Source organism: Poromitra crassiceps (assembly GCF_964638095.1).
Source record: "Poromitra crassiceps genome assembly, chromosome: 8".
Classification (NCBI taxonomy): domain Eukaryota; kingdom Metazoa; phylum Chordata; class Actinopteri; order Beryciformes; family Melamphaidae; genus Poromitra; species Poromitra crassiceps.
Window position 1 is genome coordinate 14,664,144 of NC_139629.1, and position 72,089 is coordinate 14,736,232.

Here is a 72,089-nt window from a genome sequence, read left to right on the forward strand (position 1 = left end):
TGAGAAGAGAGGTAGCTTCTATATTTTATCATGAGAAGAGAGGTAGCTTCTATATTTTATCATGAGAAGAGAGGTAGCTTCTATATTTTATCATGAGAAGAGAGATAGCTTCTATATTTTATCATGAGAAGAGAGATAGCTTCTATATTTTATCATGAGAAGAGAGGTAGCTTCTATATTTTATCATGAGAAGAGAGGTAGCTTCTATATTTTATCATGAGAGGAGAGGTAGCTTCTATATTTTATCATGAGAAGAGAGGTAGATTCTATATTTTACCATGAAAAGAGAGGTAGCTTCTATATTTTATCATGAGAAGAGAGGTAGCTTCTATATTTTATCATGAAAAGAGAGGTAGCTTCTATATTTTATCATGAGAAGAGAGGTAGCTTCTATATTTTATCATGAGAAGAGGTAGCTTCTATATTTTATCATGAGAAGAGAGGTAGCTTCTATATTTTATCATGAAAAGAGAGGTAGCTTCTATATTTTATCATGAGAAGAGAGGTAGCTTCTATATTTTATCATGAGAAGAGAGGTAGCTTCTATATTTTATCATGAGAAGAGAGGTAGCTTCTATATTTTATCATGAGAAGAGAGGTAGCTTCTATATTTTATCATGAGAAGAGAGGTAGCTTCTATATTTTATCATGAGAAGAGAGGTAGCTTCTATATTTTATCATGAGAAGAGAGGTAGCTTCTATATTTTATCATGAGAAGAGAGGTAGCTTCTATATTTTATCATGAAAAGAGAGGTAGCTTCTATATTTTATCATGAAAAGAGAGGTAGCTTCTATATTTTATCATGAGAAGAGAGGTAGCTTCTATATTTTATCATGAGAAGAGGTAGCTTCTATATTTTATCATGAAAAGAGAGGTAGCTTCTATATTTTATCATGAAAAGAGAGGTAGCTTCTATATTTTATCATGAGAAGAGAGGTAGCTTCTATATTTTATCATGAGAAGAGAGGTAGCTTCTATATTTTATCATGAGAAGAGAGGTAGCTTCTATATTTTATCATGAGAAGAGAGGTAGCTTCTATATTTTATCATGAGAAGAGAGGTAGCTTCTATATTTTATCATGAAAAGAGAGGTAGCTTCTATATTTTATCATGAAAAGAGAGGTAGCTTCTATATTTTATCATGAGAAGAGAGGTAGCTTCTATATTTTATCATGAAAAGAGAGGTAGCTTCTATATTTTATCATGAGAAGAGAGGTAGCTTCTATATTTTATCATGAGAAGAGAGGTAGCTTCTATATTTTATCATGAGAAGAGAGGTAGCTTCTATATTTTATCATGAGAAGAGAGGTAGCTTCTATATTTTATCATGAGAAGAGAGGTAGCTTCTATATTTTATCATGAGAAGAGAGATAGCTTCTATATTTTATCATGAGAAGAGAGATAGCTTCTATATTTTATCATGAGAAGAGAGGTAGCTTCTATATTTTATCATGAGAGGAGAGGTAGCTTCTATATTTTATCATGAGAAGAGAGATAGCTTCTATATTTTATCATGAGAAGAGAGGTAGCTTCTATATTTTATCATGAGAAGAGAGATAGCTTCTATATTTTATCATGAGAAGAGAGGTAGCTTCTATATTTTATCATGAGAAGAGGTAGCTTCTATATTTTATCATGAGAAGAGAGGTAGCTTCTATATTTTATCATGAGAAGAGAGGTAGCTTCTATATTTTATCATGAAAAGAGAGGTAGCTTCTATATTTTATCATGAAAAGAGAGGTAGCTTCTATATTTTATCATGAGAAGAGAGGTAGCTTCTATATTTTATCATGAGAAGAGAGGTAGCTTCTATATTTTATCATGAGAAGAGAGGTAGCTTCTATATTTTATCATGAGAAGAGAGGTAGCTTCTATATTTTATCATGAGAAGAGAGGTAGCTTCTATATTTTATCATGAGAAGAGAGGTAGCTTCTATATTTTATCATGAGAAGAGAGGTAGCTTCTATATTTTATCATGAGAAGAGAGATAGCTTCTATATTTTATCATGAGAAGAGAGATAGCTTCTATATTTTATCATGAGAAGAGAGGTAGCTTCTATATTTTATCATGAGAAGAGAGGTAGCTTCTATATTTTATCATGAGAGGAGAGGTAGCTTCTATATTTTATCATGAGAAGAGAGATAGCTTCTATATTTTATCATGAGAAGAGAGGTAGCTTCTATATTTTATCATGAGAAGAGAGGTAGCTTCTATATTTTATCATGAGAAGAGAGGTAGCTTCTATATTTTATCATGAGAAGAGAGATAGCTTCTATATTTTATCATGAGAAGAGAGGTAGCTTCTATATTTTATCATGAGAAGAGAGGTAGCTTCTATATTTTATCATGAGAAGAGAGGTAGCTTCTATATTTTATCATGAGAAGAGAGGTAGCTTCTATATTTTATCATGAGAAGAGAGGTAGCTTCTATATTTTATCATGAGAAGAGAGATAGCTTCTATATTTTATCATGAGAAGAGGTAGCTTCTATATTTTATCATGAGAAGAGGTAGCTTCTATATTTTATCATGAGAAGAGAGGTAGCTTCTATATTTTATCATGAGAAGAGAGGTAGCTTCTATATTTTATCATGAGAAGAGAGGTAGCTTCTATATTTTATCATGAGAAGAGAGGTAGCTTCTATATTTTATCATGAGAAGAGAGGTAGCTTCTATATTTTATCATGAGAGGAGAGGTAGCTTCTATATTTTATCATGAGAAGAGAGATAGCTTCTATATTTTATCATGAGAAGAGAGGTAGCTTCTATATTTTATCATGAGAAGAGAGATAGCTTCTATATTTTATCATGAGAAGAGAGGTAGCTTCTATATTTTATCATGAGAAGAGAGGTAGCTTCTATATTTTATCATGAGAAGAGGTAGCTTCTATATTTTATCATGAGAAGAGGTAGCTTCTATATTTTATCATGAGAAGAGAGGTAGCTTCTATATTTTATCATGAGAAGAGAGATAGCTTCTATATTTTATCATGAAAAGAGAGGTAGCTTCTATATTTTATCATGAGAAGAGAGGTAGCTTCTATATTTTATCATGAGAAGAGAGGTAGCTTCTATATTTTATCATGAGAAGAGAGGTAGCTTCTATATTTTATCATGAGAGGAGAGGTAGCTTCTATATTTTATCATGAGAAGAGAGATAGCTTCTATATTTTATCATGAGAAGAGAGGTAGCTTCTATATTTTATCATGAGAAGAGAGGTAGCTTCTATATTTTATCATGAAAAGAGAGGTAGCTTCTATATTTTATCATGAGAAGAGAGGTAGCTTCTATATTTTATCATGAGAGGAGAGGTAGCTTCTATATTTTATCATGAGAAGAGAGGTAGCTTCTATATTTTATCATGAGAGGAGAGGTAGCTTCTATATTTTATCATGAGAAGAGAGGTAGCTTCTATATTTTATCATGAGAAGAGAGGTAGCTTCTATATTTTCTAAAAATATATAATCATCTTTTAATCAAACCATGGGTTTTTAATGCATTTGTTATAGTTATCAGCTTTGGCACCACTTTCTTTCAGACCACTTCAGATTAAAAATACAAACTATTCCACCTCACAGTGACATACAAAAGACAATATGTTTTGAGTATACATGTAGAACTCATTAGATAGAAATCTTAAATACATAATAGAAATATGAAATAGCTCTATTTGGTAAACCCAGCTCTCCCCCGGGTGGTTAACTGCAGAGAACAGAATCTCAGCAGGACACATGGACCCCACACAGAGGGGTGAATTCTGCTTTCAGCTGTCATCACAGAGCTAACAGCTGTTCCCAAACCAGCGCCAGCAGTTCAGCAGCGAGACAACTTTAACTGAGATGACCTGGATAAGACATTAGTTGCGAGCCGCTGTACAGCTCCAGCTTGATAGCAGCGATTTGTCTGTTCCCATACTTGGAGTGGAGCTATAGGAGAGAATGAAAGAGGAGCAGCCTGTTTAGAGAATGTGATTCGCTTTGGCTCCAGTCTGCCAACAGACTGGAGCCAATCAAAACAACCGACCAATGAAATGCCAATTAGAGGCAGGCCATAAACAACAGTGAGATAAGAATGGGATTAGACACAACGTACAAATCCTATTTGTTTGACAGGTTTGCGTGTGTGTGTGTGTGTGTGTGTGTGTCCACTACTGTAAGTGTTATGTCCTCTAGCTGGGTTTCCATCCAAAGGTATTGCAAATTTTAATCAAATTTTCAGAAAGTCGGCAAAATAAAATGCGAAATAATGGGGTCCATCCTTTGCTGTTATGCGAATTATAGAGCTGTCAATCACCTCGTGTTTGAGGCTGTCTGAGCTGCTGATCAGCTGCTAGACCCGATATATTAAACACATCTAAAGTTATTCATTTAAAGCAGCTACGAGCAAGACTTTCGATTGTTATTAAACAGTCTAAATTTAATATCGATGCCTCACATCTTACATCTAATAGTAGACGAGACCAACGCCGAGTAGTCTCGCTTGAACCCCGAGTGAATCGGCCAGTGTTGTCTTGATGATTAGTCTGTCTGCGGCCGGGGCAGATCAGGAAGTGAAATGAAACGGTTTGCGGCAGCCACTTCAGCCATAACCACAAAATAACAAAATGACTTCCAAACAAACTGTTAATATATAACGAGAGATGTTCACGAGAGTAGCAAGCCCCTGGATGTAGCGAGCATGACATTCTCCTTGTTTATGCTATGTTGCTAGGCAGAGCGAAAAGGTTGAAGGCAGGCAGCTGCCGTAAACCGTTTCGTTTCACTTCCTGGTCTATCTGGCCCACCGGAAGACAGACACAGACTCTATAATCATCAAGAGAGCAATCTCCGATTCACACGGCTTTGGTCTCAGCTACTATTAGGTAAGATGTGATGCATCAATATTACATTTAGACTGTTTAATAACAATCGAAAATCTTGCTCGTAGCTGCTTTAAAGTTTCTTGATGATCTACAAGTAGACAAAGGTACCATAATGCAATTTCTGGATTACCAGGTGCGACTCGACAACCATAACGTTATAATCCACGGAGCATGCAGATAGTAAATTAATGCAATTTCATTCAATTCTAGAAGTGAGTCGCCTTAAAGTTAATATCTCAGTCTTCTTCTGTTTACCACGGCGGGTATTGTGCTGCGTATTTACCATGATTTACCGTGTGTAGCCCCATTGTGTGGAGGCTACACACGGCATGTCATGTTTTGCAGTGATCAATGCAAACTGTGTTGTTTTTGAATGGAGAGCCAACGGAATATCGCTTAAACTGTTTCCACTGCACATATCGCATTTTCCTTTTATCGATACACCCGCCTTTTCCACCTCCCTCAAGTGTGAAAACTTTTTTGCGATATTTGGAGGCTTTTGCGAATTTTGCAACATTTCCACTCAGTTTTTTGAACGCGCAAATTGAAATTTCGCATAAAAACAGGTGGATGGAAACCCGACTAAAGAGACAGATGTGTGCAAACTGATGACTTGGCACAAAGAGGGTGAAGGTGTATGTGTTCTGTCGCGCGGCGGATGTGACGACATGATTGATTTACGCCTTCCTGCGGGTTTTCCCCACATCGCTCTGTGAACAGAACGTTATGTGAGCCACTTCTAGAATATGGTGTGTATATTGTGTCCATCGGGTGTGCTATTTCCTTATTTCCAAACCTGACGCGGAGGCGACCATCGGTCTGACCTGGAAGAGGTGTAGTGCTTCTTATAAACTCTGTAACTCCTCATTTGCAGTTTTGCACATTGACTGCAATGAGGAGTGAAATGAAACGGTAAATCCCCGTGAGGACCTGAGTTTTTATTGAGGTGGTTTTCACACCAGCGTCATTTGGTCCGCAGTGGCGCCCCGAGTCATTTTGGGGCCCCAGGCAGCACATGGGGCCCTCAGAAGTGAAGAATCGTTAGCAGCTACTTCATGAACGTTAGCTAACATGTTACCTAGCTTACTACAGCTTAGGCCTGTAGAAGTCCCCACTTATCCCTTTTATCTCTCTCTGTCTTTTGTGTGCTCTCCCATAAAAAAAATATTCACTTATTCTGTCAAAAAAAATACATTTGGTCAATTGTGCTTGATCAAATGTCATAATCATTTAAAAAAAAAGATAAATAACGCCATGCACATCTCAGCCCAAAGGGGGTGGAGCATTCTCAGTGGGCCCTTCTGATAAAGTCATTTTAAAAGTCACAACTGTCAAATAGTTGTTATAACCCAGGGCTCCCCAAACTTTTCAGACCAAGTACCACTATGTTCCAAACCAAACTTCCCAGGGACCACTTCCACTGCCACGGATACCAACAATTATTTTCCCATGAAATAAAATTTGCTGATTTAACCATGCAATAGCATCAGAAAGGCTTAATAACAACATACGGCTACTGGTTCAAAACACACACACACACACACACACACACACACACACACACACACACACACATTTCATATGATATCAGAAACTTCACTCTGGCTTTAAAACTGAGCCCGCTAACAGCCTTTGAAAGCACATTGGGGAATTGCACCATCAGTTTGTCACTTATTGAGCCAGGGAATAATGTGAAGCCGCATTACAGACAAGCTTGTTCTGAAGAAGAGGAGGAGGAAGAAGAAAGAAAACATGTTTCCAGTCCTGTTCAAATGTTTCAGCACCGAGGACAGCGCACGGCGCTCTACACATGCATCGATTGGTGAACGGTTCAGCGCCACCATCGATGCACAGCGACAGATTCAAGATTCAAGTTTATTAAGTGTCCCAGAAGGGCAAATTGATTTGCAGCGAGCGTAAAAAACACGACATAAGGCACATGATATCACATGATTAAAAGAAACACAAAGCAGCAGTTGAAAGTGCACAGCAGTGCAAAGTGCAAGCAGATGCTAAAGTGACGCTAAGAAATCGCCCTGACTCTCAACGCAACACATTTCAAGGGGATGCTACAATGTATCATTGTATAATAAAAACGCAATAAACCCATAAAAACAACAGACATTTCATTGCTGTCACAGACAGCAGCCTGTCTGCCCCTCTCTCTCTCTCTCTCTCTCTCTCTCTCTCTCTCACACACACACACACACGCACGCACGCACACACACGCACGCACACCACATCACTGAATGCTGTTGAGTGCTCATAGAGACACGCAGCCATATTTGTCAAGCCACACATAGTAACCCACACATCAACACGCTACAGGTACTGTAGGCTATTGCAAGCCTGCACAATAACTAAGCACACATGGTGGTGTACAACACAAGCTGCAACAAACAAGAAGATGGCTAGTATCTACACAACACTGGATCTTTTTCGGGGCCCGAGAAAATCGAGTCAGAGTGACGGGGGTCTGATAAGGGGCCACTACCGGTGGAATCGACAGCAAAACAAACATGCCACAATGCAAGATGGCGCTGACCCACTTTTTATTATAATGTTTTCACAATCAAGACACACAAACAAACGTTATTCAAACTAATCAACTAAAGAACATAAATGCATGTTCAGATTATGGGCCCATTTGTGGCCGCACCCTCTGACCCCCCCCCCCCCCACCACCACCACCACCACGCTCTGCTAAAGTGTAACATCAAATGTCAACTCACAAGAATGCTTATGAGAATGGGTCGTATTGATCCTCCGGGTCCAAGCCCCGGTCGTCTTGGGACCTATCCGTGACAAAATCGCATTCGCCTTGGGACCTGCATTGAGCATAGAAAAAGTCTTAGATCTTTTATTTCAACTCGTGGAAAATGGGAACAAAAACAAAAGTGTTGTTCAGTATATCATGTTTGGAGGAGCTGGACAACACCAGCATGTGGCATATGACTATATGGCTAAATGGCCTGCATTTATATAGCGCTTTTATCCAAAGCGCTTTACAATCAGTATATTCACCCATTCACACAGACATTCATACACTGATGGCAGCATCGCCACCAGGAGCAGTTTGGGGTATCTTGGCCAAGGACACTTCGACATGCAGACTGGAGGAGCCGGGAATCGAACCACCAACCTCGTTTAACCAAAGAGATTAGTGGACGACCCGCTCCACCAGGAGAAGCAACAGCAGCATCCGAATCAGAAAGAATGATGCCAGAGAGTATTGTCACAGCTGCCATGTTTGCTAATAACCAGATTAGCCACGCTTGAAGCTGAAGCTATAGTAAACCAGCCAAAAAGGACCCTGGAGAGTCTGCCCAAGCTCACCACACCCTGCCTGTCCTGTGAGGGTGAACAGCACACCCTGCCTGTCCTGTGAGGGAGAACAGCACACCCTGCCTGTCCTGTGAGGGAGAACAGCACACCCTGCCTGTCCTGTGAGGGTGAACAGCACACCCTGCCTGTCCTGTGAGGGAGAACAGCACACCCTGCCTGTCCTGTGAGGGTGAACAGCACACCCTGCCTGTCCTGTGAGGGAGAACAGCACACCCTGCCTGTCCTGTGAGGGAGAACAGCACACCCTGCCTGTCCTGTGAGGGTGAACAGCACACCCTGCCTGTCCTGTGAGGGAGAACAGCACACCCTGCCTGTCCTGTGAGGGAGAACAGCACACCCTGCCTGTCCTGTGAGGGTGAACAGCAGACCCTGCCTGTCCTGTGAGGGTGAACAGCAGACCCTGCCTGTCCTGTGAGGGTGAACAGCATGGCATGGAACTGTCTGTGCAAGGCCATGGGCACATCATGCAGAGAAGCTGAGCTGTCCAGTGTGTTCTCATGTTCGTTGGACTTGACTGCATATCATTTAAAGAGCAAGCAGAACCATAAAACCAACAGAACCATGTCTACAAAGATGTCAGCTGGCCATCTTGAATGACTACAAAGATTGACCTGGGCACTTGACATAGATTGCACAAAGGAAGAATAGAGCACTCAAGTGCACATTCATTGTTATTCATAATGTATCCTTTTCCAACAGATAATCACATACATACAGCTCAAAAAGTAGAAGCAATTAATTTCAAGATTCAACAAACTTTGCATAATATTCATTTTCAGACAAATCTAACCAACCCATAAAGACTCTGGAGAGAATTATGCTCCAACATTGAATATTTTAAAGTCAAGAGGGACCATTCAAACTAAATATCTTAGAAGTTGGAGCCATTATATTTAATTTTTTTGTCACACCATGAGTAGCAGACAGGTGTGACTTTGAGGTGTAGCAGCCGACGCATTTAAACGCATGGCTTCACTCTGCAGACAGTTAATTTTACAGCCCCAAAACGATCGAGGGAATTAATGGCGTCGTGAGTGCTAGCAATACAAATCTCCATAATAGTGTTTAAAGACATCATTAGTTTTATTCTGGTCATATTGTGGTGCCATATATCTCTATGTTCCTGCTTTGTCTCTACACTCAAACTCACACACAGCTCTTAGGCTGTCTTGCATATGAATGAGATATAGCAGATATACTGTTAGTACTTTAGCTTTTCTTACTTTCTGAAACAGAGTCATTCATATTCCAGCCATGACAAGTGGCTTTGAATGGTTTCCATAAGTAAAGGATGAGGAGACCTATTTTCATTGATCTCAAACACAAACCCACAGACTTGATAGAAATAGATTAAGCCTAATAAAGACAAATAAAAGAGCCTACGTGCACCTCCTCACATAATCAGTTAAAGTAAGAACAGGCCAAAACAAGTAGGCTATTATCTGTACAGGACCTTGGTGCCTGTGTGGGCTGGATCGCTGAGTGAGTGAGTGAGTGAGTGAGGGAGTGAGGGAGGGAGTGAGTGAGTGAATGAGGCCGGTGAGGAAGTTCTGTAACTGACAGGATTCTTGACACACACACACACACACACAGACACACACACACACATCATACACGTCGCACTTAAGTTGCACACACAGTGACTTGAGATTCGTCCTCAAAAGACTTGAGACTCGACTGGGACTCGTGAACAATCTTTATTTTATTGTATTGTATTGTATTGTATTGTATTGTATTTTTTTGTATTTATTTATTTATTTATGTATGTATGTATTTATTTGTTTATTTATTCATTTATTTATTTATTTATTTTATTTTATTTTAATTATGTGTTTTGTGGAGTCTCGGCAGCCTACCCCCTGACAGGTGAGAGCGGGAGGACAACCAGCCACCACAGTGACGTCAGAGCCGGGGGATCCCGACTGAGACGCTGTCTAGGCCGAGTCATCACTGACAGGTATTTCCCCAATTATGTCCTGAATCAGTGGGACCGCTAGCAGCCGGGCGCTGTTAGGAACAGAGCGCCCGGCTGGACCAGATCACCCAATCAGTGGCAATAGAAAACCGACGCCGCTCTGAAGCTCACTGTGTGGCCGGTTCTCCTCCAGAGAGGAAGCGCTCCTTGCTGTCGGGCGGTAAGTCAGATTCTCCTCCTCTCCCTAAACATACTCTTGTCATTATGTGATGTCGCCTGACCGACCTTCTCTCCTCTCGTCCACAGGCATGTTGCTGGAGTAATTAAAAGCGGAACTGAGCCCTGGCTACGTGGTGGGGAGAAACACCCTACACTGGCCCAGGCTAACCCAGCCTGCCTTATTTGATAGATTTCATGGACAATACCCCGATAAGGGAAGACATTCATTTTGAATAAAACAACGCTTCGGCGTTTAAACTGCTTTTTGTGTCTTGGATTGAATCAGAGTTGCCACAAGTGGTGGAGAATGCAGGCACTCTGATTCAACGCCAACCGCACGCACCATGGAGCAGGCCCAGGCTCTGGTGGCGCTAATACAAAGCCAAACTGAATTACAGAAAGCAGTACATGAACTAATAAAAAAAATAGAAAAAGACGAATCGACTTCCCGTGCCCCAGGTGATGTCCTCACTAAACAGACCCCCGACGATGATATCGAGGCATATTTGGAGCTCTTTGAAAGAACGGCGGTACGAGAGGGATGGGCCGCAGCCCACTGGGGAGGCATCATCGCGCCCTTCCTCACGGGCCAGGCACAGAGGGTCTGCCGGGACCTATCAATGGGAGAGGCCCGCGACTTTGTGAAGCTGCGCACCGCCATCCTCGCCAGTTACGGCTACAACCTCCCTGCCCGCGCCCAACGGTACCATGGCTGGAGGTACACCCCGGACCAGCCGCCCCGCTCCCAAGTCGCCGAGTTGCTGAGGCGCACCCAGAGCTGGCTCACCTCCACAGGGGAACCCCCGTGGATAGAACGCCTCGTAATAGACAGATGCATCCGCTCCTTGCCGCCCGACGCCAGAAAATATGCTGCCCAGGTGAGCCCATCATCGCTGAACGCCTTGGTGGCATTATTAGAGAACCACCAAGTCAGCGCCGACATGATGCGCCACACGCAGAGCGAGCCCCTCCGTAGGCCCGCCACACAAGACAGACCCAGCCGAGACAGCCGACGCCGGCCCCCGCCACTTCAGCCCTCGGCCCAGCGGGACCCTCGAGCACAGGCCGACAGAGGGATTAGGCCGATGAGGAGGTGCTATGTCTGCGGACAAGAGGACCACCTCTCATGGTCCTGCCCCGACCGGGATGTGTCGATGCCTTCCGCCGCTGGAGACGAACCCGACCCGCCCTCCACACCGGAGGAGCCCCGTGCCAGCAGGCGACACTGCCGGTCCGGGTGGGCCGCATCGACACCCATGCCCTCCTTGACTCCGGTAGTGGGGTAACGCTCGTGCGGGCTGACCTCGCGGAGGCCCTCACCACAGAGACCCTGCCGGTGACGTGCGTCCACGGGGACGTGAAGAGCTATCCGGTCAGCTATATCCGAGTACAGACCCCGAAAGGCGAGGTCAGAGTCGCAGCCGGAGTGGTGCCTAACCTCCCGGTCCCGCTCCTGATCGGCACAGACTGCCCCCTATTCAGCCGCTACTGGAGTCACGGTCGTCGGACGGAGAAGCCCCGACGAGAGAAACCGAGGGGGAAACGAATCGCCCGGCCGCGCCTGGCCTGCCCAGCCTTTCGGCCGGGATCAGACGGACCGCACTCCGAAACATCGGCCGCGGAAGAAGGTCCAACCCGGCCAGCCGAGTATGAAACGCCTCCTCTCGACGAGGAACCTTTCAATGAGTTTCCGCTCCCGGACGACCCCGGACCTCCGGCCCGCGGAGAGTTTGCCTCTGCACAGTGGGCCGATCCTAATTTGGACGCCGGTCGCCGCGCAGTCGCGGGCATCGAGGGCCAGCACTGTTCCGGGGTGAGCCAACACTTTCCACAGTTTATTGTTAAACATGGGTTGTTGTATCGAGTCACCAAAACTCCGGGGGGGGATTTAATAGAACAATTATTAGTACCAAAGACATACGTATCAAGAGTGTTGTATTTGGCCCACACTCATCAACTGGGGGCCCACCTAGGGGTCCAAAAAACGTATGACAGAGTGATCCGCCGATTCTATTGGCCAGGCATAAAGAAAGCCATTGAAATATTCTGTCGGTGTTGTGGCGAGTGCCAGAAAACGCCCCCCCGGCCCATGTACCGGAACCCCCTGATTCCATTGCCGATCATCGAGGTCCCGTTCTCCAGGCTGGCCATGGACATCGTGGGTCCTCTCCCGAAGTCCAGCAGAGGCCACCGATACATACTGGTAATAGTAGATTATGCTACACGTTATCCTGAAGCCATACCATTACGCACAGCTAATGCAAAAAATGTCGCTAGAGAACTGTTCCTGCTATTTAGCAGAGTGGGAATAGCCGAGCAGGTGCTCACAGACCAAGGGTCCTGTTTTATGTCCCGAGTAATGACGGCGTTATACAAATGGCTGAAAATCACCCGTATCAGAACTTCTGTTTATCACCCCCAGACTGATGGACTTGTCGAGAGATTCAACCAAACCCTGAAAAAGATGCTCAAAAAGCTGATTGACGTGGACGGAAAAGATTGGGACCAACTCCTCCCCTACGTGCTATTCGCCATACGTGAGGTGCCACAGGCCTCCACCGGATACTCACCGTTCGAGCTCCTCTCTACGGCCGGAACCCCCGTGGCCTACTCGACCTGGCCAAGGAGGCCTGGGAAAGCCAGCCCTCCCCCCTCCGGAGTGTCATCGAGCATGTGGAACGGCTCCAGGAGAGAGCCAAAAAGGTCTGGCCACTGGTGAGGCGGCACATGGAGGAGGCCCAGGCAGCCCAGGCGCGCACCTATAATAAGGGAGCCACTCCCCGGCAGTTCCGGGTAGGGGAGAAGGTCCTGGTGCTGGTGCCGAGCCATGACTGCAAATTCCTGGCAAAGTGGCAGGGGCCCTTTGAAGTAACCGAAAAGGTCGGGCCAGTGAATTACCGGGTCTGTCAGCCGGGGAGGAGGAAAGGCCACCAAATATACCACGTAAACATTCTGAAGCCATGGCACGACGCCGAGAGGCCCGGGCCCCTAGCCCTCTTCACCCACGCCCAACCCAGGCCCTCGCAGACGATCCCAGTGGACATCGGACAGGACCTGGGACCAGAGCAACTACAGGATCTCAAAGAGCTCCTCGGACGGAGCCATGATGTGTTCTCCTACCGCATCCCCGAGGCCCGGAGAGAAGCAATCCGGGGCGAAGTGAAGAAAATGCTCGAGTTAGGAGTAATAGAAGAGTCTCACAGTCCCTGGTCCAGCCCAATTGTTATTGTGCCAAAGCCAGACGGGACGCTGCGGTTTTGCAACGACTTTAGAAAACGTAATGAAATATCCACTTTTGATGCGTACCCGATGCCAAGGGTAGACGAATTAATCGAGCGGCTGGGACCCGCTCGATTCGTGAGCACCCTGGACCTCACCAAAGGCTATTGGCAGGTACCCCTAACCAGACGGGCGAGAGAAAAAACAGCATTCGCGACCCCAGACGGCCTGTTTCAATACCGCGTCCTCCCCTTTGGAGTACACGGCGCCCCGGCCACATTTCAGCGCTTGATGGATAGAGTCCTCCGGCCCCATCGCGCTTATGCGGCGGCATATCTAGACGATATCGTCATACACAGCAGCAGCTGGGAGCAGCACATGACACAGCTGGAAGCGGTGCTGAGAGCCCTCCGCCGAGCCGGACTCACCGCCAACGCCAAGAAATGTAAATTGGCATGGACAGAAACAAACTACCTGGGATACACCATAGGCCGGGGGTGCGTAAAACCCCAAATAACAAAAGTGGAGAGGATACAAAATTGGCCCCAGCCCAGGACGAAAAGACAAGTAAAATCCTTCCTGGGTCTGATTGCATATTATTTAAAGTTTGTAAAGAATTTTGCCACCATAGCAGCCCCGTTGTATGACTTAACGCGCCAGAAGCTCCCCCACCATGTCAAATGGACGGAGGAAACCAACGCCGCCTTCTGTGCCCTAAAGGAGGCGCTCTGCCGAGAGCCGGTGCTAATAGCCCCAGACTTCGCTGAGCCATTCATCCTACACACAGACGCCTCAGGAACAGGAATAGGAGCGGTACTGGCTCAGGTAATAGACGGGGATGAACACCCAGTGACATTCATAAGTAGAAAATTGCTTAAACATGAGAGAAACTACTCGACCGTAGAGAAGGAATGCCTGGCGGTGAAGTGGGCCATTCACTACCTACGCTACTACCTCTGGGGCCGAGTATTCACCCTCGTCACGGACCACGCCCCCCTCAAATGGATGGCGACGAACAAGGATAAAAATGAACGGGTAACGCGGTGGTTCTTGGAACTTCAGAACTACAAGTTCAAAGTGGAACACAGACCAGGAAGAGAGATACCCCACGCAGACGCCATGTCACGACGAGATGAAGCAGGGGAAAGTGAAGCTCCCCGCACTGGCAGCGAGCTTAGGGGGAGGATGTGTGGAGTCTCGGCAGCCTACCCCCTGACAGGTGAGAGCGGGAGGACAACCAGCCACCACAGTGACGTCAGAGCCGGGGGATCCCGACTGAGACGCTGTCTAGGCCGAGTCATCACTGACAGGTATTTCCCCAATTATGTCCTGAATCAGTGGGACCGCTAGCAGCCGGGCGCTGTTAGGAACAGAGCGCCCGGCTGGACCAGATCACCCAATCAGTGGCAATAGAAAACCGACGCCGCTCTGAAGCTCACTGTGTGGCCGGTTCTCCTCCAGAGAGGAAGCGCTCCTTGCTGTCGGGCGGTAAGTCAGATTCTCCTCCTCTCCCTAAACATACTCTTGTCATTATGTGATGTCGCCTGACCGACCTTCTCTCCTCTCGTCCACAGGCATGTTGCTGGAGTAATTAAAAGCGGAACTGAGCCCTGGCTACGTGGTGGGGAGAAACACCCTACACTGGCCCAGGCTAACCCAGCCTGCCTTATTTGATAGATTTCATGGACAATACCCCGATAAGGGAAGACATTCATTTTGAATAAAACAACGCTTCGACGTTTAAACTGCTTTTTGTGTCTTGGATTGAATCAGAGTTGCCACAGTTTGTTGCATTAACATTAAGGAAATGTCTCGTAATAATGTCAACTAATCAATGCTGATACTGTATGCTAATCAGGGTTTGAATTATGTGGGGGCCAATGGGGGCTGAGCTACCATAAGGAGAGTCTGAAACCCCATGAACACATCCACCTGTGGGGGTCTCTAACATACGTACAACAAGCATCATTTTAATCACAAATAATACATTGTTCAATGTAAGTAAGTAAGTAAACTTTATTTGTATAGCACCCTTCTCAGCACGGATGCACAGAGTGCTTCACAGTGGTTTAAAATCAAAATATAAAATCCAACAAAATATAAAATATAAAATACAGCAAAAAAGGACATAAAGATAATACACAACATGCAGACTCAGAGTTCAGAGTCAATGTAATTCGTATTATTTATGTCAATGAGATAAATAGGCTAAAAGAAACGTGTTTTCAGTTTTACAAAAGAACAAAGCACCTTATCTTCACTTCACCACCTTGGACAGCGCCGTCATTGCTCAGAATTATTTATTAACCTATATTCTCCAATTATACCGCTGGAAACAAAAGAGAGAGAAATTGTACACCTTGTATAAATATTGGGCTCTTTATCAATTTCCTCTGGACAACACAGCATAAGAGATACATACACGCCCACACACACACACAGTGATGATAGTGTTTCACCCAAGCCTCTTCTGCAGCATCGACTACAGTCAGAAACAAAGACAGAGGATCTACTCTGCACCCACACAGCGGAAACACTCACTCGCTAGAGTGAATATATCCGCCAACCTTTCTACAAAGTTTGCCGTTACGTAACGGGAATCCGTTTCGATGTGAGGCGCCTTTTAGTGTTTGACCGCGGGGGCCATTGCCACGCCCCCTTTTGGCCAGTGGGTGTGGAAAGTGAATTATTTCTGAGTTGGCCCGTGACCTACTTTTCTACCAAGTTTTGTGCAAATCCGTTGAGAACTTTTTGAGATACATGCTGCATCCTGCAGACAAACAAACAAACATACATACAAACAAGCACGCAAACATGGATGAAAACATGACATCCTGGCTAGACTCAGTGGGAGGAGCTAATAAAGAACCATTTTAGGGGCAATTATATAATGATCACCATTTAATGGAAATAAACAAAATGTGTGTATGGAAACAAATGATAAGGCTTGGCAGGTCATTCACTCTGCCTGTTTTAGCTCCCTCCCTCGATAGTAGCTTGGTGATAATGTAGCCTCTGATGGGGGTGACTTAACCTTTTCTAGGCCTATTCAAATAATGCATGTACTGAGTGCTGGTAACCTCTGACCCCCAGGTAAAGGGTTTTAAGAAAGAGGAAGGATCGGGGGCACGGTGGCGCAGTGGTAGCGCTGTCGCCTCACAGCAAGAAGGTCCTGGGTTCGATTCCCGCCTGGGACGCGCTGAGGGCGTGTCCTCATGTGCCCGCTGCCCAGGTGGGGTCGATTAAAGGGCCTCTCTGTGTGGAGTGTTTCTCCCCGTGGTCCCCTGGGGTTGAACCCCCAGCTAAAACAAAAAAGAGGGATAAGATCGTATATAGTTAGTGGTGATTTGGGTCCTGATCATACAATTTTAGCTGACAATTATTTGTTACACAAATAATCACAAACAGTGACTGACAGTATGAAAAATGGCTAAAGATGAATTTGTGCACATTTATCGTGTTTGTAAAGTGGAGCCTGCATTTTGAGCTATTAAGAAAGTTCTTATTTTCTATTTACAAGTTAAGTCAAAGAACATACAGTAGGCTATATAACCAGTGAACCAAGTGAAGTGAAGCAGTGCAGTGCAGTGGGTTGATTAGCGGTTTCATTATGGGAGCCAATACAGGACTTTTGACACGCCCGCGGGAACATAGCCTAATGTTGTCCCTCCTGGCTGCGCGGAGAGATCCGTCCCAGAGCGCACGGAGGCCGCTCCGTTGCTGTCCATGGTGCTGAAAGGCCTTCCCGCGAATGAACCTACCTTCGCGCTACAGTACAGGGAGGCGCGTGTCACAGCCAATAGAAGATCAGCTGTAATTTCTACCAATTTCAAAGTAATGCCCTGCACCTGTTTGACAGCCTATTTAACGACCTGTCTTTTCAGAAAACATTGCTGATCGTAACACTATTCCATGGGAGAGCTGAGCTGTGTTGCTGCTGCTGCTGCTGCTGCTGCTCTGACCCGCTGTACCCCCGAGCCTCTGTCCGACTGGACCCTGCCCTCAGGAGGTTTTCCTGGCCTGCCTCCTCGGCTTTAGGTCCCTGCCCTCGGAGGATTTTCCCTGGACTGCTTCCTCGTTTTGGATTAAAAGACTTTTTAGTTATTGTCGGCCTCCCGACCTGTATAGGCTAGGTTCCTCCGTTTTGGCCTGTTGGTCCTGTCTTTGTTACTCTTTTTGAAAGTCAGTAAAAGACTTCAAACTTCATCTGTGTCTGTCTGCACTTGGGTCCAAAACGTCAGCTTTACAACTTTTGAAATGCAGGGCAGTTGAAAAACAGATCTATGTTCCCGTCCTAATGAAGATGCTGTAAACTTTACACAGTGTCACATAGCAAATTGTAAAATAAAGTAAAATACAATCTCTATAGAGAAATCAAGTCAATCACCCTGAAATAATCATTTGGAATATTGTCACTGTGGGTACAGTTTTGCCGTATTGATTTTCCTCCGAATTTCTCATTAAATTGTAAAAAATAAATAAATCTGGATCTAGTTGTGTCTGGATTAGCATCTCTGACATAGTGCCAAGATTGAAACAAGCATAACATGTTTGGCTGCCAATTCAATTTCTCTCTCCAAAGCAAACTGAACATGCATTATTTAACTGGAAAAGAAGAACCACGACGCAGGATTGTGAGCAATATAGGCCGGCTTGCTGTCCAAACCCAGTCTATTACAGTCATATAATAATAAGAGGGCAGTTGTTTGTTTTTGTTTGAGGTAGAAGAGGTTTTAACGTAGAGAAAGATAGAGCAATGTAAACAGGAAATAAAAGTCAAGCTGGACAGGAAGAGAAAAGTTGTACAAGTAATTGGATGCTTGGCAAGTGTGTATCAGCTGCTGCTGCTGCTGCTGGGGGTTCTATTGTGTGTGTGTGTGCATGTGTGTGTGTGTGTGTGTGTGCGTGTGCATGTGCGTGTGTGTGTGTGCGTGTGCGTGTGTGTGTGCACGTGCGTGCACGTGCATGCGTGCCTCTCACTGACCTGCAGTAAGAGGGTTTGACGGGGAGAGGTGCTCTTTGACAGCTGGCTCATCTGAGGCTCCGTACTGGGTGAGGAGGAGTCATCTGAGGCGCTGTGTGTGTGTGTGTGCGTGCGTGTGTGTGCGTGCGTCGGTGCGTGTGTGTGCGTGCGTGTGTGTGTGTGTGTGTGTGTGAGTGTACGTGTGTGCGTGTATGTGTGTGCGTCGGTGCGTGTGTGTGTGTGCGTGCGCGTGTGTGTGTGTGTGCGTGTGTGTGTGTGTGTGTGTGCGTGTGTGTGCGTGCGTGCGTGTGTGTGTGTGTGTGCGTGTGTGTGTGTGTGTGTGTGCGTGCGTGTGTTTGTGTGCAATCGTCTATGTCATCGATGCCAGAAAACACTCCAGATGGGGAAAGCGTAAAAAAGGACTTTTTCCACTCAGTGTAATTGGTTTGGCAATGTGCCAGGTTGAGATGCGGTCTTCTTTTCCTTCTCCTTTGGTTTTGGTGACTAACGCTGCGGTTTGTGACAAAATGGGGAAATTTGGGCAAGTATTGTGTGACGCAATTAGTTGGCTCATAGTGTCTTGGAGGCCGACCTGATTTTCACTAGGCCCACCCACACTATGGAACTGGCATTACCCCTGGATGAATAATGACTGACATTTTTATTTTTGGGTGAACTGCTCTTTAAAAGTTCTCTCCTTGCATTTTCAGTGGAGAGAGGGGCTAAGCCACAAAGGTTTGGATAATTTAGCGTACGTAGCGTTACATTGTTAGATAACCAAATGATGCTCAAACAGCTGGAAACCAGATGGCCACTTAATACTACAACAGCCGCGACGGTCATTTTAACGTTTTTATTCTACCTTATACAACAGTTAGTTCCGGCCGAGCAATTTGATTGGACAAGAGGCATTCCTGCCGTGCTGATATCATCATCATATGATCATCATTCATATAAAATTGCCAAGGTGGCGTCTGTCTGTCTGTCTGTCTGTCTGCGATTTTGGTCCCACATTGTGAGATTTGTGATGATTTTGGTCAGTAATGATGTCACTGATGATGTCACAATGTCTATGACATCATCAGTGATGTCACTCGAGCACTCGATGATGTCATCAGTAGTCGTGTTTCCATTACCTTCAGAAATGCGCAAAATCTAAATATCGCAATAGAAATTGGGTAATGGAAACAGGTAAATTTCGAAAAACCTCCCAAATATCGCAAAACGTTTTTGTGCTCTCATGAGGTGGTTTTTCAGACGTGTCGATATAGCAGTTTATCGCAAAAGTGTAATGGAAACACATTTTCCGCATTTGCACGTCATCTGACCCATCTTCTCCTTTGGAAAAGGAGCGGAAAATGAGGGAGAAAGGGTTCGATACGCCGTGGCAAAACCTCCGCGCAGCAAGTGGAAAACTTTGAAGCAACGCTACCTAGCAGAAAGACGAGTGTTGTGCAAAAGCGGAGCCGGAAAATAGATCATGTTTAATGACAGAAATCGATGCCTGTGTGCGCGCATTTGGCACAGCGGCGAGATGATCGGGGATGAAAAGCACACACCGGTGCCGTGCTGCTGACTGAAGTGATTAATTCTGACTATTGCACCAAATCAGCCTTTTCCGCGTTTTCCCCCCTCCATCTCTAAAATGGGACAAGTTGTAGGCTACCTTTTTTCCTCTGCCTGTCGCGCTCACTGCATCCACCGCAGCCAGCAACATGTTCTTTTGAATACGGACGGGCAGATCCCCGTGCGTAATCGGCTCTTTCATACACAGATCGCGGAAAAATAGCCGTTTAGGAGTCCCGTAAAGCCAGCCGCCTCGCCACAGAAATTGCTTTCACACGAGCCAAGCAGCACGGCCACATTACCGTGCTGCTCTGTACTTTCAGGTGAAATCCCCCGCTCCCGCATTGAAAGGCGAGCAGAGGGATTTCCAGCTCCTCCTAGCCCAAATTAATATTTTCATAGGTTAGTGTAGCCTAGGCTACTGTATGATGAACGAATTCAATTCAACAACAGACTTTCCTCCTCCGATCTGTATCGGCATTTTCATTGGCTGTTTGCCGATATCATAACTTAATAAAAAAATGCGCTAATTTGCGGCTGCTGCACCTGGAAGAATCCCCTCCTACAGTAGTTCTGTGTCTGGAGCAATGTCCCGCCCACAGCGCTATCTGATTGGTTACACATCAAGCAATAGCCTATCAGAGAGCTCAGAGATGAAATCTTGACACCTCACCTCAGTGCTTTCTGTTCAGCCGCAGCCTGCACTAGACAGGGGGACAGTGCGAGGCTGCCTGAAGCGAGAGCAGCGGACTAGTTGGCTGTTGTAACTGTAACACTCACACTGTGTTAAGGTAAAGCAGCAGATATTGTCATGCCAAAGTTGTAATAAAGTTAATATACATAATAATTACCTACGCTGACATTGCAAAAACACCACGATCTTATGAGCGATTCGTATGAAGCGCTGCCTTGCACAGTGTGGTGTGTGGAGATAGGTCTGTCTATCAGTCTACTTTTTTTACTTTCGCTCGTCACTTTCTTGATACATGAGGTGATTTCCCCTGTAATTTTTTTATGAATGAGCTGACCATTCGCACCTTTTCCGGCTCGCTGCGACGACCTTTCAAGTGGAGGCGGGTTGTCCGCCAATACGGCGATGTGACAACCTTTGGTGCCGGGACAAAAGGCGTACAAGAATTACCCACCAACGCGCGTTCGTGCCTTTCACATCGGAGCCGCGAATCCTAATTTCCGCGCATTTTTCGGCTTTCATGGCCGGTGTGAAAGACCCTAGATTCTTCTTCTTCTTCTATAATTGAGGCTGAGCGGAAGTATCTGAGGCGAATTTCTTCTTCTTCTAATGGCTTTCCGGGAGACTGGATGTCTTGCGGCACATTGCTGCCTCTCACAGGTTGGGAATATTACTGTTCAATCTGAGGCTCATTACTGCCCCCAACCTGTTTGACTGTTTGTAGTCCTGATGGAATACCGTAAGCAGCTCAATATAATGTATCACATTTCAAATTACATGCATAAATGTATGTATGTATGTATGTATGTATGTATGTATGTATGTATGTATGTATGTATGTATGTATGTATGTAGGCTATGTATGTATGTATGTATGTATGTATGTATGTATGTATATTAGATATTAAATAGGGGAAATATAAACTATTAGGGCTGAGCCAAAGACATATTTATATTTCAAATTGCATACATGGCATGTCAGGGTCCATTATGAACATAAACAATATTGGTATAAAATCAGGGTTTTGAAATCAATCTGTCATACTATTAGAAATGTGCATGTATTCAATTGTTTGATAAATAAAAAAATGTTAACATAGTCTCACTCCAACACTGGGTTAATATTCACATATCATTATTTATTGGACTGAACACCTTTTAGCTCCAGATTTTGACACTGAAAATGTCTGCATACATTTGTTATGTTTGGAGAAGTACAATACATTAGCATTTTGAGTTACAGTAGGTCAGAAAAAAAACAGTATATATAGAGATTTTCTATTCACAATTCCAAAGAAAATAAGTGAATATTAATATACCCTCCAAAATTTAAAGAATGGGTTTAAAGCCATGGTTTAAAGTTGTTTTTTTCCATTGAAATATTGATTTAAATATGTTCATGCTGTGCAGGGGAAACCAATAATGCCGTTTTTCCCTATATGCATGATTCTTTTTATAACTGTACTCTGTACCAGTATATCTCATTTCTATGTAAATACACTCAGTATCACATCTAATGATATTTGAAATAGAATATAATCTGAGTCTAATGATGCATTGATTATAAAATTTCAAATTATCAGAAAAAATTCACCTCATGACATAATAGCACGTTCAATGCATACATTTAGTTTAAAAAATACACATTACAAATTGTCAAGTACGAAGGGAAAAATATAAATCCCCTCTTCAGAACAGTAGAAGATTCACCAACATGACAATTCCCTTTAGTGTATTCTCTCATATCCATGCTCTTCACTAGACATCATTGGTGTTTAGACCATGTCCTGTTGAGCCATACATACATAAAACACGTTTTCCCACATTTTTCTGTACAACCATGTAAACCAGCCAGCTGGTCTGAAAACACCAGGAAAGTGAACAGATTTGCAATTATAACCATTATTTTTACAGACAGTGAGAATCAATTCTTCAAAGAAGCGATATGAAAAATGTTCAGAAAGTAGTTCTCAAGTTTAGATTTCAGGGACTCAATGGCTGCTATACGATTAGGATGGAATTAAATCATGTGTTTGAAGCTCATTTATTGGATAGCATGTGCATACTACTGCCTATCAACAAACAACAGTCTGAATGAGTTGGACATAAGAAACAGTTTTTTGAAATATAAAGCACTGTTGCATCTCTGTAGACTGGAGACATTGGCAGGCATTATACAGAAATGGCCCTTCTGTGTATGTATGTATGTATGTATGTATGTATGTATGTATGTATGTATGTATGTATGTATGTATGTATGTATGTATACATAGTATGTATGTATGTATGTATGTATGTACATACAGTATGTATGTATGCATGTATGTATGTATCTACGTATGTACGTACGTACGTACGTACGTACGTACATACAGTATGTATGTATGTATGTATGTATATATATATATATATATATATATATTAGCCCCCATGGCCTGCATGCATTTGGCAAATCTCTAGGAGCCACACTCCTACACACACTGACTCACTCAACCAGATGTCCAGATGCGACACATACATTAACACACACACACACACACACACACACACACACACACACACACACACATGCACGCACCCACGCACCCCAAGGCATCTATGCAGTGCTCTGTGTGTGTGTGTGTGTGTGTGTGTGTGTGTGTCTGTGTGTGTGAGCGCGTGTGTGTGTGTGTGTGTGTGCGTGTGCATGAGGATCTATTAAATAAAATAGCTGTATTGTATAAAAAGCTCTATTGTAAGTGATGGTACAGCAGCAGCTTTGTGCAGGAGCAGCTGTAGAACTGAATGCAGGATTATCAGCATGAGCCTTAAAACCACAGGGTCACTTTGCACCAACCAATCAACTGCCATATGAATAATAATCAATCTATTATTAACCAATTACAATTAGTCCTGTGTGCAGCCCAAAAACTGCCTGACCCTAAAATATGCGCTGAGTTGGCTGGATAAGTATGGTGCTCTGTGCAGCATGGTGCCTGTGTGCAGGGTGGCAGTGCAGCTAATGACATTCAATATTCAGCTCAGCTGGCCAGGTCTATTACAATACATTCAGGCGGTGTCTTCTCATAGATGCATGGTCAATGGATCAGCATGGGGGAAACCCTCCCTTTCTCCCCATTCAGCATAGTTAGCATTTAGCTGCTAGCCCAGCCCAGGCAGACAGGATCGGGGATTCAACCCCCGCAGTAAACGCACAACTGAACAGACTATCTATGTACCTGCTCTTGAATCCCCAATCCTAGAGTGTAGAGCACCTTCCACTGGTGAGTCAGCCCAATGAGATATATGGGGGGGGTTTTACCCCACCGTCCTATCATTCGATACCGGAAGTAACGTTTTGTGGGCGTTCCCTTCCCACTTCTGACACACCGATTGTATCTATAAGGCTCTAGTGGTGATGATAAATAAGTTAGCCAGCTAACTTTTTAAATAAACTAAAAACTATTTGGTCCATACTATCACTATTCTGGCATCTGGTTGTCAAAAACAATGGTTTGTCCAGAATAGAGGGCTTTAGTGGTCATGTTGGAGCTTACAACTCACCTGTCTCAATTTCTGTAGGCTGTTTGTGCCTGACAATTTATTGATCCATCTAGCTGATTTCCAACGGCAGCTTGTTGCTAGCTAAGCTAACCACATGTTTTGCATACATACACCAACACACATACACTACATATATCATCAACATCTATAAAGTGAATAAAAAGCTGTAAAAGCAGGCTAGAAGTTTGTTTTCCAGTTCCCATCTGATTTTCGTCGGACCTTTGGCGGCATTCGTTTCAGTCGTTTGCACTCCAATTCCTATGATGCAGTGGTTTTCTAGGTGTCTTTAAAGTAGTTTGCACACTTACTGCTGATCAACGTAAAGAAGTTCCAACGTAAAGTTTCAATCAACGTAAAGAAGTTCCTCTTGATTGGAGGATTATTGGATGGTTACACACCGCCCACCACCTGATTAAATATACTATAGGGTTCAATAGATATAGTCGTCTCGTATGGAGCGGAGTGCACTGAAGGTATTATGCACATATTGGTACAGACACAGTCACAGACAGTCTGCAGTGGATCTCTCAGTGAGTCTCGATCACCACTGGCTCAAAGACGCCCGCTGACACACTAGAGAAACAGAGAAACACATTATATATATACAGTATATACTGTATATATATATATATATACTGTATATATATATATATATACTATATATATATATATGCGCGCACGCACGCACGCACGCGCGCGCGCACACACACACACACACACACACACACACACACACACACACACACAGTACTGTACCTGTTGCCTAGCTGTGTCCCACTGAGAGCAGTAGTCCCGTCCCTTCTCACAAACAGTCTCAAGCTGCTGTCTGAAAGAAAAGATTCAAGTTTTTATTTTTTATTTTTTATTTTTTTATTGTCACTCAGGTTGGAAACTACTACTAAGTACACTCATGTGACATTTTTAGGCAACGTGCAGCGCGGCGCGGAGTGCTGTCTCTCCCCCATTATTTTGCACTAAAAATATTCAAATGGAAAGTACCGTAACTTGTACTATGAGTAAAAAAACAAATTCAATATTTTATTTTGCAATTTTCAAAACGTGAAAAACAAAAGGCTCACAGAAAGAAAGAAAATCAAAACAAACATATCATTCACATCCTAATAGTACAGCTTGGCAAGGTGCCTATGTGCTTGCAAGAGATGTTGATCCCACGCAAAGGTTCCGTGAGAAGTCAGTTAGGTAAGTCACGTATCGCTATTAACCTCGTCTGAATAGGCCAGAAACGGCTCCCAGATAACCAAGAACTTCCCAAGCTAATTGGTCCTCAAGAACCGGAGTCTCTCCATACATATAACCGAGACCATGTCCGTCAACCACAGCTGAAAGGAGGGTGGGGAGGGGGTCTTCCACTCCCTCAGAATGAGTCTCTTGGCGACAGTCGTCCCCTGCGTCAGAGACTGTTGCACACCCGTAGGAATCAGGGGTTCTAAAGAGTCAGACCTTCATTCCAGCAGACACAGAGAAGTTCCAAAGAGTCAAACCACCATTACAGCCGACACAGAGACATTCTAAAGAGTCAAACCTTCATTACAGCTGACATCAGAGAAGTTCTGGCTCTGGACGATCTTCTCCACGATGTCATCTGCGTCGATGCGGGTGGCCTCCACACAGCTCAGTTGGCTCTCCACAGCCTCCTTCTTCCTCCTGATGGGCAAGGCAGCACAAGCTGTGACAAAGGCAGCACGTAGAGCTGTGACCACGGCCACTTTGCTCCAGTCCCAAGTCAGTGTCGAGTCTTGAGGCACAAGTCTCAAGTCAAGTCCCAAATCTAAATGTAGATTAGCAGGTCAGATTAGCAAATCAAAGCCCAGAACCTTCAAAATAAAAGCTCAGAACCTTCAAAATAAAAGCCCAGAACCTTCAAAATAAAAGCTCAGAACCTTCAAAATAAAAGCTCAGAACCTTCAAAATAAAAGCCCACAACCTTCAAAATAAAAGCTCAGAACCTTCAAAATAAAAGCCCAGAACCTTCCAAATAAAAGCTCAGAACCTTCAAAATAAAAGCACAGAACCTTCAAAATAAAAGCTCAGAACCTTCAAAATAAAAGCCCAGAACCTTCAAAATAAAAGCTCAGAACCTTCCAAATAAAAGCCCAGAACCTTCAAAATAAAAGCTCAGAACCTTCCAAATAAAAGCACAGAACCTTCAAAATAAAAGCTCAGAACCATCCAAATAAAAGCCCAGAACCTTCAAAATAAAAGCCCAGAACCTTCAAAATAAAAGCCCAGAACCTTCAAAATACCTGGAAGGTCTATTGGACAGCAGCAATGGGGCAGAGGGCAGAGGAGGTCTCTCTAGCCTGGTAGGAGTAGCTGCTCCAGAGGGCAAAGGAGGTCTCTCTGGCCTGGTAGGAGTAGCTGCTCTGTGTGGGTCAGTGGAGGTCTTGGTAGGAGTAGCTGCTCTGTGTGGGTCAGCGGGGGTGTAGGTAGGAGGCTGGACCGGGTGGAAAGCCCCGCACGAGATGCTGCTGCTGTTGGAGGTGTTCCTCTGATGGCCGAGGTCTGTCAGGCTGGAGGAGCGAGAGTGACCTGTGCTGTAGCCTAGAGGAGAGGAGAGCAGAGGAGAAGAGAGAGAAGGTGAAGAGAGGAGAAGGGACGAGATAAATGTTAACTATCTGATGTAGGAGCTGTAGTCACTAGCTTATTCCACTGAGGTGTGCTAGGGAGCTAATATGTCACCACACCCATCTGGCTCTATAACGAAAGTTACATAACTACGGTTCTATGGCTGCTAAGGGCAGCAACATAAAGTCGTGCTGATCGACGATAAGGGTCGTGAGTAAATACAAGCTTTGTCACGTGAGTGACCCCTGGTGACGTAGAGGACCCCCCTCTATTTATACTCACATCACACCAGGACCTTCCTCTTCCGGAACCTTTTCGCCAACATTCCAATGTGACAAGGAACCCTTAGCCGCCATCCGCAGTTCACAGAACTGTATTTACATAATAACTTTGGTTCTAAATTCACTGCTACTGGCTGCTAAGGGCAGCAATATAGAGTCATGGATGGCGATACAGACTAGTCGGCGAGGAATCCCACCTACCTACTGAGAGGGGGGGGCACAGTGGCGCAGTGGTAGCGTTCTTGCCTTGCACCCTCGCCTCAGCGAAGGTCCTGGGTTCGATTCTCGCCTGGGACGCTGTTGGAACTGGGGGTATGTCTCTCCATGCCTTCGGTGCCTAGTGCCTAGGAGGGCTATCTCATATCTCACAAGCTACGCGCGCTCGATTCCTAGGCTCGCCCACCCTGCACCTCGCCGAGCTGGCCCTGCAGCTCACATATGCAGCTCGGCTGCTTCGCGGCCTCGCCCTGGCTGCTTCGCGGCCTCGCCCTGGCTGCTTCGCGGCCTCGCCCTGGCTGCTCCTTGATGGCATACTTCAGGGATGCTGGAGCACCTGGAGCTGGACTCCACTATATGTCTCTTTAAAAGGTCTTTTACTTTGCACTTTATAATTTGACGATTGTCTGCTCTCTGCTACATATTTTTGCTATTTGTGTTTGCTATTGCTGTGATCGCTGCGCTGCATAATGCAAGACAAATTCCTCGTTTGTAACATGTTTACTCGCTATGGCTATTGAACTATATTGAATATATATATTTTTTTATTTTTCTGAACAACATACGAACAAGACAAACAGGCTCAGACACAGGACAAAAGAGAGGGGGGGGGGAAAACATCAACATAACATTCAGTGTGACGTCGTGCTACCAGTCATGTAAGGTGCTTATATGCTTATAAGTATTGTGCCCAGGATCCCACACAGGGGATCCATGGGGAACCAGTCTGGTGAATCACCCGTCGCCCCCCAACCTCAACGAGGTACGTTAGAAACGGGTCCCAGATGGCAGAGAATTTCTTAAGTGAGTCAGTCCTCAGGAACCTAAGTCTCTCCATCCGTATAACAGAGGTCATATCCGTCAGCCACAGTTTAAAAGAGGGTGAAGAGGGGGACTTCCATTCCTTCAGGATTAGTTTCTTGGCAACATTTGTCCCTTGTGTCAAAGACTGTTGCACAGCTGTAGGGAAGTTCAGACAAGACTCCGAGCAGCCAAAGCTGGCGAGTTCTGCCTCCGGCTGAAGTGCGATTTTGTAGGCAGAGTTTGATTCTTGAATCTTGAGTCGTTTTTGACTTTGAGTGACACCCAGAAACAATTTCCCCCGAGTTTTACAGCTGCCTCTTTCCCCATGTAAGTGGCCAGGAAAAACTCTTTCTGGGCTGCAGGGTGTCACGTGACTTGCAATACCAAGCTTGGCCACCAATTTGCTCAATTTCCTTCAAGGCTGTGAGACCTGACGCCGGGGGCTGGATGGTAGCATGAGGAAGTAAAGGTCCTGACCTGATATCTTGCTGTGCTGGCTGGCATAGCTTGAGCTGCGGAAATGACCGATTTGAAAGACGTCGTCTGGGCTGGACACAGGCTGCTCCCCCTCCTCCGCCAGGCCTGCAGCCACAGAGAAACACACAATGACTGGAAGATACCACACAGATAACACATCTTGGACATATTGGACAAACGGACACATTTCAACCATTTCTTTATGACTCATTTGATGCTATTTACTGTTATGTTATTTAACTGTTTAAAACATGTTGCATGGTTCTTTAAAACAAGGTTAATTCTGTTACAAAAAATATCTAATCCAGCCTCTGGGGGACTTACCTATGTGCTATGTTTATTGTTTATTAAAAAAGCTGTTACCTGAGCTCCGCATTGAGGCTTGTCGGGGTTTGAGTTGCCGGGCTCCTCCTGTGACGCCCCCTGGTGGCTGGTTGCTCTCACCCTTACAGTCCAGCTGCAGGGAGGGGTCCTGGCCCCCCGTACAGGTGGATTTGGCTGTGCTGGGAGGCCTTATGGTGACACAGGCACAACACAGAAACAAGATGTCTGTGTGTATACTATACACACAAACAGGGCCCATACACTGTATAGGCCCTTTTCACAGCAACTGTTTTGAGGTGGTAAAGCAGGAAGTAAAGCACTGGAACACCTAAATGGAATGGAACCATCATTAATGGTATTGGTTACACCTGCTTTACTTCCCGTTTTACCACCTCAAAACGGTTGCTGTGAAAAGGGTCTATTAGAGTATTATAAAGACTGGGATAAAGGTTTGGAAAGTGGAGAGCAGTTCTTGTGAATGTGTGTGAGAAAATGGACAGCTCACGTTTTAAAACAGGGGTCCCCTGACAAAAGTGTCATCCCAATTATGACCTATAAAAAAAAGACACAGACGTTACTACACACCTCACTGTGTGTTACTACACACCTCACTGTGTGTTACTACTCACTGTGTGTTACTACACACCTCACTGTGTGTTACTACACACTGTGTGTTACTACACACCTCACTGTGTGTTACTACTCACTGTGATACTACACACCTCACTGTGTTACTACACACACCTCACTGTGTGTTACTACACACCTCACTGTGTGTTACTACTCACTGTGTGTTACTACACACCTCACTGTGTTACTACACACCTCACTCCACAGATGCGTAGTACGTACTCAACGTAAATTTGAAACAAAACGTCGGTTAATTTGAAAACCTTGCTGCCTTTCCAACGTTAAACACAAAAATAAAACGTTAACAACTTTGGTTAAGGTTAGGATTATGGTTTGGGTTATAGACTTACAGTAAATAACACAAACGTGAAATGTGACTGACGGGTGAAAACTTGGGAAATGCCCGTGACTGGGGATCGAACACGGCTCTCCAGTGTGAAAGGGCAAGTGTTTACGCTCTCCATCCACCCCGACCACAACACCCTTACTGGCCACAACACCCTTACTGACCACAACACCCTTACTGACCACTGTGTTATTTCAACATCAGACTCTATGACGTGTATAATGTTGATATACACATATCTAGAAACGTGATATGCAGCGTATTTTGGTTCACAAATGTGCTATTTGCGTGCATAGACGTGCGTGTGTGTATTTGTGCGTGCACGTGCGTGTGTGTGTGTGTGTGTGTATTTGTGTGCGTGCACGTGCGTGTGTGTGCGTGTGTGTGTGTGTGTGTGTATTTGTGTGCGTGCGTGTGTGTGTGTGTGTGTGTGTGTGTTGGCCTGCCTTGAGGACAGAGTTGTCCTGGCGAGTGTTTTTGGTGTCGTAGCCCTCCAGGATGCAGCAGCGCACTGTGGAGCCGGATCCAGCAAACTCTGCCATGTTCAGGTCAGCAAAGCCTAGCTGGAGATAGACAGACAGACAGACAGGCAGACAGACAGACAGACAGACAGACAGATAGACAGACAGACAGACAGACAGGCAGACAGACAGACAGACAGACAGACAGACAGGCAGGCACAGACAGACAGACAGACAGACAGACAGACAGACAGACAGACAGACAGACAGACAGACAGACAGACAGATAGACAAACAGACAGACAGATAGACAGACAGACAGACAGACAGACAGACAGACAGACAGACAGACAGACAGACAGACAGACAGACAGGCAGACAGGCAGACACACAGACAGACAGACAGACAGACAGACAGACAGAGAGACAGACAGACAGACAGACAGACAGACAGGCAGACAGACAGACAGACAGACAGACAGACAGACAGACAGGCAGACAAATAGAGACCTTCAGGTGGGAACTCGGTACAGTATGTTCTGCACGCGAAATTTGTTCAGGAATCAATAAGCAGAATCAAAATTAAAACTTTGATTCCTTTTCGATTCCTTTGGAGTTTCGATTAATTTGTTGTTTCGATTCCTTTGTAGTTTCCCTTTGGAATCAGAATTCAATTGGGAATCGGTTCTCAATGCCCAACCCTATTGAGTAAACAACAATTTCCAATCGGTCATTTTCTTCAGTCTGAAAATGTAGATTTCATCTCATGTTCAGGAGATCCAGTTTTGTCACTTATTTGGATGTTTTGAAATAAATGCAATTTATGAATATCAGTGAAATACTGTAATTTACAAATGTATTATTCTCATTTCATTTTCATTGTATTTATTTGTGTAGGGACAGATACACGTACATATAATGTTTACCACATGTAATGTTAAAACATCTGATGTACTGTACCACAGCATTCATAGCCCAAGGCTAATTTGCAATCTGGTCTGAGAGACAAAATCTCATCAGGATCTGTGGCAATAATGTTACTAAATGAGGGATCCTTGATATGAGAAAGGACATAAGTACTGCTTTAAGTTGAGCTCTGGCTCCAGGCAGGTGCTGTGGTAAACACAGTCATATCTGTCACTGTGTTAGGCTGTCACATGCTCAGCATCACATCACGGTGTCAACACAGTCACGCTGCACCCCACAGACAGCTTTTTACTGCTGCTGTTACCGTGACTGACACTGGAAAACTACGGCTTTTACCATCATTGACACTGTAAAACTCTGCGTTTTACACTTATATTTACAGTCTATGGTTTTACAGTATGCAGAGAACAGGGCACAGCCAGCTTTATGAGTGCTGCTGTCTAAAAGGTCATTAGTGACAGGTCAGCTAACCTATGATAACTTAGTGACAGGTTAGCTAACCTATGATAACTCAGTGACAGGTTAGCTAACCTATGATAACTTAGTGACAGGTTAGCTAACCTATGATAACTTAGTGACAGGTTAACTAACCTATGATAACTTAGTGACAGGTTAACTAACCTATGATAACTTAGTGACAGGTTAGCTAACCTATAATAACTCAGTGACAGGTTAGCTAACCTATGACAACTCAGTGACAGGTTAGCTAACCTATGATAACTTAGTGACAGGTTAGCTAACCTATGATAACGGTGCCATGGCACGAGTCCGATACCTCACGAGTCCGACACCTCACGAGTCCGAAAAAAGAGGCTAACTTCCCCCAGACCCTAACCCAAAACCTAACCTCTCCCACCCCCACGCCTAAACCTAACCTCCCCCAGACCCTAACCCAAAACCTAACCTCTCCCACCCCCACGCCTAAACCTAACCTCCCCCAGACCCTAACCCAAAACCATGAGGTGTCGGACTCGTGAGGTATCGGACTCGTGAGGTATCGGACTAGGGGGCAGTCCCCATGATAACTCAGTGACAGGTTAGCTAACCTATGATAACTTAGTGACAGGTTAGCTAACCTATGATAACTCAGTGACAGGTTAGCTAACCTATGATAACTCAGTGACAGGTTAGCTAACGTATGATAACTGAGACATTCACAGAATACATGTTAGCACCTCCTAATCTCACCATGAGAAACAAAATGCAGTACCTTTGAAAAGGCCTTGCCCCCTTTCAGCTCCTGCAAAGACAGAAAGCAAACACCAATGAGGGACAGAAACAATCAGGTGTGAGGACATTAGATCACTGTATTTGAATCTATAGTCGTTACCCAGAGAAGTCAAGTCAGTTTCATCCTTACAGTATACAGGCGTCCAGGTAGATTCCCTGCCTACCAACACGAGGGTCGAGGGTTCGAGCAATCTGGCTACAAACTACACAACCTCAGAATCTTCTTGGGCCTTACAGAGAAGTAGAAGAGGCAAAAGAGAGCTGAATATTGCTGGGATTTGTAGTTCACCTTGCGTACAGAGACCCTACAGATGCAGGGATCCAGTACTCCAGTGATTGGACTGGCACTCAGTTTACACAGGAAAGAAAACTTCTTCCTCCAGCGGACACAGTTCTGCTGCACCTCCTCCCTGCACAGAGAAACAGAGAAATGAAGAAGAAGAAGAAGAAGAAGAATAGAAGAATACAAGATATAAGTATAATGCAGTATATAGTAAGTGAAAAAAGGGAATTTATTGTAACAGAAAATAGTTTGAGTGAGGCAGTGATGAATGCATTTCGGCGGCTGTAGCTCAGGAGGTAGAGCGGGTCGTCCACTAATCGCTTTGGATAAAAGAGGTCGGTGGTTCGATTCCCGGCTCCTCCAGTCTGCATGTCGAAGTGTCCTTGGGCAAGACACTGAACCCCAAATTGCTCCCGTTGGTGTGCCAGCACCCTGCGTGGTAGCCTGCCGCCATCGGTGTGTGAATGGGTGAACGTACCTACTGACTGTAAAGCGCTTTGGATAAAAGCGCTATATAAATGCAGGCTATTTACCATTTGCATTTAGGCTACTTGCGACTACTATGGTATTTATATTTATGATATTACTTGCTATGGCACCCTTTTTGCGTTGTGGTGTGTTGTTTGTCTTGCTGGTAATTTCTGTACATATAACAACAAATGTATATGTATTGTATAATATTGAAGTGTGCCTTTATTACTTTTCAAACTAGTAATATTGTTACTAATCTTAATCTGTAAAGCGACTTTGAGTGTCTTGAAAAGCGCTATATAAATCAAATGTATTATTATTATTATTATTATTATTATTATTATTACTCTTGCGGTCGATGCAGGTAAATGGCACATTTTTCTCACGGGGCTTTTGGCTTGTGAAGTCAGATTTCTGAGGAGAAAGATCATATTGCCTCAAATATCAGATTAAGGAGAGATGAAAAAATACCTGTTGCGCTACTAAGAACGCCAGGTCTTGACGTCACAGTGACCTTGAACTTTGACCTTTGACCACCAAAATCTAATTAGGTCATCCTTGAGTTCAAGTGGACGTTTGAGTCGAGGCGTTCCTGAGATATCGCGTTAGTGAGCATGGGAAGTATGTACGTACGGGCCCAAACTTAAAGAAAATAGCGGATGGTCTCTCCTGATTCTAAATATAACACTTGGTTTGAGCAAGTAAAACTATTTTATACTGTGAGCATTTTACAAAATGTCCATGGAAAAATGAATGGTGGAAAATCCCTTGGTGCGTATATGCACCTGGAAGAGGGCGTGTCTTTGGCTCTCTATCCATCCCACAGCCGCAAGGAATTGTGGGATGGCAGTATTACCCGCATTAGCTTGCAAACACATTTTCTTCAGCAACCAAGCAAAATGGACTTCGCCCCTAGCCATTTTTGAATGCTTGACTGTTTTTTTATTTTTTATTTTACTCATTATACCATTACACCTATGTAAAAATCTCGTATAGAAGTTACTTAAATAAGATTGCAGAGCTCTACTGATTATTTCCCCTTGATTTTATTCATGACAGACTTGATGACACATTGACGCTGCTTATTCAGCTTCCAAATCCATGTTCTCCTACTATTCTCTGCTCCTTTCATGCTGTCCCCTCTCCTCTGCTCTGCAAGACATTGTTTAAGGGGAACCTGAGGAGGAACCTGAGGAGGAATGCCGTTCTCCCTCTCGTTCTCGTCGTTCCCTCTCAACGTTTGCTCTTGGAACTCTGTTCCAAGGCGTTCGCCCCCCTTCCCATTTCTACGACTGGTTCTTATGGGAGGTTTGACCTGTCGTTTACAGCTCTTACGTAAAACAAACATCATCAGAGTGGTTGGCTGGCGGAGAGACAGAGAAAATGGCCAGACAGGTTCTGCCACTTCTCCTCTTACAGCTCCGCCTCCCGCCTTCACAAACACAGCATTGTGAGGCAAGTTGATACTCGCCATGCAATCTATGGTGATGGAGCAATCCTTCACTTAGCTGGGAGGTCATGACCCCATCTCTTTCACTTAGCTGGGAGGTCATGACCCCATCTCTTTCACTTAGCTGGGAGGTCATGACCCCATCTCTTTCACTTAGCTGGGAGGTCATGACCCCCGACTCATTTACTTAGCTGGGAGGTCATGACCCCATCTCCTTCACTTAGCTGGGAGGTCATGACCCCATCTCTTTCACTTAGCTGGGAGGTCATGACCCCCGACTCTTTCACTTAGCTGGGAGGTCATGACCCCATCTCTTTCACTTAGCTAGGAGGTCATGACCCCATCTCTTTCACTTAGCTGGGAGGTCATGACCCCATCTCTTTCACTTAGCTAGGAGGTCATGACCCCATCTCTTTCACTTAGCTGGGAGGTCATGACCCCTGACTCCTTCACTTAGCTGGGAGGTCATGACCCCATCTCTTTCACTTAGCTAGGAGGTCATGACCCCATCTCTTTCACTTAGCTGGGAGGTCATGACCCCATCTCTTTCACTTAGCTGGGAGGTCATGACCCCATCTCTTTCACTTATGCCTCCCACACACTAGAGGATAAAATGCCCGATTTAATGCCCGATTCCCCTCGGGGGGGCGTGGCCCGATTCGAGGCTAGTCTCAACCGATTTTTTGTCAAAATAATTGTCAAGTGTCTGGTGTCAATAAATTATTGATTGAATCGGAGCCTGCCCGATCTCGAATCGGGCATATCAAACATGTTTGATATTTACGATGGCTGTCTCCCGACGGAACCCGCAATAGCCAATGAGAGCAAGCAGACCGGGACTCGTCGACGCGTCATACCCGGATGTTAATGCAGCGCTCACAACAAACGAGCAACAGCCATGGCAACAGCAGAGCCATGTAGCTCCTCTCCCCAGCATCCTCACAGCAGCTTAAAACAGGGTGGACAGCGGCGGAGGGCTCTCCAAACATGCGCCGAGCGGAGCGGCCCGCCCCAAGGGAGCGGACATGCTGCAATATGAGCTCTCAGACAGGACGTTGTTTTAGCTTATTTTGCGAGGGTGTCCGCCCGCTTGTAGCGGACCCGCCGCTCGGCGCATGTTTGGAGAGCCATCCGCCGTTGTCTGTGGGAAAAAATTGCGGTTCTGTGGGATATAAACAGCCTACAGTCTAGTTGCTGGAATCGCTGTGAGTCGGTACTTCAAACGGCTGGTGTGTGGTCTCGCAGTCTGGCCGAATCGTCTAGTGTGTGTGTTCAGGCGATTTTAATGTTAAAATCTGATGAAATTGTCCTCATGTCTGTGGTCTCTCATGTTTTTAAAATCGGTTAAGATTTTAAAATCCTCTAGTGTGTAGGCAGCATTAGCTAGGAGGTCATGACCCCATCTCTTTCACTTAGCTGGGAGGTCATGACCCCATCTCTTTCACTTAGCTGGGAGGTCATGACCCCATCTCTTTCACTTAGCTGGGAGGTCATGACCCCTGACTCCTTCACTTAGCTGGGAGGTCATGACCCCCGACTCCTTCACTTAGCTGGGAGGTCATGACCCCATCTCTTTCACTTAGCTGGGAGGTCATGACCCCATCTCTTTCACTTAGCTAGGAGGTCATGACCCCATCTCTTTCACTTAGCTGGGAGGTCATGACCCCTGACTCCTTCACTTAGCTGGGAGGTCATGACCCCCGACTCCTTCACTTAGCTGGGAGGTCATGACCCCATCTCTTTCACTTAGCTGGGAGGTCATGACCCCATCTCTTTCACTTAGCTAGGAGGTCATGACCCCATCTCTTTCACTTAGCTAGGATGTCATGACCCCTGACTCCTTCACTTAGCTGGGAGGTCATGACCCCATCTCTTTCACTTAGCTGGGAGGTCATGACCCCATCTCTTTCACTTAGCTGGGAGGTCATGACCCCATCTCTTTCACTTAGCTAGGAGGTCATGACCCCATCTCCTTCACTTAGCTGGGAGGTCATGACCCCATCTCTTTCACTTAGCTAGGAGGTCATGACCCCATCTCTTTCACTTAGCTAGGAGGTCATGACCCCATCTCTTTCACTTAGCTAGGAGGTCATGACCCCATCTCCTTCACTTAGCTAGGAGGTCATGACCCCATCTCTTTCACTTAGCTGGGAGGTCATGACCCCATCTCTTTCACTTAGCTGGGAGGTCATGACCCCATCTCTTTCACTTAGCTAGGAGGTCATGACCCCTGACTCCTTCACTTAGCTGGGAGGTCATGACCCCATCTCTTTCACTTAGCTAGGAGGTCATGACCCCATCTCTTTCACTTAGCTAGGAGGTCATGACCCCATCTCTTTCACTTAGCTAGGAGGTCATGACCCCTGACTCCTTCACTTAGCTGGGAGGTCATGACCCCATCTCTTTCACTTAGCTGGGAGGTCATGACCCCCGACTCCTTCACTTAGCTGGGAGGTCATGACCCCTGACTCCTTCACTTAGCTGGGAGGTCATGACCCCATCTCTTTCACTTAGCTGGGAGGTCATGACCCCATCTCTTTCACTTAGCTAGGAGGTCATGACCCCATCTCTTTCACTTAGCTAGGAGGTCATGACCCCTGACTCCTTCACTTAGCTGGGAGGTCATGACCCCATCTCTTTCACTTAGCTAGGAGGTCATGACCCCATCTCCTTCACTTAGCTGGGAGGTCATGACCCCATCTCTTTCACTTAGCTAGGAGGTCATGACCCCATCTCTTTCACTTAGCTAGGAGGTCATGACCCCTGACTCCTTCACTTAGCTGGGAGGTCATGACCCCATCTCTTTCACTTAGCTGGGAGGTCATGACCCCATCTCTTTCACTTAGCTGGGAGGTCATGACCCCATCTCTTTCACTTAGCTGGGAGGTCATGACCCCATCTCTTTCACTTAGCTGGGAGGTCATGACCCCATCTCTTTCACTTAGCTGGGAGGTCATGACCCCTGACTCCTTCACTTAGCTGGGAGGTCATGACCCCCGACTCCTTCACTTAGCTGGGAGGTCATGACCCCCGACTCCTTTACTTAACTGGGAGGTCATGACCCCCGACTCCTTTACTTAACTGGGAGGTCACGACCCCTGACTCCTTTACTTAACTGGGAGGTCACGACCCCCGACTCCTTCACTTAGCTGGGAGGTCATGACCCCTGACTCCTTTACTTAACTGGGAGGTCATGACCCCTGACTCCTTCACTTAGCTGGGAGGTCATGACCCCTGACTCCTTCACTTAGCTGGGAGGTCATGACCCCTGACTCCTTTACTTAACTGGGAGGTCATGACCCCTGACTCCTTCACTTAGCTGGGAGGTCACGACCCCTGACTCCTTTACTTAACTGGGAGGTCACGACCCCCGACTCCTTCACTTAGCTGGGAGGTCATGACCCCTGACTCCTTCACTTAGCTGGGATGTCATGACCCCCAACTCCTTCATAGATAGATAGATAGATAGATTTGTATTTCTGTGTCATGCACCATATTCAAGGTGCCCAGCCCATCTGGGCTTACAAGACACAAATCATTCAAGTTCAACAATACAAACAAATCAACAAACAAGCTACAAAACGCTCAAACATAAACAAGACAGAGTTATATATTCAGATGAACAGCTTCTCCATTCTGAGTTTCCAAGCCCTCCCAATAAACCTGGCCAAACTGAAGACTTCATCTCTGAACAACCATTCCAACTTCGCATCATCTCCTGACCAAAATAGTTCCGGTTTCTTATTTTGCATTAACTGAAATAGAGACAATCTTGGTTCCTCATATAGCGTACAATGAAACAAAAAATGAAATTCATCTTCCACAACACCTAATTCACATACTGTACATCCTTCACTTACTGACTCCTTCACTCCTTCACCTTCATGACCTTTGAACGGTCACATTCCCGTTTCCCAGTTTTAATGGAACGCCCCATTAGCTGGGAAGTCATGGCCCCTGACTCCTTCACTTAGCTGGGAGGTCACGACCCCCAACTCCTTCACTCCAAAAAAGAACTTAGACAACTCCAGCTCATTCAGAATGCTGCTGCTAGAGTTCTAACAAAGACTAAGAAAGCTGATCATATTACTCCAGTTCTTAAGTCCTTACACTGGTTGCCAGTGTGTCATAGAATAGATTTTAAAATACTGTTACTAGTCTACAAATCACTTAATGGCCTAGGCCCAAAATACATTGCTGAATTGCTCCCACGCTATGAACCGTCTAGACCTCTCAGGTCAGCAGGGTCCGGCTTACTAACTGTCCCTAGGATTAAATCAAATCATGGGAATGCTGCATTCACCCACTATATGCTTCTGCTAGCTGGAACAATCTGCCTGAAGACATCAGATTTGCCCCAACTTTACTTACTTTTAAAAATAGACTAAATACTTTTATGTTTACCGTCGCTTTTAACTGCTGACAGATTGAAAATTTGTTTTATTCCTCTGTACGTTTTTTTTTAACTATTGTTGCAACTACCGTAAATTCCGGACTATAAGCCGCGGCTTTTTCCCCGTTTTTTGGCCTTTTTTGGCCCCTGCGGCTTATATAACGGTGCGGCTTATCTATGGATTTTTTCCAAAAAAAAAAAAAAAAAAAAAAAAAAATCTCTCTTTTTTAGCACTCTTTCTAACTATAAATCCACTTCTGTTTTAATTTCCTCTCTTGCCCTCTTTTCACCACACCGCGGACACTGTGTGCACTGTAAAAAACAACACAGGTGGTGTTGTGTTATGTTGTTTTGTTGAAATGTTAATAAATGGGAGCTTCCTCAAACAGCCATCTCTTTCCCGACAATCCCCTCTGTGCATGAACCCATACATATGGTAATTAAACATTAAAACACAAAAAAAAAAAAAAAAACATTAAAACACCCGCGGCTTATAGTCCGGTGCGGCTTATATATGAAAAAAACAGTCAACTTTGCAGGTGCGGCTTATACACCGGTGCGCCTTATAGTCCGGAATTTACGGTACTCTGTTATGATGCTTTTAAATGTCTATTTTATCCTCTTCTTTTATTCTCTTATTTTCTTGTGTCGTCCATCTTACTCTGAATTGCCTCTATCTGATTTTATGCAAACCCAATGCTGTGGCATGTACGGGCAACAGAAGACGCAAGGTACCAGTAGAGGGTATGCTTGGCGTCCAAACTACAGTATAAAGACAAAGCTGTTATGAAATGTCTATTTTATCCGCTTTTTTATTTTATTATGTCATCCATTTTATGTGAAGCACTTTGATCTGCATCTGTGTATGAAATGTGCTATACAAATAAACTTGACTTGACTTGACTTGACTTAGCTGGGAGGTCATGACCCCCAACTCCTTCACTTAGCTGGGAGGTCACAACCCCCATTCAACTGCGGGGGGGGAGGGGGGGGGGGGGGGGGGGTGGTTGGGGCGTAACCAGACAATTATGTTTCTTTTCTACCTCCAAATAATTATTCTGTTGGCTAAGATCCTGTTTTATAAATTCATGTCCATCAGTGAAAAGAAGATTACAACTTCTATGCTTCAGAAAACCCTTTTACTAGCACAATGTTATTCACAAAATGTCCTCAATGGAAAATGACAATTAAAGGAATGAAATGGACACCGTTATGGTGAGAAAGCCTGTAACAGGTTCAGTTTAAAGTGGTCTTAAACAATATAGTGTTGCTTGTAACACATTATGGTTGCCTATAAGGTTAAAAAGTAGCCTAATGGGGAATACGATTAAATAAAAAATAATGTAGGTTCTGCCCAGCCCAAGCAAGGACACTTGTGACTATTTTGGCTGAACAAAAAAGATAGAAAACGGTCTTGACGGTATTGAAAATCATACCTTTGGTATTTCTAAATACCCCGGTATACCGTAATACCTTAATACCGCCCAAGCCTACTGTGGACTGAACGCCTTATGATAATAAATATAACAAGACAAATGTGCACTGTAGAAGACTGAGGTAGCTGCTCCCCACTGGTTGGAGCTCATGGTTACAGACGCAGGGCCGGATCTAGGGGGTGGCAGGGGTGGGCTAAATTAATCTTGCCCACCCAAAAAAAAATAAAAAATAATAATTAATCTCCTTTTTTGAATTCCAGGCGACCCCACTTAGGGTCGCGACCCGAAGGTTGGAGACCACTGGGTTAGTTAGTTTAGGGCACCTAACGGTAGTTATAGCTTTAATTTGTTTTGAGAAATAAGCTCATCCAATGCAAAGAATATTATGGAGTTGATTATTTTAAACTATGGATGAAGGATTGTTATTTATTTGTTAGGGTAACAAAGTCAATCTGCTTTCAAAGTTTTAATTTCAGTTTGAGTTTGAATAAGACTAAAAGTCTTGTAAATATATAGGTTCGAAGGCTAAATGGCAAATAGTTTTTAGCTATGGTAACAGGCTAAAAACGGACCTGGTACCAGCTACTGTATGGCATACTAGCTTGTCGGCAATAATGTTCCAAAGTTAGACACATTTTTGGGAGTTTTTTTTTGGTATGGCTATTTGCCCCCCCCCCAAAATTTTTTTCAATTGCCCACCCAGTAACCTCACCCTAGATACGGGCCTGTACAGACGGTGCAGATTTCAGCCAAAAACAGGGTGTAAATGACGTCTTCAAGTCAACCTGGTGTGTGTGTGTGTGTGTGTGTGTGTGTGTGTGTGTGTGTGTGTGTGTGTGTGCGTGCGTGCGCGTGCGTGCGTGCGTGCGTGTGTGTGTGTGTGTGTGTGTGTGTTCCCCTCTCTGTCTGTTTCTCACGGAAGAATGTGAGGAATGAGATGAGCTGGAGGCAAATCAACCCGAAAAACACACTGGCACATGTAGACACATGTAGACACACACGTACGTACGTACGCACGCAAGCATGCACGCATGCACAGTCACACATATGGGGTGTATACTGTGCCAGTGATGAGGCTCGTTTGAGATGAGCAAATTCTGCGCAGATTCGACCAGCGCCTTGCTTGCCCCGTTGCATGATGGTTAGAAAGTTGTCTGACTTGCTCCGTCCTGCCCGACTGCGTGAGTCACGTGACTCTCGCGAGAGCGAGGCGGGCGCAGATTTGGAGCGAGGCGCCGCAGTTGCTCCCCACCAACTGCGCCCGACTGTGGATGACAGAGGATGACGAGAAACGCATCAAGCTGAGCGCCCATTGGTTCAACACAGGCGCATCACAAACCCACAGTGAAGTGTAGAAACTTCAATTTTATATCTATTCCAAGCTGTCACTCCATATTTTACATAAATACCACCTGGAATGCCTACATTAAAATAAAAATAAGGAATCTGAAGATCTGTGTTATTTGAGCAGTGAGTGTGGGTGGCGCTAATGCATGTTTTAATTTGTTTACAAACCGCTGTTAAACCAAACTGTAGAAGAAGAAAAGCAGCAGCGAGTGTGCCGTCGGGGGTGTTCGACTTGTTGACGCCTCGCCTGACTGTGCTCGCCTGCTCTCGCCTGCTTTCCAGGCGAGGCGGCAGTCATCTCAAACGAGCCATAATGTTTTTTTTCAACACGTGCACGCGTACGTAGGCACGTAGCTTCGACACGTTCGACTGCTCACTCAGCCTAGACTGGCACAGTATACACCCCATACATACACACACACACACACACACACACACGCACGCACGCACGCACACGCGCACACACAGACACGCACGCACGCACACGCACACACACACACACACACACACACACACACACACACACACATACACACACACACACACACACACACACACACACACACACACACACACACAGTTAATAATCCCTTCCCAGTGTCCCTGTTGGCTGTGTTAAAGGAACAGCTCACCCTAAAATCCAAAATACATATATTTCCTCTCACCTGTAGTGCTATTTATCCATCTATATCGTTTTGTGTTAGTTGCCTGCTTTCTCCAATACAATGGAACTGGATGGCACTCGGCTTGTGGTGCTCAAAGTGCCAAAGAAATACATTTGAAAAACTCAACAGCAATGTCTCTTTACAGAAATCATGACCCCGTTACTCAAGACAATCCACAGACCTTGTTATGAGCAGTTTCATGGAGGAACTATTTTCTTTTGACCGAACTACATCCGCTAGCTGCTAGCTAGTTCCTACATGAGACTGCAATGGAGGGGCATCTCCCAGGAGTGCGGTGAGTGGGAGGAGCTAGCCGCGCGGGGGGGCAGCTCCAAGCCCGTTCTGGAGCGGCATGAGGGACCTCACGACCGCTGAGTCCTTTCGCTTCCTCTCAAACCGGTGGGCAGGGGCGGACTAGGATCATAATTCAGGCCGGGCATTAGATACCAAGCAGGCCAGGCCGATACAGGCCGACGTGCGTGCCGGCGTCCGAAGGGCGGCGCCGAAAAATTTGGGCTGTTTGAAGCCCAATTTGGGCCGTTTGAAGCCCAATTTGGGCCGTTTGAAGCCAGATTTGGGCTGTTTGAAGCCAGATTTGGGCCGTCTGAAGCCCGATTGGGGTTGTTTGAAGCCAGATTTGGGCCAGTTGAAGCCAGATTTGGGCCGTTTGATGCCAGATTTGGGCCGCTTGAAGCCCAATTTGGGCCGTTTGAAGCCCAATTTGGGCCGAGTCCAATTTTACAATGAGATGCACCCACTTTAACCCTGAATAAAGTAATAAAACCACTAGTAAACCAGTAGGCGGCGCCTGGCCTGCTGTTCAGTGAGTGGCCTGACTGAGGGCACAAAAAAAAAAAAAAAAAAAAAAAAAAAATTTGGTGCCCTCAGTCACATGATGCCCTACGTACTCTGCGTTTAGGTGCGGCGGCCCTGGGTAAATCAAATGTAAAATTTTAAAAGAAACTTCTCTAATCTTGTTGGTAACACCAGCGAACATAGTGGTGCATTGAAACAGGCAAGGAAACATGACGTTCAACCTGGAAACCGTAGCAATACATTTTCAGACTACAGCCCAGGAGAATCATTTGGACGTCCGGTCGGAATTTTTCAAAATAAAAGCTTTCATTCAAACTCAATACAATACACATTGAAAATATACAAAGGGGCTTTAATTTTGGTATTTTTCACATTTCATATCTGGCACATGTCAGACAACATTGCAGACAAAGTAGGAAGGCTGATCCGTGAGCGGCTGCTTCTGGGACAAATGGTATCTCACTCTTTGTGACAGATATGTTCCCATCCTGAAGTTCACGCCAGGTTTCCGGATGACTTGTCTTCAGCTCCTTCATGTCTGCGATGTACCGTGGCCAAAGGCGTTTGTATTTTATCCGATCTAGGGCAAAGAAGAGCTTACTTAGTGCCTCTCCCGCTTGCAGGTGGAGAACTAGATCAGAATTTCTTGAAGCTTCGATGAAGAACAGGATGGTTTCAACATGGTGGAGGTAATTTGTTATTGACTTGAACATTGCGTTAGAGCATTTTTCTGCTTCCCATGTTTTCAGCTGCTCAATAACATTTTCGTCGGTGAGGGTTTGAAGCAGGCAGTCATTGGCATTAGCGATGCATTCTGGACTTGTGCTTCTGTCAACTGCTGATCTTGCACAGGCTTCCTGGACTTCATTCACAGGCTTTGAGCAGATGGATTTGAGGTTTGGTTTTTCTGTGAAGAATTTGTCTAGGAGAAGTTCATACAGGGCCATGTACGTATGGATGTGTGCACGAAGAGTTCTCTTGTAGTGGGCACACTTCAGAATCTGTCGTGTTGTGGCGGGCCCATACACATCAGCCTCAATCCACGCATCATCTATCCCAGAATTTTCAATGGACGTACCTAGTGCCCTCAGTGCAGCCATCACAGTGTGTAGCTCACCCAGTCTGGGAAGAACTGTTTTTCTCAGATCTTCCCTTGAATCCACCAACTGCACTGCCTTCTCGTATAAGGCCATGTCAAAGGTAATCACTGTTGGGTGTTCTTCACCAATGACCAAACTCTTCAACTGGGATGCTTGTAGAATGACAGTCAGCATTGTAGACCACTCGTGTGCAACTTCTGGCAGTAGTGGTAGCGCACCAACTTGGGTCAAGGTTTGGCCAGATGACACGAGTGACTTGAATCCAGCCCAACCAGGGATTCTGCTCTGTTCTCCAGCATCATTTTCTCTAGACAGGGCAGATGCTATGATCCAGCCTAGGGTGGTCAGTTCATAAGACGCAGCAACCCCTGTGGTGTCAACCTCAAATTTTTGTGCTCTCTTGACCAGTCCAGGTTTTGGTTTGCTGCAAGGCTTGATGGGAACATGATATGGGGTGACCGATAGGTTCTTTGCTTCACTAAGTTCCAGAGTGGGTGCGATGGCTTCCCCTGGAGCATTGGCTTTCTGATACACTGCAGTGATTGTCCCATGTGTGGTGCCTTTCCCATCAGCGGTGTCCTCTGCGAAGTCTGTATTGTCAACCGCAAAGAACACAAAGGTTCCTTTTTTGAGGAAGGGTGGGACGTACAGGCCATCAAACTGTCTTGTGTTTTGCACAACAGCATTGGCTATAGCTGTTTCCAAGAGCAGCGACCGGCCATATGGTACACAATAGTTCTGTGAATGAAGGAGGTCTATCAGTTTCTTGTTCCTGGTGTCGTGATGGACGGTAAGTGCCAACCCCAGAACCTATGGATTTTCTCTGGCATGTTGTGTCCGGAATGTGGCTGTTGCCTGCTTGGGTTGGTGTTGCACCTGTTTTTTGGTTTTGAAAGCATACATGATGTTCTGGCTTAATGTCAGTGCTGATTGGTCCACTGTCCTCTGCCTCATCTCTGTTTGCAACTCCTGGTCTGGCCCTACCAAAATCCAACGTATAAGGCTGTACAACTCTTGTGGAACGTCTTCTGCCGTGCTCAATACAGTAACAGTGTCTGACTGTTTCTTCTCATTAGTGAAGTTCACAATACTTCTGCGTATTAGCTTAGCTGTCTTGTATAACATCTTCATGTTGTCCATTTCACTCGCAGCGTCTTGTATCATGTGAACCATATCTTCTTCATAGGCTTCAGGGCAATAAAGAACTGATGGCTTTCGTCTGTCTTTCTGCCTCACAGACTTCACACTGGGTAAATGCTCAACCTCAACCTTCTGCTTTAAATCTAAGCCCCGAGGCTAAGGCTAGGGAGAAGGCTGCTGGCACTGTGCTGTCTGGGTGCAGCACCTACAATCTTAGAGGTGAAGCTTGAGCACGCCCTGACTGTGCAGTTTCAACAAGTGCTCAAACTCCACAGGCATGGCGTGGACTCCCTTCTCGGGCTTTGTGTCATCATAGTAGTGGTTGGTGAGGGACTGATTTGTGACCGGGTGCTGGCTGAACGGCCAGAAGCCGTACAAATGCACGTCGGCGCAGAGCTCCAGCGCCAGGCTAGCCATCATGAAGCCGGTGCTGAGCCGCACTGCCTTGAGGCCCTGGGAGCGCCAGAAGTGGTCCAGACTCCGCAGATAGTCCGGGTTGAAGAAGACGGGCCGGGTGGGGCTTTCAAACTCCTGGATGGAGTACAGGGCCCGCATGGACAGGGGCATGCTGGGCAGGTAGGAGAAGGCAGGCAGCAGCAGCAGCGAGTCGCCGTAGAGACGCAGGCTCTCCACAAAGGAGAGCCTTTCATGGCATGAACAGAACATGTGTGTTCTGTTCATGCCATTGGCTAAAAGGGGGCCGTGGGGTCGACTTCGAAATGCAGGGTGGCAGAGGCGGATTAGGGTGGGCTGCCCCTGAACATCCTGCATCCTGATTGACACAGATTTCCAGGGTTTACTGCCATTTCTTGGTCTGGCTGCCATGTTTTTATCGTTCATTAACAGTGATTTTCCCCCCTTATTATGTAAACATTTAGTATAAGCTGTATGAAATGATGATTAGCTTAACACATATAAATCAGATTTACTGAAGGGACCGGGGTTTCTAGAAAGGCAAATTTTGAGTTAATTTGAAGAGAGTTCAAGAAACCACTTGGCTCAGTTTGCCATTTGTTCTGCAGTTTCACCTGCCAGGCTCGTCAAAAAGCATTTAAAGCTTTTAAAAAATAAAAAATAAAATAAAGCAGTAATTCATCACTTATTATCACTAAGTAGAATAATGCTTTAAAAACTTGATGGGCAGGGGGCATCTGCCCATGGACCGCTCTGTAGGTAAACACTGGATCCTGAACTAGACAGGAAGCCAGTGCAGGGAGGCTAAGATTGCAGTGATGTGGGATGATTTTTTGGACCTTGTAAGCAATTTAGCTGCAGCGTTTTGGACCAGTTGTAACCGGTCCACGCAGGGGCGGACTGGGATCATAATTCAGGCCGGGCATTAGATACCAAGGAGGCCAGGCCGATACGGGCCGACGCGCGTGCCGGCGTCCGAAGGGCGGCGGCGAAAAATTTGGGCCGTTTGAAGCCCAATTTGGGCCGTTTGAAGCCCAATTTGGGCCAAGTCCAATTTTACAATGAGATGCACCCACTTTAACCCTGAATAAAGTAATAAAACCACTAGTAAACCAGTAGGCGGCGCCTGGCCTGCTGTTCAGTGAGTGGCCTGGCCTGGCCTGCAATTTTTTTTTTTTTTTGCAGGCCAGGCCAGGCCACCGGGCATTTGCCCGACGTGCCCGATTATGCAGTCCGCCCCTGCCGGTGGGCCATGTTCTCCACAGACGGTCTGAAGAGGCCAGAAGGGGAGACTGGTACATTGGTAAGGTAAAGGTAAAGGTAAAGTGTCAGCAGTGTTGGTCTTGTCCTTGTCTGATGGCCGCTGAAGAGGAAGTGAGGTACACCTTCCACACTCTCCCTTTTCGTTTTCTTTTGCATCGTGTGTCAGTTTGGTTCTTTGATGTATTTGTTCGCGTCCACTTGAGCCAGGTGAGCTAACTGCCTCTCATTCTTCCTAATGGCAGCTGCTGGTAACGGGAATTGGGTTCAGGTGTGCGCGCCATCAACTTCAATGGAAACGCCTACAAGTCGCAATTGTACATTGTCGAAGTTGTAGAAATATCGCAATTATTTTGCGAAAAACTGTAATGGAAACACAGCTAGAGATGGTTACTCGAGAAGTTGAGCAATAGACCCTTCTCACGGGGGCCATTTTGGGTCGAAAAGACAGGGTAAACACGGGTGCAAGCAAAACACTAATGAGGCTTTCCAAATTCCAATCATGGAAGTTGGAAACCCTCATTAGTGTTTTGCTTGCACCTGTGTTTACCCTGCCTTTTCGACCCAAAATGGCCCCCGTGAGAAGGGTCTATTGTGCGCTGAGTGATGCCATTCGAGCACTCCATGATGTGATCAGTGATGGTCAGCAATTGTGATGTCATCAGTGAGTGATGTCATCAGTGATGCGAAGTTGAGCAACTGTGCATTGCGGATGCCAATAGAGCAGGCGAGGCCATGCAGCACCCGAGCTGCGTATGCGAACCCGCGAAGCGGACGAGCTGCAGGGCCGGCGAGCCCATGCAGTGGCCCAGGAATCAAGCGCGCGTAGCGCACAAGATTTCTAGGTTACTATAACAGCACAGAATGCATCACTCCACTTCACAGCTGTTCTAACATTGATTAGGTTGTGTTCAGTGTTTTTCTGTGCGCAGTACAGTGTGAACCGGTAAGCTGAAATCGTCTGTGCTAACCCTAAAAATAGCTACCTTAGGCGGAGACAGAAAATCAACTGTTATCTCAAATTACAAAAAAAATAAAATACTATTATTACTTGATGAATATCTTTTACAACTGTTGTAAAAAAGCAATATCACACTCGAGGTGATGCTGTTGTACTGTAATATCGTCACGTGACGTAATAAATGCATTAATCTCTCAATTGGATATCATGAGGCAACATGAGAGATTGTCAAGTTTGGAATCTAGTTATGGAATTCTGGCACTTAGTGTTCACGAATCCAGCCTTTATTCTAATTATGAATTTTGTGACCCCTTTAAAAACCCACGGGTCCCGCCTACCTCCATATTTCACATTTATATAAGACAACGGTCATCACGGACACGACTGGGATGGATGTTCTCACACCCTGCAGCATCCTGTGAGCCTCCTGCTCCTCTCTATTTCTGTTCCAGTCTCTTTCCCCGTGAATTTCATTTGCTCTCAAACACCACTTATCTTGTCTGGCCTAAATTACCTTTCCTGTGTTCCCTAACTTCTCTCTGGTCCAAACAGAGCAGTGACCCTGCCACAGGCTGCTTCTCTCCTTATCCTTTTTGTCCACTTCCATTTGTCTTCCTGTCCCATGTTGTCTCGTTCTCTCGTTAGATATGGCTCTCCAAAGATGGGGTTTTGTCCCTCCTCCTCGTTCCCTATCGACTGACGTAGGAGGACACGTCTTCTCCTCTTAGTCCCGCGTCTTTCTTAGGGCTGCACTGCCTACAAAGTTGTTTCTCTGATTACTAAAGGAGACTTCCCATCTCTCTCTAGCACAGATGGTCACTGAAGGAAGCACTCAGTCTTCTGTTTCAGAGGCGCAGCTGCACGGGATAAGGATAAGGATAAGGAGGCACAATCTAGGATTAAGTTGCGATGTTAAATATCAAATGACAATCTTATCGTTTCTTTCTTTTGCCTTAACAAGCTGTGGAGTCATCCTCAATTGACCTTCTGATCTGGTAGCCTATAATCTGATTGTGGGTTCACATGATATTGACCTTCTGACCATGTATCCTCAGATTGTGCATCTATTCACATGATAATCAGGGATTCATAAGGACTTCTGGAAATTGGAAAGATGCAGATTAATGGAAAAGGAATGTGCCATCTCCCTACTCATCCAAATTAGTGTGTGTGCACACACACACACACACGCACACACACACACACACACACACACACACACACACACACACACACACACACACACACACTCACACACACACACACACACACACACACACACACACACACACACACACACACACGGGTGAATACCCTGTGCAGTCCACTTCGAAGTGGAACTACTAGCAGATCGGAACACAGCTCAGCTTGAATGCAGTATTCAGCCTAGATAACTGACACCTGCTGCTCAGGGAGGAACCTGCTGAGTGTTTTGCCACTCAGTCCCGATTGAGACGGCGTGTTTTCCGGTGGGAAAGTGACATCTGTGCATAACCTCTATACGCCATTCACATTTTCCCCAGAGCAGCAATTAATGCATCGTCTTAATTAACACTGCCTCAATGCAGAGGAAAAACAACAACAACGCTCTTTTTGAACTTTTGCAGTACATAACAGGAGAGGCTGACTCACACAGTCTGAAAAAAAATCGGCTTTAGAAAAAGAATAGAGTGTCCTCCCACTCTCCTCCTCTCCCTCCGCCATGTGTTCTGTTGGCTTTTAGCTGAAGTGCTTTCCCTGCTTTGCCCCAACGTCTCCCCGATTAGGCCTACACAATTTAGCAACAATGGACCACTCGCAAAGCCCGACAGGCCGTCCCTATTCATCCACATTCACACCTTCATGGTTCTGTAGGACTGGATGTTGTATAATCAAATTAATCATGTTACAGGCAATAGCATGGGCTATATATTCTGAGTGGGGCACTTTGAAAAATGTACTTACAAAGCGGTTTTCCCTTTCTATGGGAAGCAGGGCATTGTTTGCTAATAATCTGTTATGTGAAACTGGAACAGTCTGGGTGCACAGATCAATCAACAATTTCCAAGTGGTCCAAGGACAACAGGAGCTCATCCGCAGTGCAAAGAGACAGAGATAGACAGCAGACTATAGAGAGGCAAAGTGGAACGTCACTTCCTGCTTCAGCACTGTACCAGAGATTTTCATCGGCCATTTATTTTCCCATAGACATTTCGTAAAATGCTTGTAAAATAGTTTTACTTCGTCGAACCAAACGGTTCAGCTAACGCTATAATCGGGAGAGACCATAGAACATTTCACTAGGACCAAAACAAAACAAAAAAACATTGAAAAAATATTTTCTTTAAACCCGCATTTCTTTTACGTTTTGGTCCCAGTGAAATGTTATGCGATCTCTCCTGTTTCTAAATATATCTGTACCGTTTGGTTTGAACCAGTAAAACTATTTTTATACGCATTTTACGAAATGTGTATGGGAAAATAAATGGCGGATGAAAATCTCTGGTACAGTGCTGAAGCAGGAAGTAGGTGGTCACTTTGCCTCTCTATTCATATTAATCTAAAAATATGTATTCAACCCACAGTGATCTGCTTAACTGGAGGCTGGCTGACAGCTCTTAGAAAGAAGCTGTTGAGGCAATGTGTGGTATATTGGACATAAGGTTGCTGTTTCTCAAGAAAGTTGAGAAACCACCATGATTTGCTCAACAGTTCAGAAACACATCAGGTCCATCATGGACCTCGTACGTCAAAATACGTGCATACAACCATTTCCAAGCATTTATCAATTTGGACGTTTTTTTTTGCATGGCTCTGACAATGCGTAGGCTACAATAGTTAGAATAAAGTGCACATGTACTAATCTTCCAGTGTCTCTGAGCAGAATGTTGTCCGGCCACAGCTATGCCATTTTACGTGAGGTCGGGCCGAAACTTTCAGGAAGTGTAAAGAGCACCCAAGGTGCAAGGTGACCTGGCTGGCAGAGCAGGATTTTTTAATTAGGTAATTGCCCTAATTACTTGGTGTGATGTCACTCGAGCAATGATGTCATCGATGATGTCATCAGTGATGATGTCGTCCTTCCTGGCTGAGCAGACTGGGTGGGTCTAATCCTGCGTTCCTTTATCGCAAAATAACTGGGATGTGTGGAGGCTATGGTCGGGCAGAGTGGGTGGGTCTAACTCTCGTACCTCTCTGGGAGCTCCTACCCTTCCATGTGTTTACATGGAGAGCCCCCCCACACATGAACAACACAGCTGTGTGCCCGCTGTGCCGTCGTTTCCTATGGAGAGAGCGCGCTGCCTCCCAACTATGCGGCAGCGCTACCCCTCGGCGTCGCGCACCGCTCGAATTTGCCACCGTGCGCTGAGGTCAAAGTTCAAATGGTGTCAAGTTTGACCTACTTACCGCTGACCTTTCTCCGCTCTACCTCACGGTGAGAGAGAAGAGCAGATGGCTTCTCATGTGGAGGCAGCTTAAGGCAGGGAGAGCAGCAGCAAAGACCCCCAGCTACAGGACAGTCTATGATGCACTATAGGCTTAGAGAAATGTATTCAAATGTTATTCATCACCGGCCAGCAGGGGGCAGGTGGGGTTGGTCTAGACTGCTCAGTCCACAGGCTGCTTTCAGTCTGTCCTCTTGTTGACTTGTTCCAACTCATTTGTCCCTGCTGGTACTGGCTTTTTAAAGAAGTGACGTTCACCTTGTTGTAATTGTCTATTTGTGTCTGATGATTTGTCTGATGGTTATGTTACTGCAGCTGCTCTACCACTAATTGCCCCTCGGGGATCATAAAGATAACCTTGAACTTTTTCTTTTTTGTCTACCTTTTTCTGCTTCACCATTTGACATTGAGAGAAAATGTGAACATTGCTGCTGCCAATACTTTGAGATACGACTATTAGAGAGAGAGATAGTTGATTTATGCCGAGCCTATATTTGGTATGAAAGTATAGTAGACATTTAGAAACTAATGTTACCATGAATCATTAATTGAAGACTCCCAATGACAAGGGTTTCCATGTGGTCTACTTAGGAAAATGTACAAAGATTTTCAACCTCATTAAATGCTGATCTGACACACACACACACACACACACACACACACACACACACACACACACACACACACACACACACACACACACGTCACCTTGTGTCCCATGAGTGATCTCGTTGGGGGAAGTGTTCTACTTAACTGCCTTTCCAGCAGCTCCCAGTCCCACATTAATCTCCCTCCCCAGGGGAACACAGATATCGACTTGCTGTTCCCGTTGCATCAATCTCACTTGGAGGTGATGAACACGATTAAAGTCAGACCAGCATCACATCCCAGACGTGGTAATGTTTGTGTGCATGTGTGTGTGTGTGTGTGTGTGTGTGTGTGTGCACGCGTGTGCGTGCATGTGTGTGTGTTTGTGCTGTGTGTGTGTGTGTGCGTAGGCGTGTGTGTGCGAGCACGCACATGTTTGCACGCGTGTATGTGGGTGTGTGTGAGTGTACGCGAGTGTGCGTGTGTGTTTGTGATGTGGGTGTGTGTGTGTGTGCGCGTGTGTGCGTAGGTGTGTGTGTGCATGTGTTTGTGTTGGTGCTGTGTGTGTGTGTGTGCTTGTGGTGCTGATTAACACATGATTCATACATGTTTTGACTCCTCCAAATATATGTAGCCTAATCTATGAAGAATAAGCTTCTTCATGGTACTATTTTATTATTCATTGAGCAACCCTGTGTGTTTGATTGATGATTCAAATTTCTCCATAATAATTAAGTGTTAAAATAATTTTTCTCAAGCCTCTTAAAGAAATTATCTGGGTTACATACTTGTGTGTTTTCTTGCTGATTTGTCAGAAGCTAATGCAGGTGTTGCTAATGACTTGATTTGTTGGCCTCGAACGTTGTGTCTGATTGGTTAAGAGAGTCAACGACTGAATAAATGAATGATTACGTACTGATTTGGCCCCAATGTAGCAAACACAGTATTCAAACAAAAGCAAAATCTGCAGTTGCCTATGTCAAAGATACCCAGAAGTCGTACCGAATCAGAAAAAATCTGCAGCATCCGACCAGTCGACCCCCACTGTGTCCCACAATGCAAAGCGTTGGAACGGTCACAGTTTTTTCTGCATACTGTGTTCGCCTCCCTATAGGGGGACTCCAAACAGTTTCAGGGGAGGCTCAGTGAATGGAAGGGTAAACAAATATTACATTAGTTATCAAAAGGAAATCAATAGTTTTGGGGATTTGCAGTGTTTTTCCCACTTTCTCATAGTCAGAAACAAATACATGCCTTCAGGTAGACCTTTTTATGTATTTGGTGTAATCTGAAGTACTGCCTGTAGGTGTCAAACAGCGATATAATGCTATTGTGTCTATGGGATAATTTGTCTGAGGGGAGGCCACAGTCTCAGAAAAAGAGAGTCATGCACGAGTTGGCCCAGGCCTTTTCTGTCAAAGAAAGACAGTGCATGTTGTATGTGATGAGCGTTCAGATCAGAGAGAGGACATTTTGAGACCTGGGCCATTTCTCAATAAGGGTTCTTGTGTGTTCTTGCGTTCTTGTGTCCCTGTGAAACGTCATCAGTCGCAGCCCAAGTACTGTTCCAATACAAAGTTCACATTTCGCCAAGAATGCTTAAAATTCCCAGATGTGTTCTCGACACGCCCACTTTACCGAGGATGCTCTGGTTGGTGACTTGTGTCAACTTGGCAAGGCAGATATCCCAGCATTCATTTCGGCATAAGCGGAGGCAGAACGCAGCAGAGAAGACGCCATAAGCTCCGGGAAGTTTTTTTACAATTTAAAGTTTTATTTCATCACTAAATTTGATGCCTACAAGCAGGGTAGTAGGTTTCAATAAGTGCCACTTTACGGACATTTATGCCGAAAAATGGCAAAAAGCTCCAGAGCACAATTGGTTGCATCTAAATCAGCTGAGCTTTTTATTGGTGTAGTACAGCAGGCGGCCTCTGCGCTGGTATTGCGCAATACCCTCAAGAACGCATCGTCTCAAACTGCCAACAGCGTCATGTGTGCTTGTGACCTAGCAAGTTCATTCTTCCAAGAACGACTAGCAAGAACATTCTCCCCAAGAACACAAGAACAAGAACGCATTCTTGGTATTGAGAAACGGCCCTGTTGTTTCTCTCCTTGAGATAGCCGACTTGCAATTCCGACCTGCTTTGCCAATTAACAACACATCACTTAGCCAGCACTTCTTAGAGTCTCTAATGATATGGCGATCAGTTGGTGCTGTTTTAGTGCTGTCCACATCCCTTTTCAGACAAAATGCATTGGTCCATCATGTTGCTTTAACACATTAGTTGTCTCAGCCAAAAGTATATCGACTGGTTGTAATTAGTATAGGCTAAAATAATTAGACTCCGAGACTTCTGCCAAAGACTACTCATTTCTCATATTTTGGCGTCCTTACATTGGCTTCCAATTACATTTAGGATCAATTTAAAAGTTATTCTCATCCCCTATCAGGCTTAATTTTCCATGGCTCCATTATAATGTACATTTGTGAACTCTTGACCCCTCACATAACTACAGCACTTAGGTCTTCAGCCAACAATCTGCTGCTGTTTGACGGACAAATCAGAAATCTGCTGCTGTTCGACGGACCAATCAGAAATCGAGAGTTGATTGTGCTTCTTCTGTTGTTTCCAAAGATGTCTGCCCCTTCAAGCCAGTTCCATATATATATATATATATATATATATATATATATATATATATATATATATATATATACATATAGTGCAGTTGAGCAGGCACACACGCGGGCCACAGGCGAGCACCAACGGCGTAGCTACGGGTGTGCCAGTGCCACCCACACAGGCAGCTGGCACATAGCCTGGGTAAACCCAGCCTCCATAGATAGAGGTCACGTGGAGGCTGGGTTTACCCAGGCTAGCTGGCACACCCCAAAAAAGTGGGGGGAAATAAAGTTTTTTGTTTGTTTGTCTGCAAAACACATCAGCTGTCATGCACAGCCTGTCATGCGTAAGTGTCCGACTGTCCTGCTATGCCTCTGTGCCCCAGAGCATCATGGGAAACTAGCTACGCTGTCTAGTAAAGTAAACAAATGCAGCCGCAGCGCCAAATCAAGAAGACATGAAACAGAGCTCGCTTTTAAGCTTTTTCGACAAAGGCAAGAAACGTCGCATTGACGAGGAAGAAGATGACTCGTCGCCCTCCCCCTCAACAAGTGCGGCTTGTAGTGCACCCGTTCCTGCACCTGTATTGGTGGTGGAAAGTGGAGAGACAGACGATGATGAAGATGATGCAGCCGAAGCAATGACGTTAATAACAGCGGGGGGACGCAGCCAAAAACACACCGGTGGCTTGTGCAGCAGCAGAGCCAGAGGACACTATCGCTACAGATCTCTCTGCAGTAGACGAACCTGCATGCCAACCAAACTTGCGTTCTTTCCCGAATAGAACACTCTTTGGAAAAAGTAGGTGAGACTTTTTTGAGATACCAAAGTGGTTTTACATGTTGCCAAAAAATACAATTTAATTGACTGCTTCTATCTGCTAATAATGAGTGCGAAAAGGAGCAAACATTGATGGTTATGGTCATATGGTCCTATCTTCATATTCCTCTCAATCTGGCTTGAAAAGGCCCACATTTTTGGTTCACCCCTGGCACACCCTGTCTTTCTGTGGCACACCCAATGTGCCAAGTCTGGCTACACCAGTGGCGAGCACGCGAAGCCTGAGTGTGCAAGGCACGCTAGAAATGAGAGTGTGAAGCGGTCACAAGCGGTCACAGAGTGTTTGAAAAAGAACTTTAAGCGTTCAAGGTGAAACACTGACTGGAGGGCGGCTTAATGATCATTCAGATGTGAGCAGCAGTGTGTAGTGAACATGTGCTACCTGAAAGATAACGCTCTGCTCGGGCCTGACAGTCTGATTTATTTCATATGAGTGTACTTCTCACATTCCTGTCAAATATTTACAGGCCATTCCATGCCCCCCCACCCGTTACTCACATCAGAATCTGTGCTGGACTAGATTCACAATTCACTGTGTGACTGGGTTAGTGTCCAATAAGTCCAAGCCAGCACAAATTAGATACGAATGGGTCCTTTACTGACCTCCACTTGATTCTTTATTAGGTTCCTCATTACCTTATGCCTCAGCAACTGCTAGTCTTCCTCGAGCTTTGAGATAGCTGGTCCATGAACCTGTAGGCCTGTAGGCCGATCCTACACTGGATGTCTGCATAGAGTGGGTCTTTTAAATAAGTTCAGTCATCGGTCTAGCACAGGAGTTCTCAACGTTGGGTCTGGGGTCCACCAGGGGTCCTTGAGGGGGTCCCAGGTTCCCCCTGCGAATTGATGAATTGTTAAACGTCATCATTATTTAATTTACAAGAGGTGAACACATTTAGAGAATGTAGAAGAATGACTGTTCTGGTCATAGTTTCTCTGTTATCTCTCTACCTACAGTGCAGCTAGTCTGTTATCTCTCTACAGTGCAGATAGTCTGTTATCTCTCTACCTACAGTGCAGCTAGTCTGTTATCTCTCTACAGTGCAGATAGTCTGTTATCTCTCTACCTACAGTGCAGCTAGTCTGTTATCTCTCTACAGTGCAGATAGTCTGTTATCTCTCTACCTACAGTGCAGCTAGTCTGTTATCTCTCTACAGTGCAGATAGTCTGTTATCTCTCTACCTACAGTGCAGATACTATCTGCCAAATAGTCTTGGTATTATGGACAAAACCATATAACGTAAAATTGGGGGTAAAATGGGGGTCCTTGGCCTTACTAATCAATCAATCAATCAATCAATCAATCAATCAATCAATCAATCAGTTTAATTAAGGAGTTCCTTGATATGAAAAAGGAGGTCACCATTGGAAAAATGAGGGCATATAGTCCGGTTCCTTGGTGCAGAGTAGGCTACAGACCAGATGTGAGAATGATGCATTGTTTTGTTTTACAGCTGGTTCGGTTCACTCTCACACCAGCCAAAGATCTACCGGTCCGATAGGGTTGGCAACCCTACGGGATTGGCTATGGGACTCCCGGTAGTCTACCGGGTTGGAAAATATTAATTACCAGAGATCTTTGAAATGATAAGAATGTATGTGTGTGTTGGGTAGGGTACGTTGGGTGGAAGTTGGCGTTGCATGATGGTGACAGTGACAGTAAGTGTGTGTGGTGTGTTGTGTAACAAATAAAGCAACAAGCGTGCCTGTCCCTGTTTCGTTTCAAAATTGTAATGTGTATCTGAACAGACCTCCATCATTCAAACCGCTCAATCCGGAAATCTTAACAGATTTCTGTAGCTATAATTCAAATGTCCCTGTAATCCACAAAATCATCACCAGTCAATCAGAGATCACAACCTGAAATGCTGCTGCATGTCATTATGTCACATTATGTGGCAATGACGAGCAGTAATTGATAAAAAATAAAACAAAACCCTCTGAACTTCTGCCTATTTAGGCCTACTATCATTGAGAAGCATAGTAATGTTTGCATCAACACCTGTCAAGAATAAAATAATCATAAATAATGGAGATGCTGCAATCAGACAATCTTATTATCACAGAAGAAGGCTGGTCCTGATGAGAACACAAGTTTTTGGCATTTGCTGATGATGCAAAAATCCCCAAAAGTTGATCCACGCAGGTTCACAGGTCACCAAGACAGGAGGTGAAGAATGAGGATGTTTTTAACGCGCGCTCGATCCCTAGACTCGCCCACTGCACAAGGTAAGCACTGTCCATCTGCTTTATATTACAGAGATTATGATAAAGCGCGTTGGAAATCAGCAAATTCCCTTTAATCCAAAATGATCAATGCTTCCTGCAGTTGGGTTGGATCGAGGTCGGATCACTTCTCACCAGAAACTAACCGTAGCAGAGTTTGTTTGGAACCGCACTGAGATCACCTTTTCAACACGCTCTCGGTCTGGCGCACAACACCATTGCAATCTGTGTATGAAGGATTCATCATTAGTGGCCGGGCCAGCGAAGCGGCCGGGCCACTTATTGTATTTGCCAATATCCTCCTCCTCATCATCATCCTCCTCCTCCTCTTCCTCCTCCTCCTCCTCCCCCTCCTCCTACCCCCGGGAAGTTGGACTTCCCATGCATGAAAATAAACCAAACTTTGCACAAACCGACGCGAATTTGGTGCTTTAGACTTGATGGTGGCGCTACAGCGACATCTACATTTTCAAACTTTGAAAATTCATAAAAAATCAGGCATAGCCTATATGTGCTATGGCTTTGCAACTTTCACCAAAATGTGGGCCCAAGTGAGGAGAAACTTTTGTACACTGCAACCTATGGCCAATTATGAAGTCCAAAGACCGCAAAACTGCAAAAACTGTAATTGTAATTAGATTTTGTGTTTTTTGCACATCTCTCTGGCCTCGCAACATAAAGCTCCTTTCTCACTGCGATGACTGTTTGAGTAAGTTAAGGGTTGCTCAGGATTAACATTACATTTAATTTAATTTTAATTAAATGAGAGTCATAGAGCAATCCCATAGGAGCAGCAGCCGGCCCCTATATGCAATGCTCTTAACAAGGCAACAAGAAGGAGCACTTTATTGTTTAGCACATTAACTACAGTAGATATGATACTGACTTAGCATTCTTGGCAGACTATATGAAAAAGTGAGAGATTGCGTTTTCTACTCTCAGAGGTCCAGAATCAATCAAAATTCATTATTTTAGCAATTAATTGGGCATTAACTTCACTCTAAAGGAGATGAATGTGCCAAAGCCATGCCAGAAAAAGCTTCTTAAATCATAAATGCATCCATGAATACCATTTATCGTGATTGTACTCATCCTGTGATGGAGACGGTAAAAAATTGGTGGAAAATGCTGAAGGGAGCAGCAGCTACAGGAAACTTGTATTGCAATTTGAAAATTGATTCCTCTGTCAGCACTTTTTAACAGCCGAGAGAAGAATTTTGGCTTAAGATATGCGGATTTTGAGCATAATTCAAATCCAATTGCTTTCTGCCTGTGACAAGAATATATGCATTAATATACTGCATTTATAGATTTCTGTTGACATCACACAAGTGTTGTGGCGCCATCTTGAGGACCGATTTGAAACAAGATGCCCTCTACTTGCTGCGCAATTGGATAGAGTCGGACGAAAGTATATGGCTGCTGTCAAAGGGCCGAGTCATTTATATTAGTCACCCTATAATACTGCTGCCAAAGGGCTTAGTCATTTATATTAGTCACCCTATAATACTGCTGTCAAAGGGCTTAGTCATTTATATCAGTCACCCTATAATACTGCTGTCAAAGGGCTGAGTCATTTATATCAGTCACCCTATAATACTGCTGTCAAAGAGCTGAGTCATGTATATCAGTCACCCTATAATACTGCTGTCAAAGGGCTGAGTCATTTATATCAGTCACCCTATAATACTGCTGTCAAAGGGCTGAGTCATTTATATCAGTCACCCTATAATACTGCTGTCAAAGGGCTTAGTCATTTATATCAGTCACCCTATAATACTGCTGTCAAAGGGCTGAGTCATGTATATCAGTCACCCTATAATACTGCTGTCAAAGGGCTTAGTCATTTATATCAGTCACCCTATAATACTGCTGTCAAAGGGCTGAGTCATTTATATCAGTCACCCTATAATACTGCTGTCAAAGGGCTTAGTCATTTATATCAGTCACCCTATAATACTGCTGTCAAAGGGCTGAGTCATTTATATCAGTCACCCTATAATACTGCTGTCAAAGGGCTGAGTCATTTATATTAGTCACCCTATAATACTGCTGTCAAAGAGCTGAGTCATTTATATTAGTCACCCTATAATACTGCTGTCAAAGGGCTGAGTCATTTATATCAGTCACCCTATAATACTGATGTCAAAGGGCTGAGTCATGTATATCAGTCACCCTATAATACTGCTGTCAAAGGGCTGAGTCATTTATATCAGTCACCCTATAATACTGCTGTCAAAGGGCTTAGTCATTGATATCAGTCACCCTATAATACTGCTGCCAAAGGGCTTAGTCATTTATATCAGTCACCCTATAATACTGCTGTCAAAGGGCTGAGTCATTGATATCAGTCACCCTATAATACTGATGTCAAAGGGCCGAGTCATTTATATTAGTCACCCTATAATACTGCTGCCAAAGGGCTTAGTCATTTATATCAGTCACCCTATAATACTGCTGTCAAAGGGCTTAGTCATTGATATCAGTCACCCTATAATACTGCTGTCAAAGGGCTTAGTCATTTATATCAGTCACCCTATAATACTGCTGTCAAAGGGCTTAGTCATTGATATCAGTCACCCTATAATACTGATGTCAAAGGGCAGAGTCATTTATATCAGTCACCCTATAATACTGCTGTCAAAGGGCTTAGTCACTTATATCAGTCACCCTATAATACTGCTGTCAAAGGGCTTAGTCATTGATATCAGTCACCCTATAATACTGCTGTCAAAGGGCTTAGTCATTGATATCAGTCACCCTATAATACTGCTGCCAAAGGGCTTAGTCATTTATATTAGTCACCCTATAATACTGCTGTCAAAGGGCTTAGTCATTTATATCAGTCACCCTATAATACTGCTGTCAAAGGGCTGAGTCATTTATATCAGTCACCCTATAATACTGCTGTCAAAGAGCTGAGTCATGTATATCAGTCACCCTATAATACTGCTGTCAAAGGGCTGAGTCATTTATATCAGTCACCCTATAATACTGCTGTCAAAGGGCTGAGTCATTTATATCAGTCACCCTATAATACTGCTGTCAAAGGGCTTAGTCATTTATATCAGTCACCCTATAATACTGCTGTCAAAGGGCTGAGTCATGTATATCAGTCACCCTATAATACTGCTGTCAAAGGGCTTAGTCATTTATATCAGTCACCCTATAATACTGCTGTCAAAGGGCTGAGTCATTTATATCAGTCACCCTATAATACTGCTGTCAAAGGGCTTAGTCATTTATATCAGTCACCCTATAATACTGCTGTCAAAGGGCTGAGTCATTTATATCAGTCACCCTATAATACTGCTGTCAAAGGGCTGAGTCATTTATATTAGTCACCCTATAATACTGCTGTCAAAGAGCTGAGTCATTTATATTAGTCACCCTATAATACTGCTGTCAAAGGGCTGAGTCATTTATATCAGTCACCCTATAATACTGATGTCAAAGGGCTGAGTCATGTATATCAGTCACCCTATAATACTGCTGTCAAAGGGCTGAGTCATTTATATCAGTCACCCTATAATACTGCTGTCAAAGGGCTTAGTCATTGATATCAGTCACCCTATAATACTGCTGCCAAAGGGCTTAGTCATTTATATCAGTCACCCTATAATACTGCTGTCAAAGGGCTGAGTCATTGATATCAGTCACCCTATAATACTGATGTCAAAGGGCCGAGTCATTTATATTAGTCACCCTATAATACTGCTGCCAAAGGGCTTAGTCATTTATATCAGTCACCCTATAATACTGCTGTCAAAGGGCTTAGTCATTGATATCAGTCACCCTATAATACTGCTGTCAAAGGGCTTAGTCATTTATATCAGTCACCCTATAATACTGCTGTCAAAGGGCTTAGTCATTGATATCAGTCACCCTATAATACTGATGTCAAAGGGCAGAGTCATTTATATCAGTCACCCTATAATACTGCTGTCAAAGGGCTTAGTCACTTATATCAGTCACCCTATAATACTGCTGTCAAAGGGCTTAGTCATTGATATCAGTCACCCTATAATACTGCTGTCAAAGGGCTTAGTCATTGATATCAGTCACCCTATAATACTGCTGCCAAAGGGCTTAGTCATTTATATCAGTCACCCTATAATACTGCTGTCAAAGGGCTGAGTCATTGATATCAGTCACCCTATAATACTGATGTCAAAGGGCCGAGTCATTTATATTAGTCACCCTATAATACTGCTGCCAAAGGGCTTAGTCATTTATATCAGTCACCCTATAATACTGCTGTCAAAGGGCTTAGTCATTGATATCAGTCACCCTATAATACTGCTGTCAAAGGGCTTAGTCATTTATATCAGTCACCCTATAATACTGCTGTCAAAGGGCTTAGTCATTGATATCAGTCACCCTATAATACTGATGTCAAAGGGCAGAGTCATTTATATCAGTCAACCTATAATACTGCTGTCAAAGGGCTTAGTCACTTATATCAGTCACCCTATAATACTGCTGTCAAAGGGCTTAGTCATTGATATCAGTCACCCTATAATACTGCTGTCAAAGGACTTAGTCATTTATATCAGTCACCCTATAATACTGCTGTCAAAGGGCTGAGTCATTGATATCAGTCACCCTATAATACTGATGTCAAAGGGCAGAGTCATTTATATCAGTCACCCTATAATACTGCTGTCAAAGGGCTTAGTCACTTATATCAGTCACCCTATAATACTGCTGTCAAACGGCTTAGTCATTTATATCAGTCACCCTATAATACTGCTGTCAAAGAGCTGAGTCATTTATATCAGTCACCCTATAATACTGCTGTCAAAGGGCTGAGTCATTTATATCAGTCACCCTATAATACTGCTGTCAAAGGGCTGAGTCATTTATATCAGTCACCCTATAATACTGCTGTCAAAGGGCTGAGTGAGTCACTTATATCAGTCACCCTATAATACTGCTGTCAAAGGGCTGAGTCATTTATATCAGTCACCCTATAATACTGCTGTCAAAGGGCTGAGTCACTTATATCAGTCACCCTATAATACTGCTGTCAAAGGGCTGAGTCATTTATATCAGTCACCCTATAATACTGCTGTCAAAGGGCTGAGTCACTTATATCAGTCACCCTATAATACTGCTGTCAAAGGGCTGAGTCATTTATATCAGTCGCCCTATAATACTGCTGTCAAAGGCGCTTAGTCATTTATATCAGTCACCCTATAATACTGCTGTCAAACGGCTTAGTCATTTATATCAGTCACCCTATAATACTGCTGTCAAAGGGCTGAGTCATGTATATCAGTCACCCTATAATACTGCTGTCAAAGAGCTTAGTCATTTGTATCAGTCACCCTATAATACTGCTGCCAAAGGGCTTAGTCATTTATATCAGTCACCCTATAATACTGCTGTCAAAGGGCTTAGTCATTTATATCAGTCACCCTATAATACTGCTGCCAAAGGGCTTAGTCATTTATATCAGTCACCCTATAATACTGCTGTCAAAGGGCTGAGTCATTTATATCAGTCACCCTATAATACTGCTGCCAAAGAGCTTAGTCATTTGTATCAGTCACCCTATAATACTGCTGCCAAAGGGCTTAGTCATTTATATCAGTCACCCTATAATACTGCTGTCAAAGGGCTGAGTCATTTATATCAGTCACCCTATAATACTGCTGTCAAAGGGCTGAGTCATTTATATCAGTCACCCTATAATACTGCTGTCAAAGGGCTTAGTCATTGATATCAGTCACCCTATAATACTGATGTCAAAGGGCTTAGTCATTGATATCAGTCACCCTATAATACTGATGTCAAAGGGCCGAGTCATTTATATCAGTCACCCTATAATACTGCTGTCAAAGGGCTTAGTCATTTATATCAGTCACCCTATAATACTGCTGTCAAAGGGCTGAGTCATTGATATCAGTCACCCTATAATACTGATGTCAAAGGGCCGAGTCATTTATATTAGTCACCCTATAATACTGCTGCCAAAGGGCTTAGTCATTTATATCAGTCACTCTATAATACTGCTGTCAAAGGGCTGAGTCATGTATATCAGTCACCCTATAATACTGCTGTCAAAGGGCTGAGTCATTTATATCAGTCACCCTATAATACTGCTGTCAAACGGCTTAGTCATTTATATCAGTCACCCTATAATACTGCTGTCAAAGGGCTTAGTCATTGATATCAGTCACCCTATAATACTGCTGTCAAAGGGCTTAGTCATTTATATCAGTCACCCTATAATACTGCTGTCAAAGGGCTTAGTCATTGATATCAGTCACCCTATAATACTGATGTCAAAGGGCAGAGTCATTTATATCAGTCACCCTATAATACTGCTGTCAAAGGGCTTAGTCACTTATATCAGTCACCCTATAATACTGCTGTCAGAGGGCTTAGTCATTTATATCAGTCACCCTATAATACTGCTGTCAAACGGCTTAGTCATTTATATCAGTCACCCTATAATACTGCTGTCAAAGGGCTGAGTCATTTATATTAGTCACCCTATAATACTGCTGTCAAAGAGCTGAGTCATTTATATCAGTCACCCTATAATACTGCTGTCAAAGGGCTGAGTCACTTATATCAGTCACCCTATAATACTGCTGTCAAAGGGCTGAGTCATTTATATCAGTCACCCTATAATACTGCTGTCAAAGGGCTGAGTCACTTATATCAGTCACCCTATAATACTGCTGTCAAAGGGCTGAGTCATTTATATCAGTCACCCTATAATACTGCTGTCAAAGGGCTGAGTCACTTATATCAGTCACCCTATAATACTGCTGTCAAAGGGCTGAGTCACTTATATCAGTCACCCTATAATACTGCTGTCAAAGGGCTGAGTCATTTATATTAGTCACCCTATAATACTGCTGGCAAAGGGCTTAGTCATTTATATCAGTCACCCTATAATACTGCTGTCAAAGGGCTGAGTCATTTATATCAGTCACCCTATAATACTGCTGTCAAAGGGCTGAGTCATTTATATCAGTCGCCCTATAATACTGCTGTCAAAGGCGCTTAGTCATTTATATCAGTCACCCTATAATACTGCTGTCAAACGGCTTAGTCATTTATATCAGTCACCCTATAATACTGCTGTCAAAGGGCTGAGTCATGTATATCAGTCACCCTATAATACTGCTGTCAAAGAGCTTAGTCATTTGTATCAGTCACCCTATAATACTGCTGCCAAAGGGCTTAGTCATTTATATCAGTCACCCTATAATACTGCTGTCAAAGGGCTTAGTCATTTATATCAGTCACCCTATAATACTGCTGCCAAAGGGCTTAGTCATTTATATCAGTCACCCTATAATACTGCTGTCAAAGGGCTGAGTCATTTATATCAGTCACCCTATAATACTGCTGTCAAAGAGCTTAGTCATTTGTATCAGTCACCCTATAATACTGCTGCCAAAGGGCTTAGTCATTTATATCAGTCACCCTATAATACTGCTGTCAAAGGGCTGAGTCATTTATATCAGTCACCCTATAATACTGCTGTCAAAGGGCTTAGTCATTTATATCAGTCACCCTATAATACTGCTGTCAAAGGGCTTAGTCATTTATATCAGTCACCCTATAATACTGCTGTCAAAGGGCTGAGTCATTTATATCAGTCACCCTATAATACTGCTGTCAAAGGGCTTAGTCATTTATATCAGTCACCCTATAATACTGCTGTCAAAGGGCTTAGTCATTTATATCAGTCACCCTATAATACTGCTGTCAAAGGGCTGAGTCATTTATATCAGTCACCCTATAATACTGCTGTCAAAGGGCTTAGTCATTTATATCAGTCACCCTATAATACTGCTGTCAAAGGGCTTACTCATTTATATCAGTCACCCTATAATACTGCTGTCAAAGGGCTGAGTCATTTATATCAGTCACCCTATAATACTGCTGTCAAAGGGCTTAGTCATTTATATCAGTCACCCTATAATACTGCTGTCAAAGGGCTGAGTCATTTATATCAGTCACCCTATAATACTGCTGTCAAAGGGCCGAGTCATTTATATCAGTCACCCTATAATACTGCTGTCAAAGGGCCAAGTCATTTATATCAGTCACCCTATAATACTGCTGTCAAAGGGCTTAGTCATTTATATCAGTCGCCCTATAATACTGCTGTCAAAGGGCTGAGTCATTTATATCAGTCACCCTATAATACTGCTGTCAAAGGGCTTAGTCATTTATATCAGTCGCCCTATAATACTGCTGTCAAAGGGCTTAGTCATTTATATCAGTCACCCTATAATACTGCTGTCAAAGAGCTGAGTCATTTATATCAGTCACCCTATAATACTGCTGTCAAAGAGCTGAGTCATTTATATCAGTCACCCTATAATACTGCTGTCAAAGGGCTTACTCATTTATATCAGTCACCCTATAATACTGCTGTCAAAGGGCTGAGTCATTTATATCAGTCACCCTATAATACTGCTGTCAAAGGGCTTAGTCATTTATATCAGTCACCATATAATACTGCTGTCAAAGGGCTGAGTCATTTATATCAGTCACCCTATAATACTGCTGTCAAAGGGCCGAGTCATTTATATCAGTCACCCTATAATACTGCTGTCAAAGGGCCAAGTCATTTATATCAGTCACCCTATAATACTGCTGCCAAAGAGCTTAGTCATTTGTATCAGTCACCCTATAATACTGCTGTCAAAGGGCTTAGTCATTTATATCAGTCACCCTATAATACTGCTGTCAAAGGGCTGAGTCATTTATATTAGTCACCCTATAATACTGCTGTCAAAGGGCTTAGTCATTTATATCAGTCGCCCTATAATACTGCTGTCAAAGGGCTGAGTCATTTATATCAGTCACCCTATAATACTGCTGTCAAAGGGCTTAGTCATTTATATCAGTCACCCTATAATACTGCTGTCAAAGGGCTTAGTCATTTATATCAGTCACCCTATAATACTGCTGTCAAAGAGCTGAGTCATTTATATCAGTCACCCTATAATACTGCTGTCAAAGAGCTGAGTCATTTATATCAGTCACCCTATAATACTGCTGTCAAAGGGCTGAGTCATTTATATCAGTCACCCTATAATACTGCTGTCAAAGGGCCAAGTCATTTATATCAGTCACCCTATAATACTGCTGTCAAAGGGCTTAGTCATTTATATCAGTCGCCCTATAATACTGCTGTCAAAGGGCTGAGTCATTTATATCAGTCACCCTATAATACTGCTGTCAAAGGGCTTAGTCATTTATATCAGTCACCCTATAATACTGCTGTCAAAGGGCTTAGTCATTTATATCAGTCACCCTATAATACTGCTGTCAAAGAGCTGAGTCATTTATATCAGTCACCCTATAATACTGCTGTCAAAGAGCTGAGTCATTTATATCAGTCACCCTATAATACTGCTGTCAAAGGGCTGAGTCATTTATATCAGTCACCCTATAATACTGCTGTCAAAGGGCTGAGTCATTATAATACTGCCTCTACATGTAAGCTTGCTTTACTTGTTGCATCATAGTGTGGGTTTGGGGCGATGCTTCTAGGAAACAACACCAGGTCACATGATTATCACACGTCATGTGTCTCTGAGAGGTGTGATAATGCAGATGTTCTTTATGCTTCTATAAAACCTCATCCTGTTTAACACAGTTCCTTGTTTCTCTGTGATGTTCAGTGGTTTCACACTCACTCACACGCAGACACACACAGTAGCTGCACCGAGACAGAAGATGGAGATGTCTGAGCACGTCCAAATCTACAACAACCAAGATTATCTGAAAAAAGAGGAGCGTCTACGAGCGAGAAAAGAGAGGGCCTTAGTCACAGCTGGAGGGAGCGACGAGGTGGAGGAGAGGGTCGTGGACCACTATGAAAGTTTAGACAAGGAGAAGGTAGTGGACATCTATGCTAGTTTAGGTGAGTAAAACACACACACACACACACACACACACACACACACACACACACACAGCAAAAGCAGAAAATAGCCAGTCATGTTGTAATGAACAGCAATATTCAGTAGCTGTGTAGCAGTCTCTCTGGTGCTTGTGTTACTAAAACATGGCCGCTCTGTCTTGTTCTTACAGCTGATGTTATCCAGCCAGTGAAGAAGCCCTGCAGGGTGACTGTAGTGTGTCTGCTGCTGATGTGTCTTCTCCTACTGGCTGCTCTCATAGGCGTTGTGTTCCACTGTAAGCCATTCAATTCCTCTATCACACATTAGATTTGCCCTCTTCAGCATCCATTTGGTTATATTCGTCTCTACCTAAATTCAACCACTGTTTTGGATTTCCTGTGCAGATACAAAGGCTAATGGCAGATTAGAAGAGAGGCTCCCAAGGTGCAACTCCACATCCTGCAACCTGCAGACCCTCAACAAGACCTGTGCTGAAAACAAAAAGACCCTCAACAAGACCTGCTGGGCTGAAACCAGAATGACTTGGTTTGAGATCAGTGAGTGTGTCTGTCTTATCCTGTGTGTCTGTGTGTGTGTGTGTGTGTGTGTGTGTGTGTGTGTGTGCGTGCGTGCGTGCGTGCGTGCGTGCGTGCGTGCGTGCGTGCGTGCGTGCGTGCCTTTATGTATGTGTGTGTGTGTGCGCGTGCGTGCGTGCGTATGAGTATGTGTGTGCGTTTGTGTGTGTTTGTGCGTGTGTGTGTGTGTCTGTGTGTTAGGGCATTCACGACTAGTGAATTTTACTAGTCGACTAGTCGTCCCTAAAGGTAGTCGACTAGTCGACTAACCGTTTTTAATTTTTTTTAAATAAAAAACACAATGTATTTTGTACATTTGTGTGCATATGCATTGTGCTTTTAGTTGCTGCTCTTAAGATCCTCTCCTCTTGCAGATTGTCTCTGTAAAGATGGAGGATGTAGATCACTCAGCAACAGTTTGTATTACATTTCTACTGAGATAAGAAGCTGGAAGAACAGCAGGCAGGAGTGCAGACAGAGAGGAGCAGACCTGCTCATCATAAACACTGAAGAAGAACAGGTAATGGCAAAAGTGGCTCAATGTTTTTCCCTGAAGTTGCTGTTTGATTGTAAAAAATCTCTGTAGAATAACACTTTCACATTCCACACTTTGTTTGAGTGCTTCACAAGTGTGTGTTGATGTAATTTTGTCTTTGAAACAATTCAACAGAAATTCATCGATTCCTTGAACACGGTAATTTGGATTGGTTTGAGTGACAGAGATGAGGAGGGAGTCTGGAAATGGGTGGATGGTAAACCTCTGAACAGCACAGGGTAAGACATTCATTCTTCAGTCCTATTTAACAGTAAACAGTCAACAGGTTGGCATGATAATAATAATGCATTGTGCATCTTATTTTGCATCAAGTACAGTTTACTCTTTTCTTTTTTTAAACAGGTTCTGGTACACAGTCCAGCCCAGTGGAAATTACAGACATGCAAAGAAGACAAATGTGGACTGTGTTGTTAACATATTTCAGCCTCAAAAACTAAACAGCTGGTTTGATGCCAGTTGTGACTCATTGTATTACTGGGTCTGTGAAAAAGTGATGGACTTCTAACATTGTGTCATCTCAAATGAAAACATAATGTGACTTTACCTCCCACACCAAGATTGTCATTGTCATTCACACAGAGGAGGTGACATCTCCTTTTAAGGGATTGTCTTTGATTGTTTGTAAAGCACTTTGTCATCTATTTTTGTCAGAGCTTCAGAACATGAGTGTCTGTTGGGATCAGGATCAGTATTTGTGAAGCGTCCAGTAGAAGTGTAGATTTACCAGCTCCTCTTTTCCACAGTCTCTACTCAAGACTTCAAGTGATTTTTGTTAGCAAGATTAGATCATGCAACCTGACTTCTTCAGGACGAATCAGCGTGACATCACGATGACAGAAAAGCACTTCCGGGTGCCACTGCAGCAGTTAACTAGTATGAAATAAAGCTGACAAGCTGTGCCAAACAAACGTCAATATCTCAAAAACTACCAGAAAGAAGTGAGGAGAAACTGTTATATAGGACGAATCAACATCACATCACGACACCCGGATATGCCACCCGGAACTGCAGCAGTTAACTAGTATGAGTTGTGCCAAACAATCGTTAATATCTCAAAAACTATACATCACATTGCTTATATTCTGACATTCTGAGTGAGAGCAGAAATAGCTCAAGCGTCTGATGTATAATAGATGTATGTCATCATGTTAAAGTTGTGTGAACTGTCACAGTTTTAAAATGGGTGAATTTAGTAGGAAGTACAGCCTGCTAGAGTGACACACACTGAAGGCTGGCTCCATAGGGTCCCATTATAATGGCTGAAAAAAGCATAAAACATAAACTGTGATTTCTCAAACAGTAGAATCAGAATCAGAATCACTTTTATTGCCACTGTATGCAAGTTACATATGAGGAATTTGTCTTAGTGTCTGTATGCAGCGTAGCGGTCACATCAATATACAGAGATAAGAAGTAGGAAGATAACTAAAGACAATCACAAAGTTGCAAGTGCAATCAAATCGAGTAAATATATACAATATGTACATGAGTGGTGAAGTGTTTTGTGGATGATAAATATGAATTTACGTTGGATTTACATGAGATTTACAGACTGAGTTAAATAGACGTTAAATAGGCAGTGGATTTACATGAATTTACAGTCGGAGTTAAATAAGAGTTTACATTGAATGTACATGAAATTTACAGGCTAAGTTAAATAGGCATTAATGTGGAGGGAATTTACATGAATTTACAGTCCCAGTTAAACAGGCATTAAATTAGATATGAGTTCCAGTTTTATGGGGGGGGGAGTTCAGTTGAGTTTAGGAGGAGGTAGTGAGTTTGTGTGTGAGTGGGGGGGGTTGTTGGTGAGGTCTTTGGCGGAAGGGGTTTCCGGGCCTTGTTGGTGAGGCTGATGGCGGTTGGGAAGAAGCTGGTCTTGTGGCGGGTGGTTCTGGTCTTGGTAGACCTCAGTCTCTTGCCGTGGGGGAGTGTCTTAAAGAGTTTGTGGCCAGGGTGGGAAAAGATAAATAAAGAAAAGATAAATTAAAGCTGTGTTGAATCTAACCTTGAGGCAGAGGCGTTGGCTGTTGCTGGGCCTTACTGCCACAAAAACAAAGGTAGCTCAGAGATGGAAGGCTTATCATGCTCTGCCTTTTGATCAATGGGAATCTTCAGCTGTGGACCTGGCTGTCATGAAGATGTCGGTAGCCTGTATGCATGGCGCTAAAGTAGAAAGTATTACGTGTGGACTGCATTTATTGAAGCCATGCGTGGGGACCATGGACATCACCATCATAGCTACGTTGCGTTTGTCTCTTCGCTTGTTGATTCTGCCTATGCTGTTGTGATCTGTTCAAAATGGGTTCTGTGATGATTGAGTTTTGTACATGCAGAAAAACATATAATGGAACAACTTGCCCAATAGCCTTAGAACAATCAACTCATTTCACCTCTTCAAGAACTCACTCCTCAAATCACCATGCTGCTGCTTCTAATGGTAATGTCTTCTTACCCCTTTAATATTGTACAGCTTTGCTTTTGGATCACCTGTTGTCATTATTATTAGTGCATTTATTATACTATTATTATTATACTATTACTATGTAATGGTTATCGTGGGTTATGGGAATGATGTGTGGGTGGGTCGGTAAATGTATGCCTTTATGTATCGTATTGTATGTTGTCTGTTTGTTTATGTTGCATTGTACTGTTTTGTGTTGGACCCCCTTGAAAACGAGATGGTTCATCTCAAGGGGCTATCCATTAAATACAAATTTCAAATAATACTGCAATATTTTTGTGGGTTTGTGGGGGAGGGGGTCCTGCGGGGAAGGGGGATATATTCTGAATGAATCTATTTGTGTATGTGTATGTATAGGTTTTTTGTAGATGTTTGTGGTTTTTGTATTTTACTTTCTTTGTTATGTTGGAAAATTTAAACCAATAAAAAATTGTTAAAAAAGATAAATTAAAGCTGAATTAATTGGATAGAGTCCTAAAAGTGGTAACTCCTTAAAGTATGAAGCTAGACACTCTCACAGGGGTGGCCAAACTTTTTTGGTTGTGGGCCGCATACAGAAA

At 44.2% G+C, this 72,089-nt stretch overlaps 1 protein-coding gene and 1 pseudogene across 2 annotated transcripts; both read right to left on the reverse strand.

The window, feature by feature from the left end:
- Positions 1 to 24,728: 24,728 nt before the first annotated feature.
- On the reverse strand, positions 24,729 to 37,768 carry LOC310780487 (early estrogen-induced gene 1 protein-like; the record flags this gene model as incomplete). The annotated part of the gene is made up of 11 exons (XM_083641062.1): positions 24,729 to 24,898; positions 25,082 to 25,151; positions 25,869 to 25,990; positions 26,590 to 26,887; positions 28,690 to 28,794; positions 29,053 to 29,201; positions 29,519 to 29,565; positions 30,436 to 30,552; positions 32,588 to 32,617; positions 32,897 to 33,017; positions 37,554 to 37,768. 11 exons carry the CDS (start codon positions 37,766 to 37,768, stop codon positions 24,853 to 24,855), a joined length of 1,320 nt encoding a protein of 439 aa, XP_083497188.1. The 3' UTR covers positions 24,729 to 24,852.
- An 8,153-nt stretch (positions 37,769 to 45,921) lies between these two features.
- On the reverse strand, positions 45,922 to 46,533 carry LOC310780488 (alpha-2,8-sialyltransferase 8F pseudogene; annotated as a pseudogene). Its single transcript has one exon. The product of its transcript is annotated as an alpha-2,8-sialyltransferase 8F pseudogene (transcript).
- Positions 46,534 to 72,089: the final 25,556 nt, after the last annotated feature.